The sequence below is a fragment of the Telopea speciosissima genome, chromosome 8 (genome assembly GCF_018873765.1).
Source record: "Telopea speciosissima isolate NSW1024214 ecotype Mountain lineage chromosome 8, Tspe_v1, whole genome shotgun sequence".
NCBI classification, from domain to species: Eukaryota; Viridiplantae; Streptophyta; class Magnoliopsida; order Proteales; family Proteaceae; genus Telopea; species Telopea speciosissima.
This window is the reverse complement of record NC_057923.1, coordinates 61371540-61437878: the sequence shown is the minus strand read 5'-3', so window position 1 is coordinate 61437878 and position 66339 is coordinate 61371540. Positions and strand designations below refer to the sequence as shown.

At 40.1% G+C, this 66339-nt stretch overlaps 2 protein-coding genes across 2 annotated transcripts; both read right to left on the bottom strand.

Annotated features, from left to right (window-relative positions):
• Nucleotides 1–302: 302 nt before the first annotated feature.
• Nucleotides 303–3850, bottom strand: LOC122670735 (protein HEADING DATE 3A-like). The gene is made up of 4 exons (XM_043867709.1): nt 3647–3850; nt 3366–3427; nt 2780–2820; nt 303–570 (listed from the first exon to the last, which is right to left on the bottom strand). The coding sequence occupies exons 1-4, from the start codon at nt 3848–3850 to the stop codon at nt 326–328; spliced, it is 552 nt and encodes a 183-aa protein (XP_043723644.1). The 3' UTR covers nt 303–325.
• Nucleotides 3851–16256: 12406 nt separating this feature from the next.
• Nucleotides 16257–64394, bottom strand: LOC122671366 (2-isopropylmalate synthase A-like). The gene is made up of 12 exons (XM_043868529.1): nt 63668–64394; nt 48585–48798; nt 48422–48502; nt 45259–45351; nt 45074–45160; nt 32071–32171; nt 25610–25643; nt 25396–25470; nt 20809–20892; nt 20564–20698; nt 16608–16753; nt 16257–16531 (listed from the first exon to the last, which is right to left on the bottom strand). Exons 1-12 carry the CDS (start codon nt 64309–64311, stop codon nt 16372–16374), a joined length of 1854 nt encoding a protein of 617 aa, XP_043724464.1. The 5' UTR covers nt 64312–64394; the 3' UTR covers nt 16257–16371.
• Between the last annotated feature and the right edge of the window lie 1945 nt (nt 64395–66339).

The following is a 66339-nucleotide window of genomic DNA, read 5'->3' as shown; positions in this document are numbered from 1 at the left end:
AAGAAAACCCAGAGATAAACTTGTTTGATACGATCGATTCATGCTGATTCTGTATCGATATCATATCGGTTTAGAAGATGACTGATATGCGATCCAATATCGTGCACTAAAACCATACTTGTAGGTGACAACCAAATTATCTAAGCCCCCAACTTGGCTAAGGCTTTAATTTCTTGGGTTAGGTTGTGGTCAAATGGGCTTCTTAATTTCAGTAAACACATAGCTTACATTGATAAACAAGTTTTTAAGTCCCAAAATAGGCATCCATCAACTCTCTTATTTAATTTTGACTCTCCATCCATCCTCATGTTGGTATCAAGTCTTACTATCTAACAATACTTATTTGTGGCGGTCGTCGGCCACCGGAACCATTCTCTCTCTGGCAGTTGAAATAAAGGGCAGCAACCGGCAATCCGAGGTTGTAAACAGAAGCATAGTCTCTTGTGTTGAAGTTATGACGCCAATTTGGTGCATAGACAGTCTGCCGGCCAAGCTGCTGGAATAACACGAAAGCAAATCGATGAATTCCGAACACCGGCTGTGGATTCTCATAACACATTATCTCTTGCCCTGAAATCAATAACATTACCTTCACTTAATAGAACTCAAAAAATTGATTGGAATCATTCATATCAACAATTTCTTGAAAATTTTTTGAGGTTAAAAGTTGATATAATTCATACATTACAAAGAGTTGGGCCAGGATTGGCTTCAGTGACCGTATTTAAAGATCATGGGCCTGGGCCTGGGCCTGGGCTGTGGTTCTGAGTAAGTGCCCAAAATCAGGTGAAAATGCTTATTCACATGAGTTTGAATGCCATTTGATTGAGTGATGGAGACCTAAGGGATGACTTAGAACTGCATACATAGTTCGAATCTGAGGAGGAGATTCTTAAACGAGGAAAATCATGATCTAATGACTTCGGAAGAAGGGAAAAAGAATTGCCAAAATTACATGATTAGTTACTTTTGGGTTTTCATTTACAAAACTATCCACCTTATGTTTGAGTTAACAAAAATAGATAAAAACAAGTTTAGTTTTACAAAACTAGACAAAACAGTGACTCTCCTTCTTTCCTCGGCAGTTCCCCTCTGAAAAAATCTCTTTCTTTTTTTCCCCCTCTGTTACTTGGGGTAGTAGAGAATGGCGATGGTTGGGACAAGGGTAGGGTTGCAGGGCACGGAGGATGCCTGGGCGAGAAGGCAATGATAGGGGTAAAAATGTCTAAAAAAGTAAGTGTGGGAGGGAGACACACTATTTTGTCCAGTTTTGTAAACCTTAACTTGTTTTTGTTTATTTTTGTTAACTCAAACATAGGGTGGACAGTTTTGTAAATGAAAACCCAAAAGTAGCTAATCATGTAATTTTTCCAAAAGAATTCTATCCAAGGTTTTAAAATGCGGAATCTAGATCGGATCGGAATCAGCTTTCAAGAACCCTAAAATTGATCCATAGATCCAAAAACAAGGAAATTTCTAGGGTTTTGAGTGTGAATTAGCCGTGCTGTATTTGGTTGAAATCAAGATCGGTCACAACTGATTTTGATACGAATCGATTGATTCAACGATCCAATTTCTGAGTTTTAAAACCATAGACACATGGGGGAATGACTGCCCGCCCCCCATGAAATGTATTGCTCCACTTGATGACCCTGCATGCTCTCCCATTGGCCCTCGTTTATGCACAAGAGCCACGCTCCGGGACAGAAAGGGAAAAATATCACCTCAATTTGTCTGCCCGTCAATTTTCTCAATTCCCTCTAATAGAGGGAGGTGGACCCCACCCCGGGCAATGTGTTCGGGTAGAGGGTAGGATGGTCATTTCTACTACCCTATTAGATAGAATTGAGGAAATTGAGGGGCAGACAAATTGAGGGGATAAAGATCCACGTCACCATGGGTGGTGATCACAATAAACCTTCAGCATCCTATTGGCATTTGACACATAAGAGACAAAACCCATAATTTTTTGTTACCCAAAATACCCCTATTGTATTGGGTTTTGAGCCAAAAGACAAAACTGTCTTAATGCCCCGAGCTAGGATTTTATATATAGTTTTATGGCCACACATAAATTTTTCTAAATTTATCAATTCTTTCTCTAAAAAAATTATCAAAATCAATTTTTTTCTAATATGGAAAATGGATAAGAGGAGAAGAAAAAACAAATAAAATAAGGGCGATCGTTCTCTGTGGGTGAATGCAGGGGCCTCGTGCATGCGGCAACCAATGAGAGTGTGATGGCATATCGAGGATAAGATTTTTGCCTTTCATAGGAAGGGACGGTGATTTCGCCCCATCACTGTATGGGCGTGACGTACCCCCACATTGAGAACATTTTACCATAAAATAATTGTAAGCTTTTATTTTGGGCCACACATGTCCAAGTTCCAACCCAGCTTTTGCTCATATTTCCCAAGTTCCAAGCAATGTCAGATTTTTTGAGACTTGTTTCCTTCTCTGCAACTCTGTCAAGCATTACGCATTCCAGAGCTGACTAAACCTAGGTCCAGATCCTTCATCTTCTACTGCCGGGTGTCCTATAGGATCGTGCAGTCTAGACACGGTACTATGCGCAAAGACCGTCTTACCCCCATTCGGACAAGACGTTTGAGCAGGGGTAAGGCAGACATTGTATGCAACATAGTGTCTGGGCAGCACGGTCCTACCGGGCAGCTCGGCAGTAGAGGATCCAAATTGAGATCGTTATTCCACTCCATTTTCTTCACTCAACTCAACTGTTTACATCTCTTTAAGAAAACTTTTAAGTGTTACTTACCGAAAGAGGCCCCAGTAGTTGCTGGGATATCTACTACTAACCTGAAAACAGTCATATATAGGAAGCTATAAGAGATCATCATAAAAGCAAATTCTAGGTGCAATAAGTAAAGGGAGCCAGTAAAATTGAATTCAAGAGTATTCTTGCCAAATGGGTAGCTTGGATGGAAGAGGGAGAGAGGATGAGTTATTACACTTTTGCCTCCCCACCTCATCCAACAGTTGACAGGCACGATCGTGCATAAAAACAGGTAATGTTAGAAGAGAGCATAGCAATGAGACGTGATAAAATGATATCATACATAGAAAGACAACAAGGTCAGGATCATTTCATGTGAAAAAATGCCTTCTTTGAGCCGCCGGGTAGAGTATTCTTACCCTACCCTACCCGGCGGCTGAAAAAAGGCGCTTTTATACATGGACACATAAGGAGGAAGAAGTTCCGATGCGTTAAATGAAAATGGGTGTCGTTGATTATTTCGAGCCCCTATTGTGAGAGAGGGACAGGATTGTACAAGGGTGCATGGCCATGCACGAAACTTTTAACCATTTTTATGTGAGACAGAGAGAGAGAGAGAGAGGATAACCAATGCAAATATTCCCTCAGGGTTGGGCGACTAGGGCTGGGAGCATCAGGGTCAACCATGATCTGCAAGATAAACAAATCACTTAAAATAAAGGCAGAAACCATCTGAAGAAGATGAGATGTAATAGTAATAACCAATGAGAGAGAGAGAGAGAAAGAGAGAGAGATAATAAAAAAAAAATGAGTTGGTAGGGTTGGATTACTAACTCTAGTGCAAGGACTTAATAGAGAAAAGAAAAAAAAAACAAAAAATGAAGGCAATCAAGAGGACTAGCTACTTACCAGTGTATAGAAGGTCCTCATATCAGTTCCTCCAATTTCAACCCTAGGCTGGTTAACCACACTTGATGGCTTAAATTCACAGCCATTGCTAACTTCTCTAGAACCATAAGTGACTCTCAGAGATATTGTTCTAACAAAAGGGTCAAGCACATCCCCTATAATACGACCAACCACCACAGGATCACTCTCTGTTTCCTTTGACATTTACGACTATATAGCAATGCTCAACCAGAGAAGATGGAGAAAGGGAATATGGAGAGTTTCAAATGAGTAAAGAGGATAATGAGAGATGGCTCTATTCAAGAGAGGGAGATTAGGTTTATAGATTGCCACAAAAAAAAGAAGAAGATACTCTCTCCTTTTAGTTGAGAAAAAATGTATTTGCACTGCCGGCATAGGCTAAGTCAGCACTCTCTCTCTCCTCCCTACCCCTAACCCTATATTGATATTGCCTGGTCGATATTGGATCTTTGAGGGTATAACTATCTAGAGTAAATTACTCTGACCTCTCTTGACCTTTCTGATAATTCAGGGAATCATATCTGCGTTTCTGACAATTGCTCAAATTTTTCCTACTTTTCAAACTTGATATCACTTAGCCCCAATCCGTTATATGTCTGAGACTGATTGATTCCATTCCATATCCGATCTGATACCCAATACCAATCTACGGTATCCAATGCCTAAAACCATGTCCTTACCTCATTATTAACGACAAATCTCATGTACATCCCCTAAATTAGTGCGCTCTCCAATCCTGACAAACATAAGCACTTATAGTTAAGGGAAAAATGGCTCTCTGTAAGAGTATAATGTATACGCTTAGACATGATGGAGTAAAATGACCGTCCCAACCCCATAAAAACAAAAATCCTAACATACAGTCTCATTGATCCCTAATGCTGATGCTATTCAAGCCACACTACCAGACAAAAAACCTCTTCCTCTAAGGTTGGACCGCTGGACTAAGACTAATGTACGTGATGGGACCATGATGGGGCGATATTATTCTCTTTCCATCAAACGTGAAGGCAAAGTTGGTCCAAGAAGTTATGATATATTTAATTATTTATCCTACCTCGTACGTACGGTTTCACTATACCTGACACTAAAGTTTTTAACTTTTTAGCAAATATCCTTGTGCTGCTGTGCTCGTGGTGCCGGTGCCTTGGATTTATTATCATGTTACTTCACAAATCTAAAAGATTTCCAAATTTTCTTATTTATAAATAATTTATTTCATTCCTAACAGCTCTTCCAATTCCATAGGGGGCATTTATTCAAGAAAGAGCATTCAGCCGCCTCAATCCTGATGGGGTTTCATTATAAAAAGTGGAGACAATAATCTAATGTGGGATTTAGGGTGTCAAAATGTAATCGGAACCGAATACCAAATCCAAAATCGAGTCGAATGAATTAATTGAATCGAATGGAACCAAATTAATTTAGTTCGGATTTGGATCGATCAAGTAAGTTTCTTATTTAATTCGGTTTGGATACAGTTTCGATGCAAGAACCGACTCTTTATCTTCCCAAGTTTCAAGTCCCAATCTTTTACTAGCTCTATTCTCTACGACTCTTTGTCTCTCCCAACTCCCAAGTCACAAGCTCCAACTCTCAATTCGATTTGCAGTCTGTAAACTACAAACTTACAGAGTAACACATACAACAGAGAATCCCAAAACATTAGGATCTAGCATATAATGTTCATGAAATAAGTGTCGCATGTGTTGTACTACAATTCCTTGAATATTAGATTTAAGAAAACCCACGACAATTCTGCTCAAAGATATACCCTTCTAGGTAGAGGAAGCTTAACCAGACTTTATATTCCTCAGAGTGTACAACAGCCAGATCTTTGCCTTACTCACCATTGTTGACGACAAATCTCATGGACGTCCCCTAATTAGTGCGCTCTCCAACCTTGACGAACATAAGCATTTATAGTTAAGGAAAAAACAGCTCTCTGTAGGAGTATAGTTTCTTCGCATAGACACATGATAGAGCAAAATGATCGTTCCAACCCCATGAAAAGCAGAAATCCTAACATGCGCTCTCATCGGTCCCTCGTGTTGATGCCATTCAGGCCACACTACCAAACAAAAAAGAGAAAATTACAATGCCACCCACTAAGGTTTATACTAAATACAATACGACCCCCTGTGTTTTCAAAATATACACCGAACACCTTTAAGTGGACGGTGTTAAATATAAAAATTTAAATGACAATTTTACCCTTCAATTAAAATAACCCTATTCTATTTATTATTTTTTTTTTTTTCTAACATAAAAAAAGGGACCCACCACTATTTCTTCCTCTTCTTCTCTCTTCTTCTTCTTCAACTTCCGCCCCCACCACCGTTTCAACCACTGCCCCACCATCGCTGCAACCTTCGTCCCACTTCTTGAAAATGGTTCAGAGGCTCACTTATCTGACGGGAAGCTGTGGGAAAATAAGAATCAATCTCCCGTCAAACCCCCAAAAAATAAGAAAAAAAAAAATTGTCGATTCGCTTTTATAGCGTGAAAATCTCTCTCCCTCTTTCGGATTTCCATCGTTTCAACGAATCAAATATCTTTCTTCAGTGGAGTCTCTGTTCCGCTGAACGAACTGACCTGCGAGGCTGAGTGACCTGATCAGGTCTTTCACCGTTGAAGCAGTTTCTCTCTCTCTCACTTTCTGTATCTTTTGGTGTGTTTCTGAGTAGAAGTAGGGAAATTTTCCATGACTACAATCTGATATAAATTTGATTCAAAAAACAAAACTATAGAACAATAATCCATTAACGAACACAAAAGACCGATTATGGATCAATCTTGTAAAACAATAAGCCAATCCATATTAATAAATCCATAGAAACCCTCTTTGACTCCCTTAAAATAACAAAGAACGAAGATTCTGAAAGACCCAAAATCAATAATCATAAGCTAAAGATGAAGACAGGGAAAACATGCCGCAGATGGATTCAACATAAAAACAAAAAAACTTTCTACGATTCATAAGAACACGAATCTAAAAGGGAAATAATCGATTGAAACAGTGAATGGAGAAGATGATATTGAGAAACTCCGACTAAATCCTCCTTTATGCAGAAAACAGAATACAAACGGGTTTGCGGTGAACCTTAAAGGCTTAAATGGAGAAAGAACCTTTACTTCCACATGTAAGAAAACCAAAACCACGTCAGCTCTCCTCAACTCCTCCCTCTCTCTGTCCTCTCCCTGAAGAAGGAGAATTAACCCTTCCCTTAACTCCAGCAAAGCTCAAAGACCAAATCATCTTTGGTCCTTCATCTCCTTCCACCGAACCCTCTTCAGTCCTCACCGATGCCCTAACCCTAGCCATCAATTCTCCTCGCTTTCATTTCCTTCTTCAGATACCTGGCAAAGACCAACAGTCATGGCTCACAGATCCCAATCACAACAGGACCAAAACGAATCTTCATCGCTCAAAAACAGCCCCTGCTATGGCCACTATCAACGACATCGACCATCCTTCAATCCCTAAACCCAAATTTGCATCTGGTTCAATCGTTCGCCTAACTTTCTCGCTTGGAGTACCAACCCATTATCCATATGCCTTCGTCTGAGTTCGTCGTAGGTCGTCGGTGCCGGCCTCAGCAGATCGCTACCGCAGAAACTGAGGCAGGTTGTTGTTCATGGGCTTGAAGATGACCCGAAGAGGGGTGTCAAGTTTGGGCTGCCCTATGGGTAAAATGGTAAGCTCACACAGTTAAGGGTATATTTGTCATATTAAGACATCAATGACCAACACGTCAGCAACTATCGAAAATGTTTTAACAGAGTTGGGCTGAGTATACCAAGTACCCTAAACTCAAGGGGTTAGGATGTATATTTAAAAAATACAGGGAGTCACAATGTATTTAATATAAACCTCAGGAGAAGAGTGTAATTTTCCCAACAAAAAACTACTCTTCCTCTAAGGCTGGACTAAGACTAATGTGATGGGACGATATTATCCCCTTTCCATCGTAAACGTGAAGGCAAAGTTGGTCAAGAAGTTTTGATATATTATTTAAATTATTTATCCTAGTACGTACGGTCTCACTAAACCTGACACTAAAGTTTTCAACTTTTTAGCAATTATCCCTGTGCTGCGTCCCGCGTCCGTGGTGCCGGTGCCGTGGATTTATTACCGTTGTACTTCACAAATCTAAAAGATTTCCAAATTTCCGTTTTTTTTATAAAATAATTTATTCACTCCGGACATCTCTTCCAATTCCGTAGGTACATTTATTCCACAAAGAGCATTCGGCCGCCTCAATCCTGTTGGGGTTTCACTACAAAAAGCAGACACAATTATCTCTTATGGGATGTGATAACTGATAAATAGGGGTGCAAGTTTGGTCTGGTCGGCCTGATTCCTGAGTCCGAGCAAGGTATGAATTGAGATATGTAACTTGATCCTGAGGATGGGTTTGGATTGAATATTTCTAGTCCTGAGTCAGAGTGAGATTGAACCAAGATTGAGATCTCGGGTTGAGCTTGACCCAATCCTGTTTTCTTCTTTCTTCTTCACCCAGTCTGGTCCAACTACATCAACCTTTAGCCTAGCCCAACCCCTACATCACACTTCCTTCCTAGCCAGGCTCAATCCCTACATCTCCCTTCTCCCTCCCCATGTGTAGGGCCAATTAGGGTCAGCTCGGCCTAACTCTAAGGATGGGTCAAGGTTGGATTTTTTTGGCCCTGAGTTAAGGCCGGATCGAACCTAGACACAACTAAAGGGTCTGAAGGTTGTTGGGTTGGGGTTTTAAAAAGCCCGACACAACCCGACCCTATTGCAGCCCTAATGTGAATAGTTTGATGTGAAAACTTATTGGTACTTAAACACCCTTTTCTTGTTGGCTAACTTTTAAAGATGAATTTTATACTTGTAAGACATCTCATCTATTGCACGATTTTAAATTTAGACCTATATATTTGGTGGAATCAATCGATTCTCATTTCCTTGGCTCTTCGACATTTTACTGAATTTGATCAAGTTAGATTACATTGAGATAAATCTGATCGAGTCCAACTAATTCTCGATGGATCGATTCTGAGATGATTCAAAATCAAAATTAATTAAGACAAATCTCATACTTGATTCTGAGATTTTTTAAACAATTCCGTCAATATCCTATTAAACCCATCCAAGAATATCTCAGTGTTTACTCTCTCTAACAACCGAAGACTATATATATATATATATATATATATATAACTGTTTCTTAAAAACAATCGATTTGCCAATAACCTAAATTCTGTGTTTGGAATCTCAAATAGCAAGTTTAAGTTCAAACCCAAATCTAAATGAATCTTCTTACACTATTTGGGTCACATGATACTTGTACAATTCGAATGATGTTCTTAAGATTTACTACATAAAGAGGTTTGTGATGTTGATGTTGATGTTGATGTTGTGTTATAATAACTCTTGGAATATTGAAACTTGAAAATAGCCAGACATCCAAGACCCTTGAACCAAAATCCACTCACTACTTTTGGGATATTTTGGTGGAAGTTGTTAGCATATACTACTTTCTACATACAGAATAGTATACCCATGTATTGATTTACCATTAGATTGGAATCTTTTTATTCATACTTCTATCGATCACATGTAATTTTCAAGAATGTAACACACGTGGAACAGAGATTGAGACAGAGATTGAGATGAGAACAATAAGAATGATCTTCACAGAGTATGAACAGACTTACAATTGATAGAAGACTTTGATTTGCAAAAAGGAAACAGACCAAAAGAGACAACAATCCATGATCCCCAAAAAATATCTAAGTAGACGACGAAATATCCGTATTTAGATATTTCAAAGGGGAAAGGCAAAGAGGGAATCTTTACTTTTAAATCTGTTTTTTTCTGTCAATCCCTAAAATAGAAAGCCTCTGATTGGACTTCAATGAATATTGCCAAGGGGATATAGCCTTGTGCCCTTGTTATTCGGAATCAAGGGAAACCATATAAACCCAAGGCCCAGGGGATTTTTATCGCCCCCAGTACATAGGGGTGTAAATGGGTACTCAAAATCGATTTCCGTATTTGTGTTTGTATTCATTTAGTACTATCTGAATCCTTTCAAAAGCTAAATAAATACAGATGCGGATAGACTATAGCTATCCGAAAAACTATATTTACATATAAACGGATAAAATATCCGATCCGTATCTGTGTCCGTATCCGTTTAGCACTATCCGAGTCGAATCCGATCCGTTTACAACCCTAGTACATGATCCCCCAATCGATTTGAGGAAATAAGATTGCAATACTGTTAATAGTCACGAATTAATCACGAATGAATAATTCTAGTTCAGTCGCATCAATGAAGACATTTTCCTTAAGATCTAAAACGTCCCCTATATTAGTGCAACCAGAGTTCTTTAAACATACTGAACCCCTATAAGAATCAAGTCTTTTACTTAGTCATGAATTCACTGACAATATTTGATGCAACTTACTTATTGATCGATCTTGGTGTGAACCTTGACTCTCCGATTTCCACGAACGAATATGATTGTTAAGCATAAATAGTCAAGACTATTTGTGACCACCTTCAATTGGTTACTACCTACATACATGCATACATCCATTTGCCCCTTTGGGTCTTCAAATGATGAAAGAGCATGTTCGTTCATTACTAATAAGAACTTGAAATGGTAACAAAAAAAAAAAAAAAATCAATTGATGCAAAATACTACTTTGTCTCTTGGAAGTTAAAAATCGTCGAAGAGAGGTACATGCCAAATAGATGCATGCAACCCATGATGAAAGGTGTCATAGTGATTATTGGACGATTTGCTTGAATGATCAACAAACAAGTAGTTACAATCGATAGTAGATTCACAAGGATTGAAGAAAACTATCAAGTATACATCTGTCTATGTAGAGCCAAGCAGTGGTACAAACATTGATTGACTACTACCCGTTCAAAAAAGGATGTTTATCACCTCCAGTTCTCTGCTCGGTTCAATTCCCCAATTCTTCTAACAAGGAGGACTGAACTGATCACCCTACTCCTGCCTAAACACTCTACCTTGATGAGATCCACCACCCCTATTAGAGGAACTGGGCCGGGCAGAGAACTCCAAAAAACTATACAGGCATCAAGCCTTGCTAATTGTGGCTAAGGTAATATTCTCCACTACCACTCATCTAACAGTCATAATGACAAGTCACGAAGCAAAATCACAAATTACAAAAACTTCAAATAATGCAAAGTATGAAACAGAAATAGAAACAGATAAGATAAGGGCAAAGTTAGTTTTGTTAGAACTTCAGATAGTCCAGCCATATAACCATCACATGGAAAGACAAGAAAATGGAATCCAACACAAAGGAAAGATAGGTCACATCAATCAAGTTGTCACCCTTTGAAAGGTTGTCAACAACAACTCTTAGTGAAACTCTTGGAAGTATATTCAACAAAACCTCCAACGGCTCTGAAGAAATACAAGGAAAATATTATTTATATTTTCCAGCCAACTCAATTGACAAGGATCGAAGAGAACTATCAAGTATAGCCCGAGCAATACCAATGTGGGAGATGATGTAACACCCCCTATCTATATATTATATAGGAGAGGAAGATACCCTTTTAAGGGTATCTCCAATCAAACAAGTCGTTTAATAGTCACATTTATTGATCATTTAAGTATTTTGATGCTTATTAAGAAATGACGTAATGCTCCTCTAAATATTTTGAATCTTTAATTTTAAAGACATAAAAATTCCAACAATTTCTTTCCTCTTCGTGAACGACGGTCAAACCAGAGTCCCTCGACCTCCATTCAGCTTCTCTCAATCTCTCCTCTCTGTGAACCACTGCCAAACTCTCTAATGGCAGCGCACCAACATGCGATGGAGCATCCTCACGCTGGCCAAACTAGAGTCCCATTCAATTTCTCTCCTCTCCGTGAACGATGGCCAAACTCTGTCACGGTAGCGCACCATCACGCGATGGAACACCATCACGCCGGCGCAATGTCCAACGGAGACGAACTGCAATCAAACTTCTTGGGTTTGGAATCCCTAACTCCCTCCCTGCCAAACTCTGATTTGATATTTCATCTTCCTGCAACTTCAATCACTCCAGATATGCTCCATGGCTATCTCGCTCTCTCTTCCTCCTTACTTTGCTCTATGTTTTATAATGGGATTCTAAAATGAAGAATTAGGGATTACGTATAATAGGACTTCCCCTTCTGATCATTTTCTGTTTGTGCTTATGTGTATGAACCATACGTTCTTGGCCTATTCCATGGCTATAAACATAAGCATCCAGAGGAATTTCAAATGAGGAAAAAAGTTGAGATAATTGAACCTTTACCTTGGCTAAAGTGCTCTTAAAAAACATATGTAAGGATAGAATCTGAATTTTCAGGCCATTTAGATGTTGGGTAGATTACTGGGTTGCAGTTCCTTCTTTAATTCTAAGTGGTCAAATGCCCAATCACATCCCACTTAACAAAGCCCAGGTTATAAAAAAAACAGGACATTTTTCGTGGACAGAATGTTTCCAAACTCAAACCTGTGACCACTTTGTCACAATGAAGGAACCTTGACCATTGCACCAAGACCCACTATATATATATATATATGGGCTGACCCTGCCGTAGTCAAGGCCTCAACCCAGGCCCGGCCCGGCCCTGCCAGGGCCTGGAAAACACTAAACCCAACACAGCCCTATATTAAACATAGGCTCGCCCAACTCGGCCTTGTCCGGGTTCAGGGCGGGTTTGGACTAGCAGGGTTTTTTTTGACACCCCTAAGGGGGGCTTTTTGTCATTTCCACCCTTTTGTGAGTGGACAGGACCGTGCACGGGACCATTGTCCAAAAGAAGAAAAAAAGAAAATGAAGCTAGAGAAAGAGTGAGAAAGAACAATAAAAATGATCAAGGTCCTTGTTAAAAGAACCCTCAAAGGATAACTCAGTTAACAAGGCGAACACCTTACCATTAAGAGGTCATGAGTTCAACTCTCCTCGAGGCATACCAGATGAAACCTAACTAAATGGGCCTTTCCAAATCCACTCCAATGGCCCTGCAAGGGTATCCCCACAATTGCTGTAGAAGGTCCTAACCAGCTTACAACATTGATCCATACCTCTTAATATATAGGTAGTAATCTATAACAAATGAGAAGCATCCAACGAAAGTGATCTTAGTCCCCCAGCTGTGGTCAACCAACCTATATATGCACCAATTATCAATCAATCTCCTCAGGCCTCAACGACCCTGGTTGATTGACAACAGCTGAGGAATCAAAAATACACATTCATTGGTAACTTTTCTTTATTGCTTCATGCATCAGGGGGCCCTAAGAGGTATGGATCGATAAGAGAGAGAGAGAGAGAGAGAGAGAGAGAAACACAATGGGTGAAGGAACTTGATTGAGCAGTGATAGTCTAGTGAAGCTCCAAAGCCTGAAATATTGCTCTATTTATATACTACAAGGTAATGTTTAGAAGTGTCCCATAAGACGAAATGCGGTTGTTGTATTCTTAAAGAAAACCCTTTATTCCTAGTTATGGAATCTACTTTTTTTCTTCTTCTGGATGGCCTTGATATGGCAAGTTGGTGGTCCTTGTAATATTCTACTTTTTTATGTGTAATATTCTACCGGTTTTGTACCTTGTCGATCCCGATACCGTATCGATGGCATGGTACGGACAAGCGGTAAAATGGTCAAAATTTTCATTTTTCAAGAAAAATCAGGAGTAAATTTCTCTGATACTACCGATCCATGCCGATACCGATTTAATACCGTGCACTAAAACAATAGCTATGAAGGCAAGGAATAATTATCACCTCCAATTCGTGGGCACCTTCAATTCCTTTAATAGAGAGGAGTGGACCCCACCTTGGACAGTATTTTCGGACAAGAGATAGGATGGTCATTAACACCCCCAGGTGAGGAATTGAAAGGGCACAGCAAATTGAAGGAGACAACGATTCTGAAGGCAAGTGGGGCTTATTATTGGAGGAAAGATGGTGGGGGACGAGATTATTAATTCAGCTTTATCGAAGAAAGGCAAGGAGGCGTGGGTGTGACATTTTTTTTTTTGTGGTAAAAGTGGGTGTGACACTTTGGAATTGGAATATTTTGCCAACTTGACTCCTGGTCCATAAAATTACAAACCCGTTGGAAACACCTACCTAATTTGGCTCGTGCTAGTTGTTAGAGACGTGGTCCATATTCATTGGTGGAGAGGTAATCCAAATTTGGGTTCTCTCTACTTTCGTCCCCCACCATCTTTCCTCCAATAATAAGCCCCATTTGCCTTCATAGCCATGGTTTAAATGTACGGTATCGGAACGGGTATCAATAAACTCAAAAACTGATACGGTATCAGACTGGTATTGGCACGGATCTGTGTTATCAAACAAATTTATCCCTGATTCTCCTTGAAAAACACAAATTTCATTGAGAATGCTTCAATGGTGTTTTACTTGGTCCGCATGCACTTAGAGGAAGCATGCAATATATTGATTTGCCTCCAAAAACGTTGTTGAGTGTGGGAATACCTAGGGAGAGATGTTTCAGATATGAGAAACCCTAGTTCAAGATTCTGAAGGGTATTGTTTTTTGAGGCGATTGTTTTGATGAGCATGGCACTAGTTTGATTCCTACACATTGAGAGAGACAGTTGACAACAGGATTACACAAGTTGAGGTAATTCGCATTGTAGTCCCTATTTTTATTGTTCTAGTGTTTGGTAAATGATGGCAAATCTAGACATGATGTAAATGGGGGTATTTGACTACTTTGATCTTTCATTATAGCCCTAACAAGTTAGGTCTTATCTAGGGTTTGAGATTGTAGTCCTTGTCTTTACTGCATCAAGGATTGAAGCAGGACAGTGCTCCTTAGTTGTTGCGGCTGAAATACACCAATTGCGATGGTTGTCCTTACACTTGTGTAGACAAATATTGAAGCAGGATGAGATGGTCCTGAACTATAGCTTGTAGTTATAATCACTCGTGTGAGTAGATGTTGAGGTCGATTAGACCAGTACTCTATGGATATAGGCACACTGCCAAACCACTTTATATCTTGTGTTGTAGGTTCCTTCTCAAGATATCTCACAAGAAGTGTTACTTTGATGACATTGTCAAGTTTTAATGTGAGCCTAGGAAAGCACCACATTTTGTATTGAACAGATAAAACTATTGTAATGATTTGATTGCTACCTGGGAAATCAATTGATCCAGTGAAAATCCAAGAGCTCAGGGAGCCTTGGTAATGGACGTAGGGGGTTGACCAAACCACTCTATTGTGTGCATTGCGGCAGAAGGTTCTTATTAAGCATTTTAACTTGTTCTTTCTTAATTGGCTGGTCCAACATTAATGCGTCTTTCTTCTTCAACCACATCAGGTAAATGGTGAACCGTTCGTTGGGCTCATGGTCCCTCCAAATAAGTTCCATCCTGGTATTTTATGATTTAAAACCCCTACAACAATTCTACCAAAAAAAAAAAAAAAAAAAAAAACCCCCACAACATATAGCTCATCTCCAGGGAGCCCAGCACGCCCAGGGTGCATCCAGCCGTTGGGCTGTGCTGTGCACATCTCTAGGTGTGCACCGAGATGTGTGTGGCACAGCTCAACCGCTGGATGCCTCCTGGGCGTGCCCTGGCCGCTGGGCTCCCTGGGGATGATCACAAGGTGAAAAAAAAAAATTTGTTGCACACACACTACCTTCTGCATCACAGGCTTTGCAATCCATAATCCATATTGAACATGCACTAAAGCCACACCCAGTTCTAATTTATTGACAGTCCAACAAAATGCCTAAAGGGGATTTTCATCTCCCACAATGATGGTTTCTGATAATAGCAAAATGAGCTGTGCATATAATCCTGTGTCTGCTATTTTTTTGACCTGCTTGATAATATAAGCTGTGTTTGGTATGCATTCTAGGTCAATTCCGCATTCTCGATCGGGCGATAAAAACAACTATTTATATCATATCAGAATGCGAAATCAACTTAGAATGCATACCAGACACTGCTTATATCTTCATCCCTTGAAGATGTAATCCAGTTCAAATCGTAATGGCCCTTGTTACAGACATCCATTCATTGACATGATACATGAGTGAAATACCTCTTAAATATGAATACACCAATAATCTCCATACCTCCAAAGATTAATTGCCTCAGGCAGCCGCTAAGCATTCCATCACCTAGGCTCACAAGCATTGGAACAGAGAAGCTTTTAGTTGGCTTCCCACTACATCAAGATGTATAGTTAAAAAGAAATGCAAAGAAATGAGAATAACCAAGAAACCATGGGAAAAAGGAAAGAATCTTGACATTTCCTTTAAATATTTTTGCTTAATTTACAAAGCAGAGTTACCTCCCATTAAATCAACCGACCTCAATACAAGTCTTTTTTGCTTGATTCGGACATTGTTTGCAGCCAAAAGAGCAATTTACCTCCGATTAATACTAGTGTTATTTGCTTGATTCAAGCATTGTTTGCAGCCAAAAGAGCATGAACTTGCAAAATATTAAGCACAAATTTATTGGATATTTTCATAATTAACACAATTTTTATATGATTGGACCTAGGAATAAAAGGCATAAATGCACAGAAAGTTCAAAGAATTCCAACACCATTAAATGTTGAAGAACACGACCGAGCCATGTCGCAACCCAACTAGAGAGTACAATCAAACAACAGTAAGATAAAGCACTGAACATCAAAAAGACACTTGAGAAATCTCACTAGGAACCTTCAACGCAGAATTGTCAATTGACTCCTTTGATGCAGCTGTTTCCTTGAAACCCAACATCTTGTTAAGGGCACTGACATAGGCCCGGACACTGGAGACAACAATATCCATTCCTGCACCAGTTCCACTGGCAAAAGACAAGTTGCAAGTTGATATTGATAAAAATAAATGGTCTTCAAGGGAAAGTCATAAGTATGCCATACCTGAAAGTACGATGAACGGTTTCTCCAGTAAGTGCATGAGTGGATGTATGGCCATTCTCTGGTCGTATTAGAACTCTTGTGGAGGCTATTGCATCGATGCCTTCAGTTACTGAATTCATGGAGTACTCAAGAAGTACTACAGATCTCTGAAAACAGTTAGAAAAAAAGGAAATTCAGACCTTTCACCCAAAGGACAATACTTCCCACCCCAAATAAACTGTGTCCTGCAATGACCATCCCCTTCAAAAAACACTAAGTTTTAGGGAGGATGGTTATGGCACTAAAAATAGTACTATAGTAGTACCTTCTGATTTGCAGTCCAACAAAATGCCTAAAGGGGGATAGTGATAATCAATATAGGGGGACAAATAGTAAAATTAATAAAAAGACATTAAGGGTTCGGCACAGCAAATAATGGGAAGGATGACAGTCTTCATGGTACATGACTAAACCATCTGTCAACTTCCTCTCCCATCAACCACTAGCATTGATGCAGGGAGAAATTGGCTCACAAGGTTCTTTTCCAGAACGTGGGCCAAATTCTGGTCCAAAGGTCAGCACCAGCCCAAGCCGCAGGCAGGTCCTTGCTGTCCCAACCTGGCCCTGCTGAGTGTTTTTTTTTATATAGTTCTTTTTGGGTCTACTTGGGTCCATTATTTTGGAACAGTTGCTGGAGAAGAGTTTTAGTACTCTTAGTGTCTTTTAGAATTCCAACAGTTAGTTATTTTCTTGGTTTATGTTTCCTATGTATTGGAGGTGGGGTTCAATGTTTTGGGTTTAGTTTTCTTTGTCTTGAGGGCAGATATCTATGTTTAGGATTTGTTATCTATGTATGGAGAATTTCAAAGGGATTTTGGAATAGTCTCTTTAATGTTATTGTGTTTTACTCAAGAATTCTATCCCTATATAATGCAAGTCCTGATTGCTCTCAAAGGCAACCCAGAATTTTTGAAAACAAAAAATCCGCTCGTTAGAAACAAGAGATGTGAGACTCAACAACCCAGGTGGGACTCCTGCGGATTGGCCTAGGTGGGACTCCAGCTCTACAATCTAGCTATATATTTTCATACCTACCTATTCTCTTCCAGATTCGATCTTGGCTTGCTTACCCTCTCGGGCTTGCATCATTTAAAAAAAAAATAAAGTGGCCCATTACAAAGAAAACACATGGAATCAAAGGCCCAATGCATACATAACTCCACCCAAGGCTTATTTCCAATAAAATAAGCCCATTATGTAACTTATGTGCATCAATTCTCCCTTGCTTGAAAAAAGCTTGACCTTGAGTTTTGTAGAGACATGGAATAATCTTCATGTGATGAATGTTCAGCTTCAGCCCAAAATAAAATTCTGGCAACTCCTCAAATAAGACGTCATGAGTTCAAACCACCTTGGGGCCTATCCCCATCCCCTATCTCCCCCCCCCCCCCTATTTAAAGCTCTCCAATTCAAAAAAAAATAAAAAATTTCTGGCATCTCAGAAACATAGGGAATGAAGTTTGCGGCTGTGTTTGGTTTTTAGGTTGATTTCGCATTCTCGAGCGATTAAAACAACTATTTTTATCATCCGAGAATGCAAAATCAACCTAGAAAGCATTTCAAGAATGCATACCAAACACTGCCTGCGAAACGTGGTCCTTTCTCATTGGAAAATTTTGGTGGAATCATGAACTCTATATGCTCGACATCTGGATCAATCTCAGCGGTGAAGGGTGTTTCCAAAGAGACCTGAACTTTTGTGTCAACCCCCAACTCAACTGTATTGTCGAATTCTTGAACCACGACCTCATCATCCACTGTTTCAACCTCTTCAGTGTAGACCTCAACAGTATAATCTTCAATACTGTCTCTTCATTGTCATTGCCAAGTGCTGGATTTTCTTCCTTAGCTTCAGGCTCCGCTTCGTGGACTAATGTTGTTTCATCTTCCTTTGTCCATTCAGTCGAATGCATTTCTTCCTTGTTCTCAGGTTCCTTTTCTTTGATTGGCATTCTATCAACTTCCTTTGGCAATGTAACTTTGAGTTCAGCCTTCATCGGAACATTGGTGGTGTTAAACTGCCAATATTCTCTCACTGACAAACTGAACTTCACTTATGGCTGCATCATTTTGGTATCAGAGCATGGCTGGTAGTGAGAATAATTCTGTTACATTACAACACATTGTTGATTCATTAAAGGTCTTGAATAAACAAGTGTTGGCCATTGATCAACGTCAACTCTTCAGCTCGGTTATGTCTGACAGTTCTTATTTTGCTCCTCAGAAGGTGAAGCCTTAAGTTCCTTACTTTGCTGGACAAAGGGACTCATACCAACTCCTTGATTGGTTAAATTCTGTGGAGAACTATTTTGACTGGAGTGGCTTCAAAGAGGCATGAAAGCTTCAATTTGCGTACTCATAACTGGCCGATGAAGCTCTAAATTGGTGGAGATACATTGAACACAAGCTCAAAGTTCGAAGACGCGGACCTAGTACTTGGAAAGACATGAAGCGTGAGTTGGAAGCCAAGTATTTACCAGAACGTTTCAAACAAGATCTCACCCCTCAACAAGATTACCACCACAAAACATTGAACCCAGCCCCCAATACATAGGAAACATAAACCAAGAAAATAACTAACTCTTGGAATTCTAAAAGACACTAAGAAAACCAAAAGTCTTATCCAGAAAGTGTTCCAAAATAATGGACCCAAAAAGAACTATATATAAAAAAAAAATCAGCAGGGCCAGGTTGGGACAGCAAGGACCTGCCTGCGGCTTGGGCTGGAACTGGCCTTTGGACCAGCATTTGGCCCAGGTTCGGGAAAAGAACCTTGTGAGCCAATTTCTCCCTGCATCAAGCATGGTTATAAGAATTGTATTAGATCAGTCAGAAATGATCCTTATTCCAATATCAAACATTAAATCATTGACTATTGTGCCAAACCTTAGTTCCTCACTTCCTCCAATGCATACATTTCTGATTCTACTCTCCTAGTCTTGCCACTAATTGAACTGACATCCAAGGTTTAAAGTATCGGCATCGCGTATCGTATCAAAAGGATGATTTTAAGACAAGTATCGTATCGTATCAGAGATACACAAGATAAACTAAAAAAACGCATGGAAATACTTAGGATACATGCAAAATACAGTTTTGAAGCATAAAAAATTATAAATAAAGTAATATGTAAAAAGGAGAACAAAGACAAATGCATTCAATTGATTATGTATAAAGGACAAGGTTTCTTACATGGACTAATACCAAAAAAGTTGTAATTTTTCAGTTTGGGGAAGATTTAGGGTTGCACACATCATTACAAAAACCTAGTTTGAGGTAATCAATCAGGTTCTTTTCACTAAACTAGTGGTCCACTGCAAAAAATGATAATGAAAATCAATATCTGAGCAAAAAATAGAAGTTTTGATAGATAATATTCTTGAGCAGATCTGGCTTCAATCCTTGATTGCAGCCTGTTTAATCCTTAACTGATGATGAAATCAACACTACTAGAGTCCCTTTTGCCAGTAGAAGCAAGCAATCAAGTTGATTTTGGCAATATATATATATATATTAGAATGTGTTACAGGAACTCTCGGCAAGTGTTTTGAAGTCATGAATTGTGTTTTGTAGTTTGTAAGAGATCTATGAGTGTATCGATAGGTATCTACCATATTGGGTCACATATTGACCCGATACTAATCAATACATATTGATTAGTATCAGAGGATATGGAAGGATGCTTAAAACCCTGTTGACATCCCCATCATAGCTACACTCAGTTTATATGTATGTACTTTCCTATTGACCAACTCCACAGTGGCCTTTAAGCGGTCTTATAAAAATATACTTTAGAGTTAATGCAACTGCATGGACTGCACCAACCTTGCTGACTGACATTCACTATCATAGAACTGCTTCAAAAACTATATCAAGAAATAATGGAAAGTTTTGGAGGAAAAATATTAATCTCAAACCTTGACAATGATATCAATGGCCTTGTAAGCGGCATCAACTGGACCAGTCCCAATTGAACATGCAACATGCTCTGCACCATCAGCATCAATGAGTTTGACAGTTGCTGTAGAGAGGCCAAGAGTTCCACATGTAACCTGAGTCATCACGATTCACTAGTTTGAATGAATTATGCCTGATAAAACTAAATAGTATTTTTTTTTAAAGAAGTGTTAGCAAACAAAATCCATTAAAGATTAGGATTGACCTGCACATCACCCACAGACCAAATTATTTTTGGCTGGAAAACTTCATCTGATATCAATGCTTCAATATCACTGTCAGAAAGATGCTGCAACATGAACAACTGTGGTAAGCAGAAAGTACGAAAGACAAACGAAATGCACAAAAATCATTATGCTGGAAGTCTCAGACTGTGTGTGCATGGATCCATATTTGTCAGTTTGTGCATGGTCGTGCATGTAGAAGAGTGAGTGTGTGTGCAGGAGAATCACAGAGACGGGCTTATTGTAGTGGATAAGCCTTGGGTTGGGTTACATATGTATTGGGCCTTTGGTCCAAAGGGTTTCTTTATTTTGTAATTGTTCACTTTAATAGGTCTAGAATATGGGTAGAAGCTAAGAAAGAGAGATTAGTCAAATAAGATTAGCTTAGTCCAAATTTGTGGGGTTATTTGAGTCCTTTGTGTTAGAAGTTAGTAGAGTTAATGTCAAATTTTGAAAAGACTGATGGAACCGACAAAAAAACACTGAAACCGGAACAAATGTTACCTCTAACATAGTAACATTCTAGTTTCGGTTTTGGATAAATAAAAAAGTACTGGTTATTGGTCGATCCAGGTCGAGGTCGAAAAGACTAACGGTTGTCCACCGAAACCTATAAACCTGAATAAAAAACCCAAAAAAATATGGTCCATCTTCTAGAAGCTTCGTCGATCACTACAACAATAACATAGCCTTATCCCAACTAAATGGGGTCGGCTACATGGATGCTTGCTCTCCAATCAGGCTCTATTTGAAGTCATACATAGTAGAAGGCTTAGGCTATGCATGTGTTTCCTCACTACCTCTCCTAGGGTTATTTTAGGCCTGCCCCTGGCTCTTTTAGATCTTTCAATTTGAATCAAATCATTCCTCTAAACTGGAGCATCTAAAGGCCTCCATTGAACATGGCTTCCTAGTTTTGCCACACATCCATCTCAACATCCTCATCTCCACTACACTTAGTCTATCTATATGCCGCTTCTCCACTGCCCAACATTCCGCACCATACATCATAGCCGGTCGGATGACAGTACTATAAAATTTTCCTTCAAGCTTTAAAGGAATACACCGATCACACAACACTCTGGACACACCTCTCCATTTCAACCAATCTATTTTAATTCTCCAAGCAACATCATCCTTTATATCATCTTCTTTATTTATGAGTGAGCCCAGATACCTAAATTAATCACTTTGTGGAATCTCCCTCTCATCAATATTCACCACCTCAATAACCTTCCTAGTGTAACTAAAGTTACAAAACATATACTCCATCTTTAACTACTTATCTTAAAACCTTTTGATTCCAAGGTTGATCTCCATAGCTCCAACTTGCCATTAATCCCTACTTTAGTTTCGTCCACCAAAACAATATCATTAGCGATTTCGGTATCTCAGAAATTTCGGTCAAACCAAAACACGGAAACGAAACGAAATTTTAAACCTTGCTCAGGGCAAACATGCTCCCCTATCTTACGATTCTGTGTAATGAGGCACATATCCATGATCACCAATCTATGTTGAGTGGTTAGGCTCTCCCCAGGTATATCCTTACAGTCCTTACACAATGATCAATCGAACCTTCTAGTTAGGAAGAAACCTATTTGGCTGATATGATGCCCACTTTTGTAGGTGACTAAATGCTCCTCCCTCTTTTCAAAGAAAGTCTTCACAATGGATAGATCATAAGCTACAGCAAAATCTAAAACTAAGATCCCCTCTTTATTCCTCTCTCCAAAACCATAATCACTTTTTCTCCTTAACTAAAACCTCGCATTAATCCATCCATGTGTTCCCAAAATTGTAACTTACTAACTTCATCCAGTTCTACTTGAGGTGCATAGGCACTAATTATTTGACCTCTTTCTCCAACACAAGCTTGATGGATATAATCCTATTTCCCAATCTTATAACAGCCACCACATCATTCTTTAGATCTTTATCCACTACTATGCCCACTCCATTTCTATTAGAAAAAATTACATCCCTCTCCCCTGTACTTTGCCCTAATTAAACATTCCTCCCATTGACTTTCCCTAATTACACCCGTATCCCCTACAGTTTACAATAAATTACTATTACACCCATGCCATTAGCGTCCGTCTGTTAAGTCGTGACGTGGTTTATTAGTATGTTTTTTAATCCCCAAAATAACCTTGGATGCATGTAAGATGAACCTTATACCCTATGGATAAAAAACGATGAGAAGGCATCAGAGTTGCCTTCTTCTTCCTCAGAACTTCATCTTCTCCAGTGAAGGTGAGACACTCGACTCCGGCAATGACCTCCCTCACTTCTCATAACGATCTCTCTCCTCCCACCACTCCAACTCCATCCCATCCCCATTCTTTTGCAGGGAAAACAAAGGGAAAAGGGTTTCAAGAGAGAGAATCAAGGAAAAAAGAGGGTTTTGAGAAAGGAAAAAATCAAAACAGAGAGAGAATTAAGGATGAGAAAAATGAGAGGGGAGAAACGAGGCTCAGATCGGTGAAATAAAGGGATAGAATCCAGAACTCTTCAACCTCTGCCATCATTGACAGAAACCTTCGAAGATCGGAAGATCGACGCAGCGTTTTTCTCCTTCTGGTTCGTTTGGATCGAGTCCAGAACTCTTCAATCTCTTTAGCTACTTCTCCATCTTCTTCAACGATCTGCAGTAGAGGAAAGAACTCTTTTCAAGTCCTTGCAATGTGAACAGTGCATTTAATTTAGGAATACTTGGTAATCGAGAAAAGCACCTTAACAGTTCTTTCTAAATCCAAAAAATGCAGAGCCATAAATCAACCAAACCCAACTGGAAGGACTGCAAAGAAGAACCAGAAACAGAGGAGAATGGGTAAACATGGCTGCAACCTTGTTGGATTAACCCATCCCGTTCTGATATTTTCTCTCTCCCTCTCTTTCTCATCTGTTCTTCTCCCACTTCCAGCAAGACCCTCTCATCCTTCTGATTCTCTGTTCCTCTATCTTGCATACGAGCCAATCGTTTTCCTCTGTTTTTCTGTTCGCAATAACATACAACAGAACTGAATGAACCACTGACTCGGCATTCTTCACAGGTTTGGCTCGAGATTTTGGGCACATGTTACCCTTCTTTGGGAGAGACAAAACCTCCGTCCTTAACCCCAAGGTCTTCTTCTGTTACTAGAACTAGACATGCAACCATGGCTGCCTAAAGAACTTCCGCCTGGCTCTATTTCTTATTAAATTCTTTCACTATCTTGGTGTTAAATCAGGTGCTTATTAGTCAGGTTTAATAGAGCATTACAAAAAAAAATAAAAAAGAGCAACCCAGTGCACAAGGCTCCCGCTACTGCAGGGTCTGGGAGGGGCAAATGTACACAGCCTTACCCTCTGCTTCGCAGGAGAGGCTGTTTCCAAGTTTCGAACCCGCAACCAACAGGTTGAAATAGTGGAACTTAACCTTTGCACCAACCCCACATACTAGAATACCATATTAAAAACTAAATTTGTGTACCCCCTATGGAACTAAAATTTGGGCCTTATAATTGAGCATATTACAAATAAAAATATTTAAAACAAAAGCCCATTGCGAAGTACTATTTAAACAGGACCTTGATGTTGCACCCATAGAAGAAGAACTCGTCTCAAGTACAGGTTTCGACCAGCCAAAATAGCGAGTTGGGGTAAATTTTTTTTTTCCAACTCGATGGCTGGTTTTGATGGGTTTTAGACCTATTTTGGGGCTGAAACTTGGTACTCAGTCTATTTTAAGCCATTTAAACACAATGGCACCATCAGATTTTGCAAAAACAAAGTCCAAATAGGAATTTCACTTCGGACCCTAGGTTGGTAGGCGACGACATACTAATAGGCCCTATTCTACACATAATTTAGTAATTAAAAGCAATCAAATCATATAATTAATATAAAACAACTTAAATAAACATTACAAATGTTAAAGTGTACAATATATCAATCTGTTTAACATATTACATCCATCAGCCCATAAAATGTGACCGAATCACAAATATGATGCAAATCCTTCAATTTTGTAGCTGAATATAGTCTCCGGCAGGTTGTACGTTGAAATCCATATGCAAAATGAGGCAGCAGCAGCTCACGGAAAAAAAAAAAGGGTCGAAATTTGGAACTCGATAGAAAACTCGCGAGATCTGTCGAGTTCTGGAAGTCTAAAGGAAAAAAAGTCGAAATCTGGGTTGAGTCGAGATCTTGACTCAACCGAGATGGTGTATTTTTTGAACTCGTCTAGCATCTTGTCTCAACCACTTCAAAAAGCGAGAAACTCATTGAGATCTCGCGAGTTCTTCTTCTATGGTTGCACCATAACTGCATTACTTTCCCTTCTCATAGCAAACAAAATCTTCATTGTTAATCATAGAAAAACATGGACAACAAAATTTGTTATTTCAAAATTCCCCCCAAAAATTTTTACATTTTCACAGGCCAAAGTTTCCAGTGAAGTTGGCATTTAGAAACTTCCTTGACATAAAATCACACTCTAGGTCAAAAGATAACTGTTCCAAAAGAATATAAAATTTTGTAAAATAATAAGCATTACAACAGAATATGATCTGATAATGTGTCACCTTCTTTTTCTCAGCCACTGCTTTGAAGCGCCAAAATACATCATCAAGATCCTTGTCATCTAATGCATAACCAAGCTGAAAAAGCAGGACACAGAAAGTTATAGACTACATCTACACAAGCACGTTTTTATAAGCAGCCCAGCTTAGTGGTAGAGGCAGTCATTGTAAACTGAACAAGCACATTAAGTTCTCACAGAAAAAGCAAATGATATACCTCCAGAAGTCGAGATTTCAATGCATGGCGTCCGCTGTGTTGGAGGAAAAATAAATAGAATGTTACTTTACATGTTTTAAGGGAAAAATATGAAACAAAACACAAAAAAACTGAAGGCAGCTGCATGAGTCTAAAAACCTACATCTTTCCAACAATTCAATACTGCTCCTGTGGTTACCAAACCTCCACATTTACAGTTATATTTGCCATATTCCAGGTATTTTTCCAAATCCTGGGCATGATTTCAACATTATAAATATATTTCCTTCGTCATCTAGGTATGGGCACCTTGAAACATAAGGCACTTGATCGCCTTGGGCATCAAGGCGCACCCAGACGTGTAGGTGTTGCCTTGGAATCACCTTAACAAATATGGTCCCATGATATGGTTACAAATTTTCTAATTATGCCAGTGCACAATGGCATAAGTTCCCCATCTCATTGTCATGGCTTTCCTGCAAATATACCTGCTTGAAAGTGTTAAAAAAATATTTATCCACGTGTGTCCCCCTTTGGATAGTCCGCCATGTTAGACCTCCTGTATGATATAATTCCTCCCTTTCCTACAAGGTCGGCCTTTTAAAGGAAGCGGTTCCAACATGGTATCAAAGCGGATAGGGGTCACGGTATCTAGTCCCTCGGGGAGCAGGCAGGTGTTAAAAAATTATTTATCTACCCGTGTCCCCCTTCGGATAGTCCGCCGTATTAAAGCTCCTATATGATATACATATTGTTTCCTCCTTTTCCTATAAGGTTGGCCTTTTAGAGGAAGTGTTTCTGATAGAAAGAATGTAATTTTGATAACTGCAGTTTCTCACCAGAAAGATAAATGACTGGTCACTACATGATTTCCATTACACCCATCTACAAGTATGAGAATGAGATGACAAGACCAAATTATCATCGAAAGGTAAGACACAGATATAGCAAGAGTGCAACTAGTGTACAGCACTACACCTCAAAAACCAGTGTTTGAAAATTGGATTGTACTAGACAGACTGCTAGAAATGCAAATTAATATATTGCTTCATTAATAAGATGAAAGAAATTACATACACCTCCCTAAGGAGGTAAAAGGTAAAAAAGAGAAATTACAATACAAGTCAACTAGACAACAAACTAGTTCCTTAAGTACCCTTATTACATAAACTTTAACACTCCCCCTCAAGCTAGAGAATAAATGTGATGCATTCCCAGCTTGCATACCAGGGTACCAAACTAGAGAGAAGTAGCCTTTGGTGAAGAAGTCCACCAATTGATCACCAGTCTTCACAAAAGGGGTGCAAATGCAGGCAGAATTTATCTTCTCCTTAATGAAGTGTGGTCCACTTCGATGTACTTTGTTCTGTCATATTGCACCGGATTGTGAACAATGCTTATAGCTGTCTTGTTATCATAGTAGAGCCGCGTGGGTCCTTCAGTATCAAACCCCAACTCTTGGACCAAACTTCTCAACCATATGAGTTTGCAAACTTCATGAGCCATAGCCCTAAATTCTGCCTTTGCATTGGATCTAGCTACAATAGGCTGTTTTTTGCTTCCCCATGTGACTGGGTTACCACCCACAAATGTGCAATAACCAGATGTAGACGTTCTGTCTGAGATGGATCAAGCCCTATCGGCATCTATGAAACCTTCTACTCTCAAGTGATTGTGCTTGGCATACAATAGTCCTTTCCCTGGAGAGGACTTCAAGTATCTGAGAATGCAGTATACAACATCCAAGTGCCCACTCTTGGGAGCATGCATAAACTGGCTCACCACTCCCACTAGCCTCTGGTACTTCCTTGCATCAACAAGAGAGGGACCACAATCTTCTCCTAGTTTATGATTCTACTCAATAAGAGAACTTGCTAGTTTGTAGCCCAACATCCCTATCTCTTTCAACAAATTAAGAACAAACTTCCTTTGACATATGTTAATTCCCCTATTGGACCTTGACACTTCAATTCCCCAGAAATACGGTTCAATGTTTGTGGTGAGGCAAGGGTTTGCCAATTTCTTTTCTAACCAATCACCATTGGAAAGCATCCTGGAGAGAAAGCAAACTGAAGAAGGAAAGGATCCAATATGGAGCCAAAGTCGAAGTATAAGTCATGGCAAGGTTGTCAAGGAGTCGCCTAGGCATCCAGGCGGTTTGTTTGGTCGCCTTGGTTGGTATTGCCTTGCCACCTTGGTTGGTGCCGCCTTAAGTTTTTCCATCCCTCGCCTGCCTTGATTCGCTCATCGCCTTGACAACTATGAGTCATGGCAACCTCTGACTGTTCATGTTTCCTGTTGTTTGTAGCAGAGCCCTTCCTGTTTTGATCGAATGCAGTAATCCCTGAACTTCTCTTTGGTTAGGCAGCTAATCTCTCCAGGCAGGTAGCTTCAAGGACCCAAATCTTTAATCTCAAACTCTTAGAGCCAAGTAGGTCTTCAGCCTACCTATCTTAGCTCTGTCATCTCCAGTCACTATAATGTCATCAACATAGACAATAAGAGTTGTGATGGTACCATTACCTCGTCGGGTAAATAAAGTGTGGTCAACTTGACTCTGGGAATACCCATTCTTCAAAATAGCCTGCTTGAACCACTCAAACCATGCCTTTGGGGATCATTTTGAGACCATATAGTGCCTTCTTGAAGAGACACGCTTTCCCTTTAGCTAAGGGAAACTTGATGCTAGGTGGAGTCCTCCCTAGTGAGTAAGTTGGAATCAGCATGTATGCTAGAATGTGCTCTAGCTCCCCCTCGACGGCCACCACAAACACCAGTAGATCCACCACGTGTACCAGGAGGACGGCCATGAAGAGGCCAGCACCTCTCTCTAGTGTGCCCAGGTCTCCAACAATGGGTGCATTTGGGCCTATCTCTGCCATCTCCACGGGGTGGCCCTTGCCTCTACCACCACCACGCCAATCTTTCTGGAAGCTACAAGAAAGAGCCGATGGCTCAAGGGAGGAAGCAGGTTCCATATCTACCCTCAAAGTCTCCTCACTCTATAAATAACTGCACACTTCATCTAAGGATGGAAGAGGAGACCTGCCCAAGATTTGTATACGGATGGGCTCATACTCTGGGTTCAATCCACCAAGAAGAAAAAGAACACCCTCCTTCTCAAGAGTTCAGTATACCTTAGCTTCACCCTCGGGATTGGTCAGTTGAAGGTCTCGATAGTTGTCATATTCCTCCCAGAGGCCAACAAAAGTATTGTAAAACTCAGAGATTGTCCTATTACCCCGTTGCATGGTGATAATCTTCTGAAGAAGTTGGTAAACCTTGGCAGAGACCCACTCTTGGAAACACTATCCTAAATGTCCTTGGCAGTTTCCTTCCGCATAAACCTTCTCCCAATCTCAGGTTTCATCGAAAAAATCAGCCAAGTCATGACCAAGGAGTTTTCGGTCTCCCATTTCTGATATGTAGGAGAACTAGCAACTGGAGCTTGTATGGTGCTAGTAATATATCCAAGTTTCCCCCTACTCCGGAGACAAAGCTTCACAGAATGAGCCTAGTCTAAGTAGTTGGTGTTATCCAACTTCACAATAGAGATCGGGGTGTGGGGATTCTCAAATGTTAACTGAGTGGCTAGTTAAGTCGGTTGTGAGTCAGCCGAAGACCACCAGAGGTCTCTGTAGATCCACTGTCCCCAGACATAGTGTAGAAAGACACTCAACAATATAGGAAAAAAGTCCAAACCAAATGGGGAGTACACACTCAACCCAAACACACAGTCCCACCACCCAAAAAAAAATAATCAGCAAGGGAGAGAAAATCGAATCTGGAGTAACGACATCTTATAACAACTCAAAAAGCTCTATGAAGCATTCCATAACCATTTCATATCTGAAAAGCACTATACATTGCATTCCAATGCAAAAAAGAGAGAGAAAATAAAATCTGGCTGTACATGGCAGTCAACACGAAAAAGAATTGTGCACTAACAGCACCTTCCATCAACAAAGGATAACTTGGAATCTTCATGTAGGCTTCAAAATAGCTCAAATGCTAACTTGAAATCTTCATGTAGGCATTATACAAGGCCTATCCCATACTAATTCAATCGATTCTCATAGCAACTTCCTCCTTGGAATCCTTTGTGCCTTAGGATTTCAAAGAGAGGAAATAGAGATGCAAGAAAAAGAAAATGACTCTCAAACCGTAGAGCCCTGATACCAAGTTGGGTTTTAGGTAATGAATGTAAGAAAGGAAAAAAGAAGAATATGAGAGAAGGAAACAAAGAAATGGAGAGGAAGAGAGTTCGTTGGAATGTTGTGAGAGTCTTGTCTCTACCACACCTAAATTACTTCATTAATAAGATGAAAGAAATTGCATACACCTCCCTAGGGAGGTAAAAGGTACAAAAGAGAAATTCAAGGTTCAAGAACTCGTCTCGAGTACAGGTTTCGACCTGTCCAAAGAGCGAGTTCGGCCAAGATCTCGACGAGTTGGGGTTGTTTTTTTTTTTTTTTTGGAGCTCGAAGGCTGGTTTCGGTGAGTTTTAGACCTAGTTTGGTCATGAAAGTTAGTATGCAGCCTACTTTGGGCCATTTAAACACAATGGTATTAACTACTATCAGATTTTGAAAAATCAAAGTCCAAATAGGAGTTTCACTTAGTAGTCAGACACTTGTGCCAAAAACTAGCGAAACTAGGACAGACACTTATTTATACCTAATATGATTTAAGTAAATGTTTTTGTATTTGTATTTCATTTACTTCAGATATTATTCATAAATAAGCAAATACCCCCTATCTAAATCCAATAAAAATAGTTAAAAAATCAAATTCCAAAAGGATAAAAAGTCAACTCCCTAGTTCAAGAACAAAAACTAGATTTTTGGCGGTAGGTGCAATTTTCAACTTTCTAATACTGGGGTTTTCTCAAATCTAAAAATTCCATAAATCTTAATATGGTAAAACATTGCTAAAACCCAAAAGTGTGGTAAAAAATTCATTTCTTTTGATGTCCAAAAAAATATTTTCATTCAGAGCGATTTTGACATTTGACCGGTACATAAATTTGATTTAAGCAATCTTGGACTTGTTGGAAAACTTTCTTTTTCGAAAGCTTTCCAACAAGTCCAAGATTGCTTAAATCTGATTTATATTGAAGGAGTTATGCACCAGTCAAACTTAATTTGGTATGCGCGAATGCTATCAAAATCGCTCTGAATGAAAATATTTTTTTGAACATCAAAAGAAATGAATATTTTACCACACTTTTGGTTTTTAGCAATGTTTTACCATATTAAGATTTATAGAATTTTTAGATTTGAAAAAACCCCAGTATTAGAAAGTTGAAAATTGCATCTACCGCAAAAAATCCAGTTTTTGTTCTTGAACTGGGGGTTGACTTTTTATCCTTTTGGAATTTGATTTTTTAACTATTTTTCTTCAATTCAGATAGGGGGTATTTGCTTACTTATAAATACTATCTTAAATGATATTAGGCATAAATAAGTGTTTGTTCTGATTTCTGGCATAAATAAGTGTCTGTATACCAAATTTTGCATAAATAGGTGTCTGTATACCAAGATTTTCCACCGATATGACCAAAACCACCAAGATCTCGCCTCTTGATTGAGATCTGGCACTCATATAATGGTGTTTGAGTCGAGATCTCGTCGGGTTGAGATCTTGGGTGGCATAAATAAGTGTCTTTGTATACCAAGGTTTGCATAAATAGGTTGTATACCAAAATTTCCCACCGAGATTGACCAAAACCACCGAGATCTCGCCTCTCGGTCGGGTCAAGATTCGGACCGAGTTAGAATAAAATGGGATTTCTCCCTTCATCTCGTCTCGAGCTTTTAAACTAGCGAAATATTTGCGAGATCTCGACGATCTCGCGAGTTCTTGTTCCATGGAGAAATTACAATATAAGGCAACTAGACAACAAACTAGTTCCTAAAGTACCCTTATTACATATACTCTAACAGGTGCAGCCTATGTTTAGTTATGGGAATAGCACTCTTTCGGGAGGATAACCAGTTATTTGGGTTGTCTCTTTGTAGATGTTGTAAACTAGTTTTTGTCTATTGAAATCTAGTTTGGCTTTGCCTCTCCAATAGGCTTGTTGTATCTTCTTATTTTGGGATATCAACAATTTGTTGCTTACCAAGAAAATAATTGACCACTTTGAAACATCAATGAGATTCAATGGCTTCTCCAGATTGGATAAACCCTTACAACAGATCCACCTCTGAAGAAAATCACTTCAAAGAAATATAAAAGATAGCTAGCTATTCACAATATGAGAATTTTTTCTTTCAAGGAGCATCCAAAAATTAGTAACAGTCGAGACAAACAGCTTCTGAAATCGAAAAAAAATTAATGCAATTGTTATAGGTGAAAGTCAATTTAGAGAAGAAAGCTTACAGAAATACAAAGACACATACCAAAATGAGACTAAAACCATCATGAAAGTATAAGACAGGTGCATGTAAAAGAATACTAGTTAATAAAGTATTTCATACCTAAGTTTTCCAAGGACAATGCCAGATTCATTAGATCGATGTAGCCCAATATCTTCCGGGGAAATGATCTCATAGGTACTTTTATGTTTAAGCATTCCATCCTACACAAAGGAAAATCTTATGAAATAAACTTTTCATACACTTATTTTCCTCAACATAAAACATGATAATTTGTAAATACACTCTTGTGTGGTTAAGCTCTCCTTTGTATAACCTTACAATCTTTACATAAAAGCCTATCAATCCTACTAGTTAGAAGAAAAAAAAGGTGTTGGTGGCAGTCCAATGGGCTGAAATTGACCTTTGAGTAGTTATATTATAAATTGGGCCTTTTATTTTTATTTTTTTGGGTTTCATTGTAATGGGCCTAATTTACAAGTGGGGCAAAACTTAGTATAAAGGACTAGTGGATAAGTGTTTGAGATAGATTAGTATACTTAATAGCTAGATAGAGTTCTGTTTGTGTTTATCTACTTTATTGTATTAGAGTGATTAAGCGTGGCGGGAGCCTCGTGCACTGGGTATGCCCTTTAAAGGGTTCTTTTATGAGTCAGATTAGGAATTTTAGAAGGTCTTAAAATATGTAAGACAACCCCATCAACTAAGTATGATTTGAGTAAGAATATGAATGTTAAGAGTAATGCTGTTGTTGAGCAGTGATATACGAGATTGGAATCCCATAACTAATCATGTTACCAAGTAATGTGGTCCTAGGTTTGAATAATCAAACTAGGAACCAATAACCAGGATCTGATCTGAACAGGTAGTTCGGCTAAGTCAAAATAGGTGATTTTGGTCAAATCAGGGTTAGAATTTAGTGAGGTTAGGGTTTGATAGTAGGGTTTGGTCTAGGCAGCAAGTAGGAGTCTTACAGTGAAGGTTACGTTAACCATTAACAAACCAATGACTGTTTATAGGCTCGACAGCAAGGTTTTGTGGTTAGGGTAGGGTTTTGGAAGAAGAGAGAAGTAAGGATTTCTAGGGGGTTGTACAGAATCTGTCCAAACTAGGATCGAGTTCTCCAGAGGAGCTGGGAAGCACTCGGTCAAAGTTTAAAGGATTCCCACGGCTAGATTTGCTAGAAAGGCCTGTGCAGAAAATATGGTTCGAAAATTAAAGAAAGAAAAGACGGGAATTGAGGGTTTGGGTGTTTAGAGAATTAGAAGAAGAAAGGCTAGGGTTTGGGATGATTCAAACTTACTAATTGTTGAAGCAGTACTTGGGCAGCAGCTTGTTTGAATGAGAGATCCTTGAAAAGTCCGAACTTGAACCAGAACTTGAATGTAACAGCAGTAGAAAACAAAGGCAGCTTGAACGAACCACCCGGGCTTCACACCGCAAAGTGTCGATTAGATCAAACACCAATCCCACCAGCCTTGATCAAACACAAGACAAAAATCTTCAATGGAGAAGAAGAACAGCAAAAAGCTTTTCATTAATCAAAATTCATGTTCAATACTTGTCCCCCTTACAACCTTGTATAAAACTAACAAAATAGACTCCTACACTAAAAAGGAAAGACCTAACCCAATCCTTAACCTATTAGGTAACTTAAACTGACTACGAAACTGAAATACTGAAGGAAATAGACTCAAAACATGGCAGGACTTATAGAGTCTTAATCCAGTCCAACTTACAAAACAATCAAATAGTCACATGACCATTTAACCAAGTCACATGATCACTTAAGTGATCACATGACCACTAATTACATAAAAATAAAACTAAATAAGGAATTAAAACAGCTAATGCTGTATGCAACCCTATTACCCAAACTTTAGGTCCATAAAAATGACCTATTATATTGGAAACCCATGGGATCAAAGGCCCAACATGTATATAACCCAACCCTAAATTTTTTTCTAATCAAAGAAGCCCAGTTTGGTGATGAATCTGCATCACGAAGTTTATCCCCTCCTTATAGACGCTTATAAATTAGACCCATTACAGTGAAACCACAAAAAAAAAAAGGCCAACCTATAATATAACTACCCAAAGGTCAATTTCAGCCCATTGGATTGCCAACAGCACCTTATGGGCTTCCCAAGCTCGCGCATAGGCCTCCATATGGGATTAGTATCTAATGCAACTGAATTACTTTTCAAAGCACATATTTACTATTAATAAATCATAAGCCACAATAGTCCCCTCATTCCTATCTCCAAAATCATATCCCCCAAGAATTCTTTTATAACCACTACTATCTCTTCCAACATGTCCATTTAGATCTCCCCCTATAATGATCTTTTCTCCTTTAGTAATTCCTAGAACTAATCTATGTATTCCCAAAATCGGTTTTTAATATTTTCATCCAATCCTATTTAGGATGCGTAAGCACTAATTATATTGATTATCTGTTTCCCTAGCACAAGTTCGATGGATATTATCCTATCAACAATTCTTTAACATCTACAACCTCATTTTTTAAATCTTTATTTACCACTATTCCCACCTCACTTCTATTATATCCCTAGTATACCAAAGTTTATCGTCATCTAATTCCTTAGCTTGTTTGCCCTTCCATCTAGTCTCTTGCATACAAGCTATGTTTCAACTTTCAAGATGCTAATGTAATCCTCCACTTTTAGACTGGCTTCTTTACCTGCACTCGTCCAAGGTTCAAGGAATCGGTTTCGATCAATGTCGAACTGAAATATTCCGGATTTCGAACAAAACCTGGTTGAAACCCTGCATGTTTGCGTAGTTGGTTTTGTTTGACCATTTCGGTGGTCAAATGGCCTTTAGCCCAAACAAGGACACCCTGATTAAGCATCTTTAAACATAATAGAACCTTTAGATTGTTAAAAAACACACTTAAAATGCTACTTTTGTTTCGTACCCTAGGTGTACAGCATACCTTGGCTGTATACTTTCTCAAATAAAGCCTATGCAACACATAATTTAGTACTATAACACATAAAATTCAATGAAAACATCTAAAATATGCATTACAATTTAGGAATGAAGAAAAACCATTTAATATTATTTTTATTATGGGAGAAAAAACGCTACTTGGACACATGCAATGCGCAGCCCCTGCACCCAGAAAAAGGGGCGTGCGGAATGACCGTCGTGCCCCCAGGAATTTCCCCCTTTCCATGGGAGCACAGCGGTCATTCCGCGTGCCCCTGTGTCTAGGCGCAGGGCAGTGCACCGCACACACCCAAGTAGCGTTCTCTTTCCCTTTTATTATTAAATGTCAAAGTATTACAACTTACAAGTATAAGTGCAAGGGTACGAGTGTTACAACCACAAGTGTACAACCGTCAACCAAGGTGAAACTCAGAAGGCCCCTACAAAGCCGTTACTCCTACTTTATGGCAGTACCAGAAAGAGAGTTCCAAGAGGGCTCGAAAGACAAGGAAGATTGTTGCCACAAACAAAACTATTCCTTCGACTCTTATCATAATTCACAAGCGAAGGCCATGTCGGGCTATGTCTAAAGAAGCAATCAAAGTCCATCACAGTAGCCTAATAGGTCTCGTCATCAACACACTCCAGGTACCCAACCTCAAATATAGAACATCCGGAAAGATTATGCAAATTTGGATCCACTATAGCTGCTTGGTGCACCGGGCTGATATAGTTGTTGGGGCCTGGGAATAAGAAGATGCTACCCACAAAAGATGACACACTTTATGATTGATCATCATGAGCAATGGGGAATGAATATGATGAAGAGGCATACTGATCAAACCCACCTTACCCGACACTGGATGTCTCTGTGGAAAATGATGGTGGGCAGAAAGGGTGTCAATCGGTACGGTATCAGTATTTCTGTATGGTACAGAAAATAGGTACCAAACACCGATATTGTACCGTACCACGTAAGATGTGCATTTATAATACCGATATCGTACCGATGCAGTGCAATTTCGGTACGGTAAGGATTCGGTTTTTAAACGGTATTAGAGAAAACGGTACATATTCGGTATCGGAAACGGTGATATTGCCTTTCATGTAAAAACACGTCTCATTCTCTGATCTCAAAAAGCGTTAGCAAATACATGATGAAGGAATCCATATCCTCCAAATCCAATATTTTTTGTTTACATGATACCACCACCATTTCGCATGGTTCATCACGGAATTGAATATTACAGATTTTAGTAACTTTATCTGAAACTTACCCCTAAGGTGCTAAGTGAACTGTAGCTCCTTATGAACTACTAACTACAAATCTTTGTGCCGTAAAGGTTGCTAGTCATGTTTCAAATGCTTTCTGCAACAAGGGCTACCTTTGCTTCCTATATGACGATCCCAGTTGGTCTGAGGCATCCTCCCAATGTTGTCTTGGTGCTCAAATAGGAAGAGCAAGAAGGCCAGAAGCATTGCATCATCAGCCGCAGAGAGAGTGATGCAGAATGATCACCAAATAGGGCTTATTTCTTTAGAAATAGGCCTAGGGTTGGGTTATATACATGTTGGGCCTTTGTTCCCAAGGGTTTTTTATGTATTAGGCCACTTTAATGAGCCTAAACTAGGGGCATATAGGTTGCATACGGGATTAGCCCAATACTTAGTTTATTTTCCTATTTTTAGATTGAACCGGTTTAGAATTGGTTGCATCCAATTGGTTCAATTGGTCCAATTTAAGTGAAGTGTTCCTAGCGGTCAATAGGTCCTTATATCCTATTGGCTAACATGGGATCTACTTTAAATTAGCTGTTTTTAAGTTAGATTCTCTTATTTTAAGTTAGTAGGGGTAGTTAGGATATTTTACTGTTTTAAATTAGTAATTTGATTGTAATTAGATCTCTTCCACGATTTTAAGTGAAGAGGAGATTAGATTGTATTAGGATTTGGCTTAGGCCTTTAATTATAAATAAAGCAACCGTGGGAGGCTCCCCCACATTGAGATTTGAAATTAAAATATAGAATTCGTGGTTGTCTTGCTGCTGCTCCTTGCTCTTCAAGAGTGTGTGCATCCTTGTGGGTTAACAAGGTGGAAGGGTGGGTGGAATCCTGCGACTCCTTACGCCGTGATGGCTGGGAGGGTCTCTCTTCGAAGGTGATTTCATCCTTCATCCCTTAACTTGCTGCCGGTGGAATCCTATAGTAAGTTGAGATTTAAATTTCTGTTTTTAGTTTCCTTCCCTCACCCATTCGATCCCTCTTGTTTTTCTATTTGAATTTCCAAAACCCTAGATCATCTAGGCATTATCCAGCCATCATCCTACCTCTGTTTTACACCAAAATCAGAGCACAGCCTTCCCGTACCATCTCCCCCACTCGACCAGACTTGCTGCCCATTCTGTCCAGCCAAACCCTAAGATCCCTCTTCTCCATTGAACCCTAACAACCCTAATTTTCTGCTGGGACACATTCAGCCATCAGAAACCTTCCATATTGCAACCGAATCTTCCCCCTAGCCCCTCTAACAGTCGACCTTAACCCCTGCCCTTGAATCCTACTTTAAACCATAATTTTAGTTGTTTACCTTATTAAAAAAACCCGAAACCCTAACCCTAAATCTGCAGAATTTTGAAACCTACCCAAATCCAGATATTTTTATATCATAATGACCCTCTAAACCTGCAGATTAAAACCCTATAAACCCCATTCCCAAATTCCCATCCTAAACCCTAATTTTGCCCTAAAACAGCCCCTAATCAGCCCTAAACAGCAGGCTTACCCTAAGCTTGGTTCTACTTGGTTCCTAGTGGGATTAATTCCTATTCTAGGACTACATTAGAGAGAGTCACAATGAGGAACAAGCTTGAAGCTTTAGGATTTAGGAAAGGGAAACTGCACTGTCAGCCGCAAAGAGAGAGTACAACAAGGAACAAGCTTGAAGCTTTAGGATTTAGGAAAGGGAAAGGCCGAAAGGATGATTAGGCATTAGGGTTTTCCGTTTTCATAATCCCATTAGTATGATTAGGCATTAGGGTTTAACGTTTTCATAATCCCGTTAGTAATGTAGCTCTAAATAGGAGAAGGATCCTATTAGAGGCCAAGCAACAGGATCTCAAAGGGGGCTGCTGGTTCGAATGGGCAGAATTAGGGTTTTTAGGAAAATTTCTAGGGTTAGGCTTGGAGGAATGGGGTAATTCTTATACGGTTTTAATAGGCAGGTTTTAGGGAGTGTAATAATGTAGGTTTGGATGATGTTTAACTAAAAAAATTGAATTTCAGAAAATTAGGGTTAGGGTTTCAGGTTTTGGGTTTTAGAATTTAGGCTGAAACTAGGGTTTTTAGTGGAATTTTAAGGCTGGGGTTCTGGTCGAGTATCACTGGCAGGGAGAGGGAGATTCGACTGTAATTTGGGCTGAATTGGATGGCTAGTTAGGTCTGGATAGGTTTTAGGTTGAATTTAGGTTTTACAGAGAAGAGGGGGAATTAGGGTTTAGCTGTTGGGGATGGGGCAGCAAGCTAGGTCGAGTGGAAGGTTTATTGTAAGGATGTTATGTCTGAGATTTGAGGGGATTTGACTGATAAAATAGGGCTGGACAGAACTTAGATGATTTAGGTTTTATGGGAATCGATTGGGATGGGGTAGGTTTGGGATGGAGGATTAGAAGAAGAAAGGGATGAATGAAACTAAATAACTAACTTACTGGTTGAAGAAGATCCTCAATGGAGGCAGCAGCTTTGTGATAGAAGGATAGAACCACCTTCCAGCCGTCACAGCATAAGGAGTCGTAGGAAATCCACCTACCCTTCTTCCTTGACAGAACCACAAGGCAACACTCACAAGGAGCAAAGGAGCAGCAGCAATGGCAGCCAACAATTCTGTTTTTTTTTTGTTTTTTTCAAATATTCAACTGTAGGGGAGCCTCCCACAATTTACTTTATTTATAATAAGGCCAAAGGCCAAAACCCAATACAACTTAAACACATCCTTCAAAAATCGTGGAAGGGTGTTGCTAAACATAAAATAACTTAAAACTTAAAGTAAAAAGACCTAATTGTCCCTACTAACTTAAATTAAAAGACACTTGACTAAATCACTTAAATTGAACCAATTGGATGCCACCAATTTTAATCAGTTCAATTTAAAACAGAAAAATAAACCAAGTATGGAATGGAAAAATACTAGAATTGCAAACCTAAGCTATGGCTCCCAAACTAAGCCCTAATTTCAAGACTTCTTCTTACGGATGTGGGCACTTGGAGCTGCATCAATTAGTTATAATATTTAAATTTACAATTTTACCCTCTAATACAGTATGTATCAGTACATAAATCGATATCGTACGGTACCGAGGGAAATATTGTTTTCCCATACCATACCGTACCGTACCGAATTTGTAATGATACGATTTGGTATGGTTTTATGCGGTCGGTTTCAGTTTCAGTTTCAGTATACGGTTTCGGATCCAAATTGACACCCTTAGTGGACGCCACTGTACCGGCTGTCCATACCCACCATATCCACTACTCCCCTCCAAACTAAGGCCTCCAAGTGTGCTAGATAAGGAAGAAACATCTATCTCCATGTCAACGCTGTTATGCTCCTCATCTGGTCTAAACCTATGGCACGGGCCTCTGGAATAACTTGCATAACATGGTACTAAATCTCGTTTCGTTTCGGTGTCTCGGTCTGACCGAAATTTCCGAGATACCGAAATTTCGTCGAAATATGATATTTTTCTGTGGGTGTAAAATGCCAAAAATGACCGAGATTTCCGAAATTTCCGAAACAAGATTACCGAAATTTCATCGAAATATTGCATTTTTTCATATCGGACTTGCGTTTCGTTTCGGAGAGGTCGAGATACTCGAAATATTCGATTTCTCGACCGAAATTTCGCGAGTTTTAGTACTATGGTGGTGGGGGGGGGCATGTGTACCATGGCTGGCATCCTATGTAGCATGAACAAACTGAGGCTCTCCGGTGAATCAGATAGGCTCCAACTCCACCTTTGTCTATTCATACTCCTCTTGAAGGCTCACAAATCTATCGCCACCACCACCACCATCGCCATCGTCATTATCACCAGTAGACAATGACAATGACAATGTGCGAGTGTGGAACAGGAATGCGACAACTCAACATCCTCATCATCCCCGCCAGGCTAGGAGTCAAAAGGTCGAGGTGTCTGTTCGTGAACTCGACCCTCTAGAGAAGCCATGAACTCACTAACATCAGCACCCATCTAATAACAATCTCGGGGTTGGTCCCACCACCGGTCTGATCCATCACGAGGTCACCTCGATCCCTCACCCACTCGTACAATGGATCCTCCTCATCTGACTCCACTATGAAGATGTTGCTGGCTCGAATGGGTCTTTGCCATTGTCCATGTCCATGCGTCTATGTTGTATCTTCAATATCACGTTGTAGTACATATAGTCACATACACAAACTACTCCAAACGTTTATAACCCAATTGGTTTCACTTCTTGAAGTGGATAAGTAAAAAAGTACTCCAGTTGTGCTCGCAGCCTCGCATCCAAAGGCGGAACATGTCTAGGAGAGCACCTTAATTACTATCTTCCTCAAACTAGGAGCATCTCTCCCATATAGCACCTACCATGCACCTACATTTGAATATTCTTAGTACGAGATTGTACTTGGATACATACTTTATGAATTTAACTAAGAAATTAAGTCAATGAGCCTAGAGTGGTATTTTCTCGACCGGACTTTGCAGCAGCACCGCCAAAAGTCCGAAGTGCATCCCTGAAGATCTTCATCTTTGTCCATTTCAAACATTGACAAGTCAACATCAGTCTACTAATGGGAGTAATTGCATTGATTATAAATATTTAAGAAATTACAAGTTCACCTCACTATTGCAGGCCAACTGTACATCTGGGTTAGGCCCAACTTGGCCACTTCATCTTACACTGCATCTATTAGTTTTTATCCATCCTAAGTATGAGCTTGTATTAGTATTTAGGATTGAGAAAATAGGCTGGGAATGGCATGAAGAACTTGTCATGCTTATGAAGTTGTAAATGGAAAGTAATTTGACTTAGGTAGTATAAAAGAAAAACTCACCAACCTTATACAGTGGATGCATAAGTTGCCTCTCCCAGCGATCTTAAACTATCTGAATGTAGCTCATATCACCATGTGGTATCGCTACTGCCACGTGGTCCTTCATCATCTCCACTATAGCATACAAGTGTGGGTGGTAAGCTTCTTCTCAGAGTCGACCATCCACAATACCTTTTACCACTGGCTCAAGTAATATAACGACCTTCTTCAGGTCCAGAACTACTCACTAGATATGGTCGACTGGGCTGCTCTGCCTCCTGGAGAATCCAACTCCCTCCAACTATACCACTCCTCTAAAGCGAACATAGATCTCAGTCCTACCTTCTTTGCCTCAAAGCTCTTCAAGGCAATGCAGTTGGTAGCGAATCGAGTAATGCCCAGCCTAACCAAATCCCCACCATACTTTGTCTTCAGCATCTGTAGGTATGCCCATGGTCATACACAAATATGATCACTTGTCTTGCTCTCTCGACCGCACTTTGTACTAAGGTCTTCTTCCCCATGTCCATCAACATGAGGTCAATGTAGGGGGCTGCAAATGGGGTCCAAAAGAGGCGGTACCTGTTGTTCATCAGTCCCCCCCCTCCTCCGCCTTCTTGAAGTTACTACCATTGTCCGTCACCACTTGGATAACGTTCTCTACCCCCACCTCTTGAGCCACCTCTTTCAACAACTTGCATATATATTTTGCATCCTTCTTTTTCCTTGGAGTAGATCCAGTCCAACCATCACACGACAGTGACACCATAGTGTGACAATGTCCCCTTAAGGTCTCTCTATACTCCTCTAGCGCCTTTCTTTGCTGGGGTAAATACATATTCATCAGCTCATAAGCAGTGGGGCCCCTTCACTCCAACCCCAGCCTTCCCTACAGTTTCTAACATATTCTGATAGTAGGGTCCCTCGGTAGCATGCGCCGCGATACTGTGGTAAAAGAATCACTTCGACATGGCATCACCCAGTTTACCCTTCCAATCAGAACACACATGCTTCAGCTTTCTCTGTATACCGCTCTGAGTCCTGAAAAGTTTTGGATCTTGCTCAAGTATGTCAAAAACATCCTCATCTACTAGGGGTAGGGGTGGGGTTCCCCTCATACTTGGTGCTCTCCGAAAGGGCAACTACGTCTGCTTTTTTTTCTTCTTACCCTGTTCAGAACCAGTACCACCATCCTCCGATGCAGCTGCTCTAAAGGAACCAGCTCCTCCCCTGAACTCTCTAGCTCTATCCTCCTCTTGCATATGTGTAACTCGGCTTGCTAGGGCTTGCTACCCTAGCAAGCCGTATCTGTCTCGCCTCTGCCTCTGTTCCCACATCAGTAGGCATGTAGTCCTCGTCACTGTCAAAATCAGAGTCATCCCATGCTCCTGCCTCAGCCTGTCTCTTTAGCACTGCCTCGTCAAACTCTTCCCTTACCTTCTGCTTATGTAACCTCCTCTTTATTCCTCCCTTCATGAGGATAATATAGCCTTTTGCACCTCAAGAGGAACCCTAAGGCATTTGGCCACATCCTTATATCCACCTGCCAAATGCCACTTTAGTCTAGTGGCCCCAACTCCCATGATTTTCTTCCCACAGTAGTTGCATTGTGACTTCTTATCATTTTCAATGGGTACACCGTGCCTCAATGGAAGAATGAGTGACCCGTTCCCCCGCAGATCATGGCCTTACGACTTGGTCCCCGATGGCCAGCTGGGAAATCGGTACAGCAGCTCACGTTCGTTTGCACTGTGCATTCCGCTAGACTGGACACGTGTTAGCTGTAGGAAGAATGGTTCCAAAAGTGACTTCAGTTCACCAGTTCAGGCTCAACTCCTTGCTTTACGTTAGCGGATATGAAGGTCGGGCCGGGGCTCTGCCCACACTGTGTCCCCCATCTCTTCCCTAAGCAGCCATGATGTACTCTTCTTACACTATTGCAACCAAAAGTGCCACATTATTAATTTTTCTACATCAATTAACAATAAAGATATTTCCTAATTCCTATTTAACTCTTAGATTTGTCCTTAATTAAAACTAATTTTGTAAATAATAATACCCTAATCAACCAAAATTTAAATATGGAACAACAAATTAATCACCATTTTGAGATGAAAAGACAAAAACAATACTTTCATAATTTTTCATTATCTTTAAAACCAAAATAGAATATTTTTCCCTATTTTTCATAATTTGTTGAATTTTCTAATTATTTTCTAATTTCCAAAAGTTAAACCAATAATTTTCAGGCAAAAAAAACATGATACCATGAGGCCATAGATCAGCCAACAGTGTCTCATATATAAATTGAGCAGTAACCAATGCATATTAATCCTTTTTTTTCTTAGAAAATCAATTTTTAAAACCAGAAAATTTTAAAAATAGAAAATTAAATACAACTCCATGAAGTCAAAGATCAGCCTACGATATCTAACATATAAAAAAAATTGAAGCCTAAGCACTAAATATTTATCTATATTTTGCAAAAATTAATTTTAGGGGAAAGATTACACCTCAAAGTTTAAATCTTCCCCAAATCTCGCTCAAATAGTCAAATGCACGAGGCCGTTGTATGTGTTATATTAGTCTCCAACACGTTGTCTACCAAGACTAGCAAGTGATTTGCCAAAAAAAAAAACTCAAATTCTAGCGCTTTCTGTCAAAACCAGACAAAACCAGTCGAAATGGATCAAAACAGTGACTCAGTTCGTTCGAGATGGGGCTTTTATATAATGCCATTGTAGCGTTTCAGTCAGTATAAAACCTGAAACCTACCAAGATTTTGACTGAAATCTGAAAGTCTAAGTCTAAACATTGCATACCTCTAGAGTCGCATGCCATTTCGTTTCGACCTCGGTCAAGACTGAAATAAGCACGAAATTTCAGTGGTTTCAACCGAAATCTGGAACACCGAACTCGTCCATGGTGCGAGAACCCTTGCCTAGTTTCTGGTTGTTTGATTTTAGCAACCCTGTTGATCTCGGTTTGGTTCTCTCATGGTGGTATTTGGTTCTCAATTGCTGCTGCTTACTACCTATTACACTGTTTCATCCATGCTCCTCTGAATACATCTTCGGAGATTGGAATGTGTTTATGTTTTATGTTTTTTAAATTCCTGCCTGCAGTAGGAAACTACTCGGTCTCAGAATCTAAACCTTGGATTAATCTGAGATTTTGGAATTTTGTTCACCCATATAGAAGTAAGCTTCGACCAGGTTTTGGGCCAGATAAGGTTTTCCGATCTGCTATTGTAACAATGTTAGAATGGTAAAATCAGAGAACCGAGAGTGATGGGAGAGAAAAGGGTACTAACTAGAGCACTTGGATTGAACCAGCAGTTCCCCCCCCCCCTGCTTTTATGTATATTAAACCAGAATTACATAGAAAAAGATTCCTAATCCTACTAGGAATCAAAACTAGTAAAGTAAACATAATTACACTTGGAAATAAACTAGGACTAGGACTAGGACTAACGGTGCCAAAGCAGTGCGTCACTTACAGGGGACAGCCTAGCTAACCCTTGCTCACTATTCACTACACCCGGGTCATAGTGCAGCGGGTCACTTCCGAGGGGCACCCTAGCATAAGGTTAAAAAAAAATAGTAAGTTTTAGAATCCATGCAACAGCGTTTGGCTAATGTCTTTACAATGTCCCCTGATTGTAAATCAGGAAAACTACTGTGCTAACACACCCTCTATTAGGTTGTTCTGGCACGGTCTTCAATGTGAACCAAGTGTATCAAGGAAGCGCCGACCTGACGCACCAACCCTCCTCCTTTATCCAGGCTTGGGACTGGCAGAATAAAACACTGGCGGAGTTGCGATGGTTTACTTTCAAAAAACAAATAAACCTTGTTTTCAAGATGAGATGGATATAAGATACAATTACATATGTACGACAGGATAAACATTTCTGATGACATGAAAAACCATCCACTAGCAGCAGAAGATGTACATGGTTAGTAAATGTGACAGTAACTATCTTATGTAAAACAAGATCCTCAAAAAAAAAAAAAAAAAAAATGAAGAGTGGGACATGAATGAAAATGGTGATACAATAAAAGAGAGCATGCCAACCTGATGTATACCACTTTCATGAGCAAAAGCATTAGCTCCAACAATGGCCTTGTGTGGCTGAACAGCAAGTCCAGTATACTCAGCCACCTGGAAAAAAATTACAGCTAAGAAACGTCCAAGGAGGACACATTCAACCAAGATGCAAAAAGATTGGTACAGGTTACAAAAGAGATCCAAGAGAATACCATTTTGCTTGCCATAACAATGTGTCTGGTGTTAATCCCAGTGTAAAGCCCTTCCATTAGCTCCTTACCACGGCATTTTATAGTCATTACAACCTACTCCCAAAATCGAAGAAAACCATCAGCTGAAATAGGCAAAAAGGATGTGCGGTATAGCAACGAAAGCTGAAATGAAGACCAGTGATGCAGATGCTAGGCACACTCTTAAGTACCAAAGCAGGAGAACCAAGCCATCATTATTATAGCCTGTGGTTCTATTTTTTGGACCAGTTTTCTGGTGCAGTTCAGATCTCTGGTTCAGACCTGGTTCACACAATCATGGAGTTTATCTTAGGTTGATATTTTTATTTTATTTTATTATTATTCATTTGTTTAATCAAGCTGGAATAGATCTTATAAATTCCAGACATAATCTGAGTCAACTTCTTATTTGAGTATCAGAGTCCTAGAGCTAGAAGGAACCTCAAAACACAGCTTGTGATTGGAGAGACTTTCCTAGTTTGTTTGCTTTTCTTTCTTTGTTGTGATGTTGTCCTGTTCAGGTAAGACTCTACGTTTCCTCTGTGGAGTCTATTTGGTCCAGCACTAGTTTATATATACATGTAAAGGCTTACAGCCTCCCCATGATTTTGATGAATGAAAATTTGGCTTTCAGCCTTTGGTTTTGTGGGTCTCAGAGCATGTTGTGCTGTAGGATTCAGTAGAAGACCTGATATAGACCAAAGCATGAAGAAGAGGAGGCCAAACACTGTTCACGTGAACAGTGTCACAGCCCCATATTTGACTTGGTGAGAATGCAACTAGAAGATCCTGTGGGGGCCAGGACCAGATTGTGTGAAGACTTTTTAGAAGGGTCAATTTTGTCTATGCATGGGGATTTAGGAGTTTAGTTTAGTTTCTATTTTCAGAATTATTCTCTTAGATATTTTGTGGTTGTCTATTAAACAACCTTAGCTCTTTAGTTCCTAATTCCACATTTAGAAAGTAGGCTTAGCATTTATTTAGAAGTTTCTATTTTCAGTTTGTTTCCTTTTCTTGCAAGTTTCTAATTTTCTCTTACTTGTAAGGCAAGCATAGCTGCCCATATATATGTAATGCCCTTCGAGCCCCCCCACTAACGATTATGATGAATGAGAATATGCAGTGCAGCGTTTTATTGTCCTATTATGGATGAAGAGCTGAGAGACCTGGCTGGTGAGCGCAAAAACCCATAGGGCTGAGAGAGCCGAATCTCCTTATCCCTTTTCCCTTCTCCTATCTTCTCTTCTTATCCCAATTGATTCCCTTGTGTTGCTGTTATATTGTGATTACTGCAACTGCTGTGAAGATCCTTGAATGCTCCAATCAACTCCAAAGGCTGCTGTTGCTGTTACCAATTGATTGAAGACTGCTGCCACTCCCTGCGATCTGATTTAGTGCTGCAGCTTCTGTGTCTCATATCTCCACATCCAGTGATACGAAAAGGCTAAGAATTGGAGGAGTTCTTCACTTCTGTTGGGGCTCCACTTGATCCCAATTCCAGCCCCTGCTATTGGCTGGATTGCTCTGCAGGCCATCACCTTCTAATTCTGAGTCCTACCTTCTATTTTCAAGACCAACTCAGATATCCAGTTCTGACCATCAGAACTGAACCAAACTTGCAGCAAAGCTTCACCTCATCAAGGCTGATACTCGATCCACTTTGGAGGCTTGGAGCCCAATCCCAGTGCTGGTTTGCACGATATTCCATAACCTTCTAATTTTGCATTTTCGTATCTCAGTTTTTAGCCATCTGAATTGGCTGAAATTTGGAGTGTAGCATCCCTTCACCGCCATCTTCACTCGACCCAAGTTTGACACTGTTCTACAGGCTGGTTTGATCTCTACCTCCTAAGTTACTAATTCTGGTTTTATTGCTATGTTGAGATTCTGCTGCAACCTGTCATCGATCCTACAGTAGAGTGGTTCTTAGTTGAACCCCTTCTACATTAAGACCTGGTGTGATTCCAGGTTAGGGCAACAGTGGGATTCTAGCACTAGAAATCAGTTGGGATTCCTGATTATATCTCTCTTCATCTCTAAAATGTCAATTTAGAACTTTTCTATTCTTCCTGCACATGGTAGTTATTTCTCTATTCTTAATTCTGTTTTTTTTCCCCCCAATTAACCATTCTTCTGTTAGTTTAGTTTCTGCCTTGCTAATTGTTCGTATTTTGTTCTGGTTGCTAGTTCTCTTTCTAGTTCTGTTTCAAGATCATAATTTTTCCATCGATTTCAGCAGTCCTACTGGTTACTACTAGTCTGTTTTCTTAAAAACTTCAATTTTCTGAATCTGTAATTTCAAGACAATAATGGACCCTTTTTGAACAGCTAAACAGAATCTGGGATGGAAAGGTAATTAAATCTGAACAAGTGTTTTTCTGAAATTTTAAATCAGGGCAGGGTTAAATTAAAACAGACATTAAGAAGAGGCCTTTTAAGTAAACAACGAAAGAACCGATCCTTGTGAGTAAATAAGGGAGTTGTTCTTCTACACGCTAGCTACAGTGACCTGCGGTAAACCTGGATTGATTCCGGGTGAGAGATCATTCTCAGAAGAACTCGGTTCGGACTGAGACTTCAGGAGGAGATTGCCAACTCTTAGGACTCTTGAATCCAATCAGAGGAGAAATCAGTCCAGTATTTGGTTTTGGATCCAGTAAACTTTAAACTGATTTCAGGTTTCCTACCTGAAGTCTACATCAAAACTTCAATTTCTGGTTTGATATTCTACTTCTGAATTTTGTTTACTGTTAAGGTTTTCAGAGTTCTATTTATTCTTTAATTGTTCCATTACTTGATTCAGTTCTTAACACATAAGACCCCGCCATCGATTTTCCCCTTATCTGTATGAGTTTTCAAAAATCCAATAGATAACATATACATCTACCAAGCCATCCATATACTCCAGCCATAACAGCTGTATACGGTAAATCTAATCCTCAACCCAAAAATCTCACATACTTGAGTGATTGAAGGACACATAATTCCATCAAGTGAAAAAGGCAGACTAGCAGACAACACAAGGCAAAGACGAGACAATAACAAAGGGAGTAGTATACTAGGCATAGGGTGAAAGTAAGATGCTGAATGGGATGGTCATTGACTGCAATTTTCTTTTAATATGCACATATGTATACACTCATACCTCCTCTAAGGAAGCATTTCCTGCTCTTTCTCCAATGCCATTGACAGTCACTTCCAGTTGCCTAGCACCTGCATATGCTCCCTGGATTCAGATTCACTGAAAATGAGTACACCTTGGAATTAGTATGGCATGAAATAACTGTAGCAGAAAATTAACAGCATACCGCTACTGTGTTGGAACTGGCTTGGCCAAGATCATTTTGGCAGTGGGTAGAAATTATCACATTTTCTATTCCAGGGGTGTTGGATTTGATGTCGGCAATCAATTGCCCAAATTCAACTGGCAAAAGGATACCTACTGTATCAGGGATGTTGAGGGTTGTAGCTCCAGCCTTAATTACTTCCCCCAGAATCTGATAAAGGAACTCCTTCTCAGACCTGGCAAACAACAAAGAAAATTATGTCAACTTTTAATAAATAAATCAAGAGTAAAGGCATAAAATTGAACAGAATTCCTAGTAAGCAGTCCTTTAATGTAATCAAAAGAATTTATTCAATACTCAAATAAATGCAGAGAGCTGGACAGAAACAGTAGAGCTTTTCATAACTATTCTCAGCCTTCTTGTAAGTTGTTTGCAAGGCTATGGAAAAGTTGATCAAGTGGGCCTTTATTTGTAAGGGATTTACAGAGGCCTTTCAATGATTTTGTTTCTGGAGTTGAAGTTACTCAGAAACTATGATTTTGTTTCTATAAAAACGAGTGGCCAATAAATGTAATCAAATTTTTGTGATGCTGGCAAACTGGTGGGGTCCCGGGTCTAGAATAGGATCTAGGGAACCACAGAGGTGGGGACCACACTCAAACCAGAATCTGTAATTTCAGGACAATAATGGACCCTTTTTGAAAGGCTAAAACAGTATCTGGAATGGAAAGGGAATTAAATCCGAACAGGGGTTTTTCTGAAATTTTAAATCAGGGCAGGCTTAAATTAAAACAGAAATTAGGAAGGAGGCCCTTTTAAGTAAAGAACGAAAGAACCTATCCTTATGAATAAATAAGGGAGTTGCTCTTCGTCCACATGCTAGCTACATTAACCTGCGGTTATCCTGGATTGATTCCAGGTGAGAGATCATTCTCAGAAGAACTCTGTTCGGACTGAGACTTCAGGAGGAGATTGCTAACTCATAGGACTCTTCATCCAATTAGCAATCACCCAGCATAGCAGTCAAAAAAATTAAAAATATTCCTACAAGTGGAACCAAGCAGAAGTTGCAGGGCAACCATGGTTGCAGGCTTATATCTCACAGCAGAGAGGACTTCAGAAAGTAATTTTCTACGATTTAGGTCACCTAAGGAAGGAGAACTCATGCACAGAATCTCAGGCCAAACCAACTTGGGATGGAGAATCTGCAAGCCGCCTTCTTTTCAGTCCAGCAGTACCACCAGTAGCAGGAAAGAACAGAGAAGTATTAGAGAAAGATAAAAATAGGAGAAGGGGAAAATAGGAAAATATATCACTACTATGGAGAGGAACACAGTCTGGATTAAGCAAGGTGAATGAGAGAGAGATCCAGTACACACGAAAAGCAAAACAAGAAGTAAAACTCAGTTTCTTTTATTAAATCACACTATATCAATTGGGGTTTATTACACTTATTTATAGCCGTTAGTAAGCCCACATCGACTCATGCATGGACTATCTACTAAAACATATTCAAAAATGACTTGGACTCGACCACTAATATCACTGTTCACCAACCTATAAAATCTTCTGAAGACTCAAACTCATATCCCTAATCTCAACCCCTATCGACAGCTCATGTGGATCCCAGTTATAATTGGTTCCTAGTTACCCCAAGGTTTAATAAAATTCCCAACCCATACAGGAACCAATAACCATATTTCCTTGGCCTACGTTTCCAAACTAGATCATGTCGGTCCAACCAAGCTAGTGCAACTGCATCACAAACCAGTCCCAGTGGGCCTGGTTAAGCCTTGTTTCAAGCCATTATTTAGAGATACATGCTTTGGGTTGTATCCAAAGCTTTGTGGTCCAGTCTATGAAAACAATGGAGATATTCATAGTAGTAAAAACTACAGTGTCATAAAGTTAATGAGCCATACGAAAAAGTTATGGGAGAGGGTTATTGAAGCTCAATTGAGAAAGGAGACTACTATATCGGAGAACTAATTCGGATTTATGCCAGGAAAATCATCAATGGAGGCAATTTTCTTATTAAGGAGACTCATGAAAAGATATACGGAGGGCAAGAAAGATCTTCATATGGTCTTTATAGATCTGGAAAAAGCCTACAAGTCCCTAGACAGCTAATCTGGAATATTTTGGAGAAGAGAAGAGTATCAAGTAAATACGTGGACATAATTAAAGATATGTATACTAATGTGGTGACTAGCATTGGAACAATGGGGGGACAAAGTAATGAATTCCCAATCTCAATTGGGTTACACCAAGGATCAGCTTTATGCCCTTATCTGTTTGCGCTTATCTTTGCAGATGATATTGTTTTGATAGATGAGACAAAAACAGGGATTAACACCAAAGTGGAACTATGGAGATCAACCTCGGAATCAAAAGGCCCGAAGATAAGTAGAACTAAGACCAAATACATGTTGTGTAACTTTAGCAGCTCTGAGACGGATACCGAAAGGGTGAATATTGAGGAGAAGGAGACCTCGCAAAGTGACCACTTTAGATATCCGAGATCAATCGCAAACAAGAAAGGTGACATAGATGACGATGTTGCCCAAAAGATTAAAATAGGATGGATGAAGTGGAGAGGCGCGACCAGAATTATGTGTGATCGGTGTATCCCTTTAAAGCTTAAAGGAAAATTTTATAGGACTGTCGTTAGACCAGCTATGATGTACGGGTCAGAATGCTGGGCTGTGCAGAAGTGCCATATAAATAAACTTGGGGTCGCAAAGATGAGGATGTTGAGATGGATGAGTGGGAAAACTAGGAAGGATAAAGTAAGGAATGATCATATTAGAGCTGGGTTGGGAGTAGCTCCGATTCATGATAAACTTTTCGAGAGTCGTTTGAGGTGGTATGGCCATGTCCAACGGAGGCCTTCAAGGGCCCCATTCCGAAGGAGCGACATGATCTGGATTGAGGGAACCAAAAGAACCAAGGGCCGGCCTAAGATAACGTTAGGAGAAGTGGTGATGAAAGACATGCTTAGCTTAGGCCTTGCCCCTAATATGACCTCAAATAGAGCTGATTGGAGATCAAAGATCCGTGCGGTAGACCCCATTTAATTGGACTTTGTTGTTGTGATGCTTGTGTTACACTCCTCTTCGAGACCTAGAGCAGATTGTTGGGCAGTTAAGAAGCAGACTAAACAGTACGTAGCTAAGAAGGGTCAATGCCATAGAGTTTGTGTCGTGGCTGTATGCCCCTCCCCCTTTTTACTTCTTTAATTTTATTCTATCGATGCCCATTTAGTCTGTGTTGATGTTGAAGGCCCCTTCTTTACCTGTATGCCCCACCTTTTTTCTTCTTTATTATCCTTCTATTATTTCTTAAAGGATCCATGTAGCCGACCCCATTAAGTTGGGACAAGGCTTGGATGTTGTTGTTGTCGTTGTTGTATGCTTTGGGTTGTGTTGTACTGGGCCTTAATTATAAGTCTGTACAGTGGGGCCTGTGATTCTATACAGGATTAGTTGTTTTGTGTTTTTATGTTTAGTAGTAGTAGAGTTTAATTGAGTAGTGAGCAAGTAAGTTAGTTTAAGCCTTATTAAGAATCTTATACAGTAAGTATGTGGTCAGTTTATATAGTAAACTTTTGTATAGGTAACTTGTAGGGACAAGTAGTTTGGCTGGTTTAGAAGTCCAAAACAGCGTCAATCGAGCCTTTATAAATAGGGATGTTTTCCTACACGAACTTCGTTGAATTTTTTTAATGAAATTTATTTGGGAGTTCATGTGTTTGCATGACCGGCGAGTAGTCTGGCCCACAGTTCGAAATTTCGGTCGAAACTTAACGAAAATTTTCAGCTTCAACCCGGCTCGAGACGAAACCGTCCGCGACTCATTAGGTATTCCAGGTTTCAACAAAAACTTTTATGTTTCGGTCGTGAAGTTTCTTTTCGCCAAAACAGTACAATCACTTAATTTAAAAACAAGAAGTCTATCAAAATTTCGACTTGCACTTTGGTTTCGACCGAAACCTGCTGTTGGACTAAAGACTTGATTTTTACCTTGATTTTGGCCATTCCACTTCCAACTCTTGGTGGAACAACTTGTTAGAAGCTTGTCCAAGTCATCTACAGCCAACATTTGGTGGATTTGAGGGTGATTGCTTGAAGGTAAAACGCGTTTTCCCTAAAGTAATTTTTGCAAAAAAATAGGGTAAATATGTAGTAGTTAGGATTTTTATATATTAGATGGTATTAGCCAATCTATGACTTCACATAGTTGGATTTAATTTTTTGTTCTTAAATTATTTTCTTATTTTCTGGTTTAAAAAATTGGTTTTCTTGGAACAATTTTTAAATATATATATATATATATGATTAATACTTAGGTTGGAGCTCAATCTTATAAATGTTAGTCACTGTTGGCTGATCTACGGCCTCACAGTGTTGCTTTTTCTGCCAAAAAATATTATTTTAATTTTCAAAAAATAGAAAAAAAATAATTCAAAAAAATTATGAATAATATGGAAAAGATATATGCTTTGGTTTGAAAAATAGTGAAAACCTTTTAAAGTATTGCAGTTGTCTTTTCAACTCAAAATGATGTTTTGTGTGTTGTTACAAACTTACATATTGGTTAATTAGGTTATTATTATTTAAAATTTTAATTTTAAGCAAGGAAATATATGACTCAGGTAGAAATTAAGAAATAGCTTTCTTGTTGTCATAGGGCTTTTTATTGACGTAGAAAGTTTAATTATGTGACATTTTTTGTTACAATCGTGTAAGAACTGCACATCATGGCTTCTCAGGGAGAAGATAAGGATGACATAGCATGGAGGCATGGTGTCCCTATTGGGAATGACAAGAAGAAATCTCAATGCAACTATTGTGGGATAAAAATCTTGGGAGGTGGGGCTGCTAGACTAGCGTGGCTTTTGGCAAGTGGATGCAGGGATGTGGCCAAATGCCCCAGGGTTGCTTATGAGGTGCAGAAGGCTAAGGTTACCCTTGTGAAGGGAGCGATAAAGAGAAAATTAGACAAGAGTAGGGCAAGGGAAGGGTTTGACAAGGCAGTACTAGAGAGACAGGCAGAGGCAGGAGGAGGAGACTTGGACTCTAATTCTAATTCTGATGAGTACTTTGTGCCTGCCGATATGGAGACAGAGATAGAGGCCAGACAGATACGGCAGGGGACCAGAGCAAGCCATGTCACCCATATGCAGGAGCAGGAGAGAGGCAGGGAGTTCAGGAGAGGAGCTAGTTTCTCCAGAGCAACTGGAGGAGAGGCTGTCCTAGTGATAGTGGTTTTAGACCTAGAGCAGCTGCAGGAGAGGCTGGACCTAGTGGTTCTGGCAAGGGTAAGAAGAAGCACAAGCAGTCGGAGTTTCAATTCAAGACGTCATAGAGAGTGCGGACAGCCCCACCACCCCCATCTCCAGGGGACAGTGATGATGATCCTATTGACATACTTGAGCAGGCTGCAATTTACAGATCAAAGAGTAGACAGCGAAAGCTGAAGCATGTGTAGGGTCAATGGAAGGGCATGGTGGGGGGATGCAATGCCAAAGTGGCTCTTTTACCACAACATCCCAACGAATGCCACTGTGGGGTCCTACTACCAGAACATGTTAGAGACTGTAGGGAACGTTGGGGAGGGAGTGAAGGGGCCCACTCCTTTTGAGTTGTGAATGTGTATTTACCCCAGCAGAAGGAGTTAGAGGAGTACATTGAGACCCTCAAGGGTCTACGGTCAGATTATGGAATATGGAGTCTCAGTGATGTGTGATGGTTAGACTGGACCTACTAGACGTCCATCATCAACTTCATGGTATATTGTGATGAGAGGGTTATGTTCCTCAAGTCTGTTGATGCATCCAAGGAAAAAAGATGCAAAATATATTACAACTTGTTAAATGAGGAGGTCCAAGAGGTGGGCATAGAGAACGTTGTCCAAGTGGTGATGAACAGCGGTAGTAACTTCAAGAAGGCAGGAGAGAAATTGATGAACAATAATAGATACCATCTTTTTTGGACCCCTTGTGCAGCCCATTGCATTGACCTTATGCTGAAGGGCATGGGAAAGAAGATATTGGTACGGAATGTGGTCAAGAGGGCAAGACAAGTGGCCACATTTGTGTAAAATTATGGATATGCCCTACAGTTAGAGAGGACCATATTCCGCTTATGGATGCGAGCGCAACTAGAGTACGCTTTCACTCATCCACTCATAGTTGTTAAGGCCCGCCTAGGCGTCCAGGCACTTTGGTCACCTAGGCGGGCACCTTGGACGCCAGCTTGGTGTCGCCTTGAATTTTTACCCTCTCCAACGCCTTGGGTCTCCTAACCGCCGTGACAACTATGCATCCACTTGAAGAGGCGGAACCAATTGGGTCATAAACGCCTTTAGCAACTACTGTATGTGCACTACAACATGAGATTGGAAATGCAGCACATCTGCATGGGGATGAACAATGACAAAAACCCAATTGAACTCAGCAACATCTTCCAGCTGGAGTCAAATGATGGGGATCTCAGGTACCAATGGATGAGGGAGTGCAGTGACCCGATGATGGATCAGGTCATTGGTAGGCCCGACCCTAAGATTGCTAATTAGATGGGGGCCGATATTAATGAGTTCATGTCTTCTTAAGAGGGTTGAGTCCACACACAGACACCCCAACCTTTTGAGTCCCAACCTGGCAGGGATGATGAGGAGGTAAATTGGTCGCATTCCAATGGTTGTACTCGCACACCGTCTCCCTTCGATGGTGGAGATCATGGTGGTGATGATGGTCGTGGTAGTGATGGAGATAGATATGTGAGCCTTCGAGACGAGTATGATCAGGAAGAGGAGGAGCCGGAGCCTATCCGACTCATAGGAGAGACATAGTTTGATCATGCTACCCAGGATGCCAAACACAGTGCACGTGCCCCCACACGTGCAGGTTATACTAGAGGCTCTCACCGCAGGTTCAGATCAAATGAGAAGCATGACCGCATTGACATGGAGATAGATATTTCTTCCTTATCTGACAATGTTGGAGGCCTCAATCTAGAGGGTAATAATGGGTTCAAACAGTTGGGACAGTGGCGTGTACCATCGTTTTCCACAGACACATCTAGTGACAAGTATGGTGGGTGTGGTGGGTTTGATCAGCATAGCTATTCATCATCTTCATTCCACACTACTCATGATCAATCACAAGGAGTGATATCTTTCATGGATAGCATCTTCTCCTTGCCAGACCCCCAGCAGCCCTATCAGTCTGGTCCAACAAGCAACTACAGTAGTGGCACGTTTGCATCATCTTCCGGACCCAATGATCTATATCCGAAGTTGGGTTACCTAGAGTATGTGGATGATGAGACATATTAGGTTGTCATGATGGACTTTGAATGTTTCTTCTCATATACCATGACATGGCCATCTTTTGTGATCGAGTCGGAGGAACGGTTTCGTCGGCGGCAGCAATCTTCCTCATCTTTCCAGCCCACCCGGAACTCTATGTGGTATTAACATAGAGTAGGAGAATAAGAGGAAGTGCAGAGGGCTTTTGCTTATTTGAACCTTTGATATGAAGTCATTAGTTGTACACTTATGATGTAATATTTTAATAATATTAAATGATTTTTCACCATTTGTCACTTGCAATTGCATATTTTAATTGTTTTCATTATATTTTGTATGTTAAAGTACTAAATAATGTGTAACATAGGCTATCTTTGAGAAATATACTTGCAATGTACGGCATATACTGCCAACCTAGCCAAACTTAACAATTTGAGTATGTTTTTCAATAATCTAAAGGTTCCACTGTGTTAAGGGATGCTTAATTAGGGTCTCTACCAAGTTTTAGCCCAAAATATGGCTGCTTGACCACCAAAATGGTCAAACGAAACCAACCGCTGACTCTTGCAAGATTTCGACCAGGTTGCAGTCGAAATCTGAAATATTTTGGTTTTGACCACCAGGGTTCGACCCTGGTCGAAACTGACTTCTTGAACCTTGGTCTGGCCATTAGCTTACCTTCCTTTCTCAGTTCTGGCTATTTCTTCAACCAGGTGATATTGCTCTCTCTAGCTTCATGTCGATCTGAAGAACCAACTAATTGCTTGCTGAATCTGAATTTCACCTTTCAAATTTCATCATCTATATTCTGTTAGCACCATTATCGATTAGTATATCAGTTCCTGCAATATTTTCAGCTTACAAATAAGCAAGTTGGGTTACATCTATCTTCTGACCTCTGATTTCCAAGATTCATACATCACCAGAAAGCCTGTAATTTCTGCTATACTCAACCAGAAAATTAGGGACAACCGTGCTTTTTTTTGTGAAATTTAGAAAATCTCCTAAATATGGATAAATCCGGTTGTCTGATTTTACAGTTTTAAGTGTGGTTTCAGTACTTGTGTGCTTCTAGATTCAGCTCTAGAACTCCGAACCACATCAAGTAGTTATTGGACTTTGAGACTTTTCTGAGTTAAAGATTGTTGTTCTTTCCAGCTCTACAGTTCGGCGACAATAATAATTCTAGCATACAGTTGCAAATGAGAGGAAGTATTTCAGTCCAGAAACGTAGGATTAGACTAGCTTCCTGGAACATTGGATCCTTAACGGGTAAGAGTCTGGAGTTGGTGGATGTCATGAAGAGACGAAGGATTAATATCGCTTGTATCAAAAAGACAAGATGGAAGGGTAACAAAGCTAAGAAGTTGGATGACTTCAAACTTTGGTATTCGGGAGACCATAGTAACAGAAGCGGTGTGGGCATAATAGTGGACAAAGATTTAAAGAACATCGTTGTAGAGGTCAAAAGGCTGGGAGACAGGATTATGTCCATCAAACTAGTATTAGAGAAAGAGGTTGTCAATATTGTTTGCGCTTATGCACCCCAAGTAGGATTGGACGAAAGTAGTAAGCGCCTTTTCTGGGAACTCTTGGATGATTTAATGCAAGGTCAGGATGGATCGATTATCATTGGAGGTGACTTGAACGGACATGTTGGGAGTGACCGTAGAGGTTATGAAGGATTGAAGGGGTTCATGGAGGTTTCGGGGTTGGGGAAAGGAACAAGGAAGGGACCTCAATCCTAGACTTTACAGTAGCCTATGATCTTCCCATTTTGAACACCTTCTTTGAAAAAAGAGAGGAGCACTTAGTTACCTATAAAAGTGGGAACCATGCCAACCAAATAGACTTCTTCCTTACAAGAAGGACAGATAGAACGGTGTGTAAGGACTGTCAGTTTATCCCTAGGAGAGCTTAACAACCCAATATAGATTGGTGGTCCTGGATATGTACCTCAGTGCATAGAAGAGTAGGAGGAAGGAACCTATGTACCTGAAGATAAAGTGGTGGAAATTAAAAGGGGAGTCCCTAAGGACATTTACTGATATTGTGGTCAAACAAGGAAAGTGGAACTTTGAGGGAGACACCAATGTGATCTGGTACGAGATGATGACCTATATTAAGAGGGCGGCCAAAGATGTGCTAGGGGAAGCGAAGGGTAGTCATCAGACCCCTAGGGAGACTTGGTGATGGAATGATGAGGTCCAAGTAGCCATTAAGACCAAGAAAGAGTGTTTTAAGACTTGGCAAAGGACTTAAGAAACAGAGTATAAAAAGAGATATAATGATGCAAGAAACGAAGCTAGGAGGATTGTGGGGTTGGCTAAGGAGAAAAAATATGAGGATCTTTCTACCAACCTAAACACTAAAGAAGGAAAAAAAGCTATTTATAAGAGTGTTGTGGATTTGCTTGTTAGTGATAACTAGTCAGCCTTCATCCCTGGCAGGAACATCTCAGACAACATCCTTCTATGCAATGAGATTGTTAGAGGCCTTGCCAGATCCAGTCATTCCCCTGCTGCCCTTATGAAGATTAATATTCACAAAGCATTTGACTCCATTAGATGGGACTTTATCATTAATGTGATGACCAAGACGGGATTTCCCCCGGCCTTTGTCAATTGGATTCATGCTTGTATCTCCTCTACTAGGCTCTCTGTCCTAGTAAACGGCAGTCCGACAGGCTACTTCTCAACTTCTATGGGAATCAGACAAGGGTGCCCTCTCTCTCCCTACATTTTCACCTTGGCTTTGGAAGTTCTATCCAGGGATATCCAATCTTTCACGGATCAGAACCTCATCTCTGCAATTCTGAAGTGCAAAGCTCTCAAGCTCCCCCATCTAGCTTTTGCGGACAACCTTATGATCTTCTCCAAAGCTTCCATCAACTCTTTTAAAGCCATCATGTCTTGTCTGCAGCGCTTCCAGTTGGCCTCAGGTCTGCGCACAAACCCTTCAAAGTCTCTTCTCTTCCTTGCGGGGGTTTCTGATTTGGAAAGAGAGGCTCTTATCGACAAAGTGGGCTTCTCTGCTGGCCAGCTTCCCGTCAAATACTTGGGTCTCCCTCTGATTCCTGTTAGGATATCTGCTGAACACTGCACCCCTATGTTGGACCTCATCAGGAAGCGCCTTCAGCTCTGGAAAGGAAAGCTTCTCTCTTATGCGGGTCATCTTGTCCTCATCAAATCAGTGTTGGAATCCTCTTATATCTATTGGTCTGGCATCTATGGTTTACCTCACTCTACTGTCAAAGCCTTGGAATCCCTAATGGCCTCTTTCCTATGGAAGGGCACGGACTCGACCAGGTTTCTTCATCCCATCAGTTGGGCTTCAATCTGTCGGCCAAAAAAAGAAGGTGGTTTGGATATTAGAAGAATCAAAGAGGTAAACTTAGCTGGTACTATCAAGCTGATCTGGAAGATTGTCTCTAAAAAGAGAAGTATTTGGGTTGACTGGATCTACTCGAGACACCTGTAACATGATTCCTTCTGGATTGTTTCTCTATCCTCTGATGCCTCCTGGGTCTGACGGAAGATCTTAGCTACTCGCTCCCTAGTCCAAGGTTCTATCTGCTCCCGTATTGTCAATGGCTCATCTACCTCCTTCTGGCTTGATTATTGGTATCCTTTGGGCATCCTTCTCCACCAGGTTTCCACCAGAGATTTTTACAGATCGCGCCTCACTAGACAATCCAAGGTTGCAAATATCCTTGGCAGCAATGGTTGGACTCCACAGCCTTCTTCTCTTCAGTCGCTTAACAGCATTTGGGCGGCCCTCCCCTCTATCCCTAGAAGTCCACCAGGGAGAGGCAATTCTGTTTTTTGGGTTCATTCTTCCTCCGGCTGCTTTAGTGCAAAAGCTGCCTGGGATCATATCCGCTCCAAAAGTGCCTGGGCTCCTTGGAGAAATCTTCTTTGGTTCAAGCACCACATCCCCCGTCACTGCTTCACGGCCTGGAGAGCTCTCTCAAATTGTCTTCCAATGCAGTCCTTCCTCCGTCATCGTCACATACAAGCCCCTCCCTCATGCTGCCTTTGTTGGAACAATAATGAAGACATTGAGCATCTTTCTTCACATGTTCTTTCTCTTCGGCTATCTGGAAGGGCGCTCTAGCAAAATGCTGGCCTTTACCTAGAAGAATTCTTCCTTTCAGTAGAGAGTGGCTCTGGATTGACATGACTTTGTGGGTTCCTCTATTTGTGACACTGTTGGAAAGTTAGTTTTTTGTGCCACGATCAACCACATCTGGATGGAGCGTAATCTAAGGAAATGGACCTCCAAGTCGCGAACTCATCAGCAGATTTGGGATGCCATTTCCTTCGAGATTAATGCTAAGCTATCTTTGGCTCCCCCTCTTTTTGTAATGACACCCCAAGGAACAGGCTTATTGTTGTCTCCTGGGGCCTCTCCTCTACCTCCCTCTGATCCTCCTCCTCCTGAGGATTCGGGTCCTCTCATTGTTCTTCTTTGCTCCCTAAGGGAGCTGCTGTAATTTTTTTCCTCTTTGGTAATGAATTTTTCTATTCACCCAAAAAAAAAAGAAAAAGGAAGAGCAGAGATTTTGATCAAGTGAGGTGTATTAAGAGTGTTGGTGAGAGATGAGGACATTGTGAAGAAATGGGATGAATATATTTGTGACCTACTAAATGGAGATAGGTTGAGTAGAAATGGCCTAGATGATTACATTTTTCAGCAAGACACCACTCGTCATAGTCACATAAGAAAGATTAGGGCAGAAATTAAAGAAGCCTTAAGAAAGACGAAAGCAGGCAAGACCCCAAGCCCAGATGAGATTCCAATAGAAGTGTGGAAAACCCTTGGAGGCTGTGGGGTTTATTGGTTAGCCAATCTGTTTAACAGAATTTTGGACACAAGGAAGATGCCAGATGAATGGCGGAGAAGAATTGTAGTCCCGAACTACAAAAATAAAGGTGATATTCAAAGTTGCAACAACTATAGAAGCATTAAGCAAATGAGTTACACTATGAAACTTTGGGAGAACGTTATTGAAGCTCATTTGAGAAGAGAGACTCATATCTCGGTGAACCAATTTGGCTTTATGACAGGTAGATCCACGACAGAAGCTATCAACTTATTGAGGAGGCTCACGAAAAGATATAGAGAAAGCAAGAAGGATCTCCATATAGTCTTTATTGACTTGGGAAAAGCTTATGATCGAGTCCTTAGAGATTTAATCTAATGTGTCCTAGTGAGGAGAGGAGTTTCTAGCAAATATGTGGATGTTATTAAAGATATGTACGAGGGCGTGGTGACTAATGTGAGATCTGTGGGAGGTCAGGAAAAGGAATTCCCAATTACGATTGGGTTAAACCAAGGATCAGCCTTAAGCCCTTATCTATTTGCGCTTATTATGGATGATCTAATGAAGAACATTCAAGATGAGATCCCATGGTGTATGCTGTTCGCTGATGATATCGTTTTGGTGAATGAGACAAAAGAAGTGATTAACTCTAAGTTAGAGCTTTGGAGGTCAACCTTGGAAACAAGAAGCTTTAAGATTAGTAGAACAAAGATTGAATATATGGAGAGTAATTTTAGTCACATTGAGGTGGATACTGATATGGTGCGAATTGACGATAAAGAGATACCACAAAATGACTATTTTAGATATCTGGGGTCTATCATAAGTAAAGAAGGTGGCATAGAGGATGATGTTTCACAGAGAATTAAAGTGGGATGGATGAAGTGGAGAGGTGCGTTTGGAGTGCTGTGTGACCGACGTATTCCTTTAAAGTTTAAAGGAAAGTTCTATAGAACTGTTGTACGACCAGCTATGATGTATGAGGCAGAATGTTGGGCAGTTAAGAAGTGTCATATTGATAAGCTTTGTGTAGCAGAGATGAGGATGTTAAGATGGATGTGTGGAAAAACAAGGAAGGATAAAGTACGGAACGATTGTATTAGAGCGGACGTGGGAGTCGCCCCGATCAATGACAAGCTCCGAGAGAATCGTTTAAGGTGGTATGGTCATATTCAACGGAGGCCTAAGGGCGCCCTAGTAAGGAAGAGTGATATGATCCCAATTGAAGGAGCTAAAAGAGCAAGGGGCAGACCTAAAATGACTATAGGAGAGGTGGTGAGGAAGGACATGCAGAGCCTAGGTCTTGTACCAAGTATGACTTTGGATAGGGCCTATTGGAGGGCAAAGATCCATGTAGCAGACCCCATTTAGCTGAGATTCTCCTGTTGTGTTGGGTGGGCTTCTTTCCTCTTACTATCTTTCATCTTTCATTTGTCTTCTTCCATTTTCCATTTCTCTTCTCTGTCCCTATCCCTTTGTGGATCCATGTAGCCGACCCCATTAAATTGGGATAAGGCTGAGTTTGTTGTTGTTGTTGTTGTACAGTTGCACCAGGGTTATCTATTCATTTCTTGTAAGCCGTGTTGCTTATCTATTATCAGCACTTTTCTTATTCCAGATGTTAAGATTTCTCAACCTAAGTGATGATCTCTCCTCAATTTTTACACAGATGTTCGAGAATTCTTCTTTATAAGTACCAACATTGAAGAATATAATTGTTCACTATTTTTATACTATCCTGATTGAGAATATTTCTGTTAAATAATAAGATGGTTTTTTGTTTCGGATCTGCTTTGTAGCCTGAGAAACCCTCTGATTGATTGGATTAGATACTGAGTTACACCCATCAAATCACTCACGGTTCGGTCCGTTAGTTATCATGGTGGGGATATTTTATTTTGACAAAATATCATCATGAGGGGGAACGAATGCCATGGTTTCCAGCCAAGTCAACATCAATGCCACTTGCTGTATCTTCGGATAATTGATAAATATTTGCATATAATGGTTTATTTATATTTATTTCTATTAGTATTCTGTGCAGGTTACAGAACTTTATATTGATCCTGCATCACTTTGCGATAAAAGGATTATAGGAATAGATTCTCACCATAATACTCTACAAATTGCTACAATTTGGCAATGGGAGCAAGGAGAGTGTATTAGTAGATTTCCCTTGTAGTTATAATTGGTGGTCACAGTTTCAGAATTTTACACTCCCTAGATAGCTTCAAGTTTTTGAATTTGGGGGGTATCCAAATCGAACTCAAAAGATATTAGGTCTGAATTTCAGTTACCATGGAAGTCATTGTTGCTTGGCGGTCTTTCCAAGTTCAAAGGAACCACATGAAAAAAAAAATTTGTAAAAACTAGGAAAACAATGGAAATTCATAAACAAATTCAAAAACAATAAAATAAGCACCGAAATATTTCTAATATTGGGTGCTAAGTAAACAGCCATCAGCAATAAAAGACAAAACCCCTCTCATCATAGGTCTCAACCCACAGCAACATAACTTATTACCTCTCTCACCTTCTAAAATTTCAGGTATTAAAAACAAGTCTCATCATGGGTGTTCTGAATAACCTTCTTTCTCCCCCCCCCTTCAAAAGCAGAGGCTTTAAAGATTCAAGAGAGAAAAAGAAACAAATGCAAACTTACGCCACTCTGACTATTTCTATTTGGAGTAGTTTCAGTAGTTTACATTGGAAAAGAGTAGAAGTCATTGAATCCATACATGTAACAGCTTAAGTTAACTTACTCTAGTACCCTTTTAGTTAAACAAAGTTTAAATTCACGATGCCACAATGACACAGACAGCATGCATTAAAGCTTCAACATCATCACAAGATACCATGAAATCACAACCATAAACTAATTTAAACAAAGTAACTGGGAGTACCAAAATGACACAGCAAAAAATATTAACAGCAGATATAAAAACAACTCTACCCAGAAAACAATCACCTTCCAGCGTCTTCTGGGCTAAACTCGACATCCTCACATCCCAAACTCCTGGCATAACTTACCATCTCCCTGGCTATCTGAATTACCTCCTCCCTAGATTTCCTTAACTTATGCTTCAGGTGAATATCACTCGTCGCAATAAACGTATGGATTCTCGGCCGCTTTGCATACTTGACAGCCTCCCAAGACGCATCAATATCAGCACGATTACACCTCGCAAGTCCACAGATAACAGGAACATGACCATCTCCATCAATGTTGTTCCCAACTTCTTTAGCGATCATCTTCACAGCTTCAAGGTCATCTTTGGAAGAAGCAGGAAACCCCGCTTCAATTATGTCAACACCAAGCTTGGCAAGTTGGCGAGCAATGTCGAGCTTCTCTTTGCTGGTAAGAGTGGCGCCTGGAGATTGTTCTCCGTCGCGAAGAGTGGTGTCGAAGATGCGAACGTAATTAGGGTCTGAGATTCGATTGGGGGTGTATTCGGGACGGCGTGAGAGAGAGCATTTGATTGTGTTGAAGGGTGTGGATTGCTGAGGTAAATTGACTGAGCTTTTGGAGAAGAAGAGAGAATGATAAGGGCTTGTGAGGTTGAAACTATTGGTTGTTGTGGAGAAGCTTGGTATTGAACACAGAGCCGCCATGACTAAGAACCAAAGAAGCAGAGGAAGTGGAGGCTACAACCTATACAAGCGATAAGGTAGTGGAGGGGGACTGGGGGAGGGAGGTTTAAAGCGTTCGCGAAGAGCCGACGAGTTTAGTTCACCGAACCGGCTGGTTGGACCGGCAATTTTCGCAAGTCAATTCCTCCTGGTGACAAGCATGCAGAGTTCTTTATTGAGGTACTTTCATATCGGCATCAACTATCAAGTATAAGAGCCAAAAGAGACCACTCCACTTTGAACCAATTAGTTTTAAAATGGAAGCTTAATATTCTTCATGCATTTCTACGATGAACTTTAGAACATTTTGAAGCAATTGATTTTAAGATAGAAGCTTAAAATTCGTTATGCATTTCTACGGTGAACTTGGGAACAATATGTTGGAGAGCAAGGTTGAGTAAAAAAACTCTATACGTCTATCTTCAGACAACCATTAGATCTGTTATTTATGCTTCCAATGAATTTCATATTGCTCTAATAGATCCTAAAGCTCCTTCTGAGCCAAGCCCTCCATATCAGCTTCCTCTAGATTTTAATCTATATTTTGAATTATTTTCAATGTTGCCATCTTTTCATTCACCTCATTTGTTCATCATCAACATGCGTCACATGACATCTCTTTCGTCTAGCAAGACTAGATCTAACCGTGCCAAGCTCTTTATGAACCTTATACATAGGGAACCTTGGAAATCTAAAGCCCAATTCCATTTAACCAATTCCTCACACATCTATAGCGTAATCTCCATCTAGCCTCAAAATGGAAAATCTTTTTACCCGTAAGAAGGGGGGATGCACATCAACAATTAAGGGATAGTGATCAGAACCACAAGCCAGATAAAAAATTACACTCGTGTTCAAAAATTTATCTCTCCATGAGATGGAACACAACGTTCTATCCAGCCTCTCCTTGATGAGACCATTCCTCCATCAACTGTTAGACCATGTAAAGAAATCCATTGGTACACATGTCTATAAGCGCACAATAATCAACAAACTCCCTAAACCCAATGATCTACCTTGCTGACTTCACATTTCAAGCTTCAACAATGTCTTCTTAATGATATAGATAAGGCAGGGTGTAGATTTCTATGGAGACAAAACAAAATGAGAGGAAGCTTCACTGGGTCGGCTAGGATTACATGTTTGCCAAAGCTTGATGGGAAGACTAGGGATAAAGGATCTCAATATCCAAAACTTGGCATTGCCAGCAAAGTAGGGATGGCAATTGATAACCAAAAGTGGATCTCTATGTGTTAGAATTATGACAAGCATGTATTTTCCAAATGGGAACTTCATTCATGCACAAGTAGGGAATAGGCCATCTTGGGCATGACGAAGTATTTTGAAAAGGAAAAAATCTCTTGTAGAGGATTGTTGTGGATTGTTGGAATGGCTCATCAATTCAGATTTGGGATGACCTTTGGTTTCCTCTGTTGGAAGGATATAAGCTTCGATCGCTCTCCTCGACTCTTTAGATTTCCCTTCCTAAATAATTTCAAATCTTATTGGGCCAAACTCTTAATGGGACCTCTATAAGCAGAGATCTTTCATCTTGATAATTGAGGTAGTGGCTATTCTAAGATGCCCCATCAACTCTATGGATTCTATGGATCACCTATATTGGGGCAGGACTTTGTCATTGGATTCTCAAGAACACAAAGAGGATATGATTCTAACTTTGTAATGTTAGATCGATTTTAGAAAATGACTCATTTCATTTCTTGTAAAAATGCTATCGATACCTCAAATGTTGCCTGCTTATTTTTCAAAGAACTCATTAGTCTACATGGCATCCCAAGAACAATTATTTCGGACCATGACCCTTGGTTTGTGAGTTATTTTTTGGCTTAATTTGTGGAGGATCATGAGACCAAACTCCAATTTTTTAGTGCCTATCAACCACAAACTGATGATCAAACTGAGGTCGTGAATAGATTACTTGGTGATTGACTTCTTGTCTTATAGGTTATCATCCACACCATTGGGATCATATTTTTCCACAAGCAAGTT

Excerpts from the sequence above, each read along its gene's own strand:
- LOC122670735 (XM_043867709.1), bottom strand. The coding sequence starts at position 3,850 with ATGTCAAAGGAAACAGAGAGTGATCCTGTGGTGGTTGGTCGTATTATA. Across the intron at positions 3,428-3,646 it reads TGAGGACCTTCTATACACTG|ATCATGGTTGACCCTGATGC; the intron begins GTAAGTAGCTAG and ends TTTATCTTGCAG. Across the intron at positions 571-2,779 it reads AACTACTGGGGCCTCTTTCG|GGCAAGAGATAATGTGTTAT; the intron begins GTAAGTAACACT and ends TATTGATTTCAG.
- LOC122671366 (XM_043868529.1), bottom strand. The coding sequence starts at position 64,311 with ATGGCGGCTCTGTGTTCAATACCAAGCTTCTCCACAACAACCAATAGT. Across the intron at positions 25,644-32,070 it reads ATTGTCCTTGGAAAACTTAG|CGGACGCCATGCATTGAAAT; the intron begins GTATGAAATACT and ends CCTCCAACACAG. Across the intron at positions 20,699-20,808 it reads GGTCTGTGGGTGATGTGCAG|GTTACATGTGGAACTCTTGG; the intron begins GTCAATCCTAAT and ends GTGATGACTCAG.